Raw genomic sequence first — 72,089 nt, 5'->3', positions numbered from 1 at the left:
ACTTGGAAGACACCATTTTGTTCCCTCTCGATCCTACCCTCAGATTCAAGGGCTGCCCTTTTTGCTTTGAGCAGCTTGTCTTGAAATTGATATGTGAGCAGGAAAAAGGAAAAAGAAAGAGAGAATGTGCAGGACATTACTGTGACAGTGAATGACAGAGAATCTAATACATGAGCATTATCCATTCTCACACAAACACGGTGAATGTCCACCGAGTGAGTAGAGTAGCAGCAAGCCCTGCCCCAAGCGACATACATTAACTATAATATTGTATGATTCTGTACATAGAGCTTCTGTAGTTTTTATATAGGTGGGAGGGAGAGACTATTATATATAAATGAAACTGCAACCACATGTAAGGCTGAGGCAGGAACTGTTGCAGTCAGCCTGCCCATTGCGTTCAGTTATGTGAATATTGCTATGCATATTTAGGTCCTGCCTTGGTTCTTCCTCTAGAATGTGGGTCTGACATGGCTAGACAACACCCACACAGCGTATGAAAAATTCTGAGAGAAAAAAATTCTTCTTGATATACTGATTAGGGTTTAGAGCCAGGATTATTGAAGTAAAGAGCAGCCATATGGTAATAACAAAATAATATCCAAATGCAAAAACGGGTGATACATTTATACACCACTAAAAATCATCACTTTTTAATAATCATTATTCCTAATCCAAGATTAGAAATCTAAGTATTAAAATAGAAGTCTTTCTAAAAAAAATACCTGTATTACTTTTTTGTTTATCTACCGGCCAGTCCCAGAATATTTTGTTGCATCACTTAGGGTGCAACTGTACAGTACTGCAATTTGATTAGCAGCCTATATTACATTTGTGATCAAAATCAGTGCTCACACAGGAGCTGTGGACTGATTTGGGAGGTCACCCTTTATACTGGATGCAATGTGATAGTCATTCCAGCCCACTGCCCCCCTTCTTTCTTTCTTTCTTTCTTTCTTTCTTTCTTTCTTTCTTTCTTTCTTTCTTTCTTTCTTTCTTTCTTTCTTTCTTTCTTTCTTTCTTTCTTCCTTCCTTCCTTCCTTCCTTCCTTCCTTCCTTCCTTCCTTCCTTCCTTCCTTCCTTCCTTCCTTCCTTCCTTCCTTCCTTCCTTCCTTCCTTCCTTCCTTCCTTCCTTCCTTCCTTCCTTCCTTCCTTCCTTCCTTCCTTCCTTCCTTCCTTCCTTCCTTCCTTCCTTCCTTCCTTCCTTCCTTCCTTCAGCCTCTGCCAAACCTTTTATAGGGCAGAATAATAATAATAATAATAATAATAATAATAAGGCGATAAGGTGGCATGGTGATCTAGTGCTAATCTCATATATGCAAAATATATTTTTAATGTAAAAAATATGGAGGATGACTGAGGGAGAAAAAGAATGTGGGAGAGGTATGTTCCCCTGGTCTTTAACATCATGTCCCCAACTGCCTATGTCACCAAAACACCAAGAGACACACACATCTTTACAAGAATATATCACAACTAAATACAGTGGTGCCTCGCATAGCGATGTTAATTCGTTCCAAAAAAAACATCGCTATGTGAAACCATCGCTATGCGAAACACCATTTCCCATAGGAATGCATTGGAAACCGGTTAATCCGTTCCAATTGGAACGGATTGCCGTCGTTACGCGAAAAAACCCATAGGAAACATCGCTAAGCGAAACAATGTTTCCTCCATTGGAATGTATTGAAGCTGACTCAATACATTTCAAGGGCTTTGCGAAGTCAATTTTTGCAATTTTAAATGTGTCATACAAGGGGCAAAAATGGGTTTAAATGCTTGGAATAGTTTCTGCACCTTCTAAAACGGGTGCAAATGTAATTTGGCTTAGATGTGACTTTTCGTTAATTTAGGGTGATTTTTTTTCTCCCCAATAGGAAACAATGGAGCTGTCAAAATTTGGGCTCCATGGATTTCTATGGGGGAGGGAAAAATTCAACCAAAATTAACTAAGAGTCACAACCAAGCCAAGTTTAAGTCTGCACAGGTTTTACAACCTGCACTGACCACCCCAAGCATTTAGAACTTATAACAAATTAAAAAAAGACTCAGAACAAAGTCAAATCAGGATAACAAAGGGTTTATTAAGTGCACATTAAACATCATAAACTTTATAGCATAAGACAACTTTTTAGACTCAGAAATCAAGGTGATTGAACATCTGCATAACTCTTTCAGCAGAGAAACTCTTCTTGCAGTGAAGAAGCATAACATTTCACAACAAACTTTTTTGAAAGTGCATCAGTACTGTACACTACAGAAACCCTTCTTGCAGTGAAGAAGCAAAAAACTACAGTAAACATTTCAACTTTAACATCAACAATTGAGGTGGAATCATCTAAACCACCCTAACCACCCCAAATCAATGCAGCACTCTTTTAGGGGGTTGATGAGGGGGAGGAAGAAGAAATGCTCCACGTTGAAGCAAACTCAGCAGCACTGGTGGAAGGAGCAGGTTCCTCTTCCTGCATTGGTCTCTTTGTGAGGAACCTGTCCATTGTCAGCTGCCTTTGCCGCCTTTTCAGAATTCCTCGGAAAGGGGACACGATCCTTTCGTCATAGGAATTCGATAAGTTCTGTGCCAGATTCGTGTCCTCGTGATACCGCTGTGCTATAGTCTGCACATAATTCCAGCTGGTCAAAAACTTCTTAAGGTCCCTGGTCGACAGCTCTGCATGCTCTTGCTCTTCTTCCTCGTGCTCCTCCCTCGCCTCCACCTGAAGATCCACCAGCTCCTGTGTGGTCAGCTCCTGGTCATGACCCTCAACCAGCTCTGCAATGTCGTCCTCAGTGACATCGAGGCCCATGTCCCTCCCTAAGTCCACAATGTCCTGCATCACTGTGGACTCAGGTGCAGGTGCTGAAGGACCAGGAGCCACACAGCCTGGCCAGAGCGGGCGCCACGCAGAGTTCAGGTTCCGCTGGGTGATACCGTCCCAGGCCCTGGCGATCATCTTCAGGCAGATGACGATGTCAAACTCATCACGCCAGAAGTCACGGAGGGTGAGGCTGGTGGTATCAGTCACCTCAAAACAGCGCCGGAACAGCTCCATGGTGTAGCGCTTCTTGAAGTTTGCGATCACCTGCTGATCCATGGGCTGGAGTAGCGGGGTGGTGTTTGGAGGAAGAAACATGATCCGGATGAAGGAGAACTCCTCCAACAAGTCATCCTCAAGGCCTGGAGGATGGGCAGGAGCGTTGTCCATTAGGAGCAGGGCCTTCAGAGGCAGGTCACGGTCCAACAGGTACCGCTTCACAGCTGGGCCAAAAGCGTGATTGACCCAGTCCACAAAGAGTACCCGTGTCACCCAAGCCTTGGAGTTTGAACGCCACATCACCTTCAGCCGTGCTTTGTCTACCTTGTGCTTCTTAAAAGCACGTGGATTTTCAGAGTGGTAGACAAGCAACGGCTTGATCTTCAGGTCCCCGCTGGCGTTGGCACAGAAGAGGAGGGTCAGGCGGTCCTTCATCGGCTTGTGGCCAGGCAGCTTGCTCTTCTCTTGGGTGAGGAAGGTCCTTTTGGGCATCCGCTTCCAGAACAGGCCGGTCTCATCACAGTTGAAAACCTGCTCTGGAAGGTAGCCCTCTGTGGTTACGACCTCGAGGAACTCCACAGCAAAGTCCTCTGCAGCAGTGGTGTCTGAGCTCGCTGCCTCTCCATGTCTAACCACACTGTGGATGCCAGATCTTGCCTTGAATCGTTCAAACCAGCCTCTGCTGGCCTTGAACTCCTCAGGCTCAGCTGATGTTCCGGGCTGCTCTGCCATGAGGTCGGCGTACAAGGACCTGGCCTTTTCACAGATCACAGCCTCAGTGACCGTGTCCCCTCCACGCTGCTTCTCCTCCATCCAGATCACCAGGAGCTTCTCCACCTCCTCCAGGACAGCTGGACGGTTCCTGGCGATCCTTGTGACACCCTTGGCGGCATCCATTGAAAGGATCTTGTCACGCTTGGCCACGATGGTGCCGATGGTCGATGCATTGCGCCCGTACTCCCGGGCGAGGTCCGCAATGCGTCTCCCCCCATCGTATTTACGAATGATCTCCTTCTTCATTTCAAGCGTGACCTTCTCCCTGGTCGGCTTGCCAACCTGGGCAGAAGCAGTCTTCTTTGGACCCATGTCCAACGCTGTAGCTACGTTAAATGGAAAAAAAAACAACAGTCAGTGATGTACATCTGCCTCACCTTCCCACATCTGGCCAAAACTGCCCTGGACAGGCAAGTGGCAGTTTTGGCACACACACACGCACCACAACCTGGGGGGGGGGGAGAAATAAACCCTTACCTACCTCAGGATCAAACGGACCGTTTGGAAAAGCCTGGAAAGGCTACAGCACACCTGAAGGCAAGGCCTAAGCAAAGAAAAATTCAGAACAATTAAACTGACCCTTACAACACCCTCCACCACAAACAAAGGAGAAAAAACCCAAAGGAAAAGAAACGTTACCTACCTCAGGATCAAACAGCCACCAAAGGACTCACAACAACACAACACACCACAGCACACCACACCACACCACACCTACAGGAAAAACATTCAAAATTGGAATAAGAAGCAGCAGTCCCAGTGTGGCTCCAGCACCCTTGGACCCCAGCACCCCCACCCCATGGGCAGCCAAGCACAGAGAAAAAAATGTTGTAAAATGGCTTTTCAGTTGAGGACCCCAATTCCAGGCTCAGGCAAGCATAACTCCACCAGAAACAGCAGTCCCAGTGTGGCTCCAGCACCCTTGGACCCCAGCACCCCCACCCCATGGGCAGCCAAGCACAGAGAAAAAAAGTTGTAAAATGGCTTTTCAGTTGAGGACCCCAATCCCAGGCTCAGGCAAGCATAACTCCACCAGAAACAGCAGTCCCAGTGTGGCTCCAGCACCCTTGGACCCCAGCACCCCCACCCCATGGGCAGCCAAGCACAGAGAAAAAAATGTTGTAAAATGGCTTTTCAGTTGAGGACCCCAATCCCAGGCTCAGGCAAGCATAACTCCACCAGAAACAGCAGTCCCAGCACAGAAACCCCCAGCAAAAAAACCCCTGCAATTCCCCCAATTAACCCCCCCCCCATAACCAAAGCCAGAGCCAGCCAGACCCAACATCCCCACATGGCAGAAAGAAAACATTTAAAACAGAAAAATCCCACACAAATGCACAGAAACCCCCAGCAAAAAAACCCCTGCAATTCCCCCAATTAGCCCCCCCCCATAACCAAAGCCAGAGCCAGCCAGACCCAACATCCCCACATGGCAGAAAGAAAACATTTAAAACACAAAAATCCCACACAAATGCACAGACCCAAAATCCCCCTTGCAAAAAACATCTAGCATTTCAGAAATGCAAGCTTACCTTCTCTTGCTCAAGCACAGGATGCACCCCCAAAACACAGTCCAAAGTGACAAATGCCAACCTTGGAAGTGCACATGGGAGAGTAAACCCAGGATGCATGGGCAAGGGGTTTTATACCTTCCCTGCACAGGCACAATGCATCCTGGGTACTGGCAGTTAGGATTTGAGGAAAACAAGAAATTAGCATTGCAACACAGCCAGTTTTCCCGCTCTTTTTGCAAACATCGCTAAGAAATTAGCATTGCAACACAGCCAGTTTTCCCGCTCTTTTTGCAAACATCGCTAAGCGAAACAGGACCATTGACAGCATTCACTATGCGAAGCATGGCCCAAACATTGCTATGCGAGTTTCCTCCATAGGAAACATCGCTATGCGAGGCAGTATTTTCCACGGAAAACCCCATCGCTATGCAAATTCATCGCTAAACGAGGCATTCGCTATGCGAGGCACCACTGTATATAGGAAAAAGCTTGTTCAAATTGTTCTGGCTTGGAAAAAAAGAATCCCCACCCCAGCAGGAGAGGAAAAAAGCCGCCTTGGGAGTATTTATTTTATTTATTTATTTATTTATTTGATTTTTTACCCCACCCCTCTAGACCATGTCTACTCGGGGCGGCTAGTAAAAAGGAGTGCATCAATTTGAATCAACCTTCGGGTCTTGTGGTCAATAAAAACACTTCAATACTTCATAAGGGGAATGAATCTCATGACACTCGTATTTGACTGTGTAGCTGCAGCCTTAATGACTGAAGCTGAGCAGGAAGTGTTGAGGTGAGGCAAATAAACTAATGAAAATGAGTTCAGGGAGGGAGCACACATCAGTAATTTTTGTTAAATTTATTTCTTCTTGTGATTTGTATTTCCCCCCCAGCCATCTTAAAGTGGATTATGCCACAGAAAGGTAGGTTAACTATGTCTAAATAAAGTCACTCCTGCTGAAAGTATCTTATTAACAGTGCTCAGAATAACAACTGCCTATCAATGTGTTTACATTTTACCTTGGCTTCACGAATTCATAAAATCCCAAATATTTCTTAGTACCTTCAGTGCTTGAAAAACAGAACCATGCCCGAAGGTTTGCTGGTTTCCTGCATCATCTGTTTGGCAGTGGAATTTGACATCCAAATAAGCACAAACAAAGCTATTAATATCTTCCTACCAAGGCAAGAGATGATCATGTGAGGTCCTAGGTTTTGCGGGACACACTGAGATGAAGAGAATTCCCTGCTTCCGTAGGATACCAGGTTTTGATAATTGTCACCCAGCCCTACCCTTCTTTTCTTTCATTTAGGTTCTATACCTGAAAACATTTAGTAGGGTGCAAAAACCAATGAACACATTAGACTTATTTCTCAGTACATAATCATAGAATGGTACCTCAAGCCATTGCAGTAAAACAGTTGAGGGCAAGAAGTGGCATGAACAGCATCACACTAGAAAGCCATTGACTGCAAGCTCAGGAAAGGAATGCCATTAAGAAGTCAAGATGGAAGATTCAGGATCTATTTATAAATTGTAGAAGGCAGTTAATATCTATTTTCTTGCCTGATAAGATTCCTCATTGGGCTTTTCTACTTTTTTTCTCTATGTTTTTCTCCCTCTCCTTTGCGCTTCCTATTTTCTTGCTTTTTTCTTGCCCTGCCGTTCTTGTTCTTGTTGTTTAGTCATTTAGTCATGTCCAGCTCTTCGTGACCCCATGGACCAGAGCACACCAGGCTGTCCTGTCTTCCACTGCCTCCTGGAGTTGGGTCAAATTCATGTTGGTAGCTTCGATGACACTGTCCATCCATCTCGTCCTCTGTCGTCCCCTTCTCCTCTTGCCCTCACACTTTCCCAACATCAGGGGCTTTTCCAGGGAGTCTTCTCTTCTCATGAGATGGCCAAAGTATTGGAGCCTCAGCTTCAGGATGTGTCCTTCCAGTGAGCACTCAGGGTTGATTTCCTTCAAAATGGATAGGTTTGTTCTCCTTGCAGTCCAGGGGACTCTCAAGAGTCTCCTCCAGCACTACAATGCAAAAGCATCAATTCTTCAGCGGTCTGCTTTCTTTACGGTCCAGCTCTCACTTCCATACATCACTACAGGAAAAACCATAGCTTTGACTACGCGGATCTTTGTTGGCAAGCTGGTGTCTCTGCTTTTTAAGATGCTGTCTAGGTTTGTAATCACTTTGCTGTGATCCATACAGTCAAAGGCTTTCACATAGTCAATGAAGCAGAAGTAGATGTTTTCCTGCAACTCTCTGGCTTTTTCCATAATCCAGCACATGTTAGCAATTTGGTCTCTAGTTCCTCTGCCCCTTCAAAATCCAGCTTGTACTTCTGGGAGTTCTTAGTCCACATACTAAGTCCATACTTAGTCCATATACTTGGAGGATTTTGAGCATAATCCTGCTAGCGTGTGAAATGAGTGCAATTGTACGGTAGTTGGAGCATTCTTTGGCACTGCCCTTCTTTGGGATTGGGATATAGACAGATCTTTTCCAGTCCTCTGGTCACTGCTGAGTTTTCCAAACTTGCTGGCATATTGAGTGTAACACCTTAACAGCGTCATCTTTTAAGATTTTAAATAGTTCCACTGGAATGCCATCACTTCCACTGGCCTTGTTGTTAGGCAAGCTTTCTAAGGCCCACTTGACTTCTCTCTCCGGGATGTCTGACTCCAGGTCAGCAACCACACTCTCTGGGTTATCCGGGACATCCAGATCTTTCTGGTATAATTCCTCTGTGTATTCTTGCCACCTCTTCTTGATGTCTTCTGCTTCTGTTAGGTCCCTCCCCTTTTTGTCCTTTGTCATGTTCATCTTTGCACAAAATGTTCCTTTAATATCTCCAGTTTTCCTGAACAGATCTCTGGTTTTTCTCTTTCTATTATTTTCCTCTATTTCTTTCCACTGTTCATTTAAGAAGGCCCTCTTGTCTCTCCTTGCTATTCTTTGGAAGTCTGCATTCAATTTTCTGCAAATTTCTGCCATATTTAATATTTAAAAGGGGGCCTCAAACCTGCCTGGAAGTAATGCCTTCTGCTTAAACACTGCTTTCCATCAGCAAGGGTTAGTTATAGTTTCTAAAGAATAGAAAATAATGGCACACATATAACAGAGATACTCATTTTTAAATTATTTCTTCATGTTTCAAGACCTGAACAGCCCCCCGCCCCACAGCATTAAACAGACTGAGGTCAGACCTTATATATTAGATATGATGGAAGAATCGCAAACCACTACTTCATTTATTCGTATGTGTTTTTACTGCCTGGAAAGTCGAGGAGAGAGGCTTGTAGAACCAAAAATAATGGGGCTGGCTTTAAGCACCATACCACCACCACCCCAAACCTGGGTAGGTGGGTTGTATCACTTACTGCTCTACCTCAGGCAGCAACTTCTTCAGCTAGCTTGTCGTTCTGGGGCTCACACAGGCACACTCATACACAAAAGCAACATTTTAGGAGTTAGCACGGGTGGGCTGATGAAGTCGCAGGAATAAAATATCTTTCAAACGAATTGCAAGCGTAACGCAGAAAGACAGGTTTTAGCTGCTGTGGGGCCAAATCCATCTGTTCTCTCTCTAGGGTGCTCCTTTGAGCTCCTCGGTTACCTCTTTTGAAAAATGCATCACTTAGATTTGTGGCACAGCCAAGGCTCTCTCTTCTTTCAGACAGAAGGAAAAAAGCATTATGCTACATTAAATCAGAGGAACACAAGAGCCTGTATGCTCCTGCTGTGGAGATCAAGGTCTAAGTTGTACTGAGGGGGTCCAATTCAGACGCTGGAAATGAATGAAGCTACTTTGGACCAGGCAGGCCTTGATGTTCCTTCATGTGGTTTTGCCTTTTTTCATATCACTTCTGATTTTTTTTTAATAACCATAATATAATCCTCTTGGTGATTGGAGGTTCTTCAATTCAGGCTCTCCTGGTTAAAATGGGGAGGTTCTTCCCGAAGTACTTTGGATAGACCAAGAGTCAATGTGGGGAAAGGCTGCCTGTTTGTGACACCTGGATCATGAAATGCTTTTTCAGTGGAGATATGGATGTCACAAAGACTGTCATTATTTCAGCAATTACCCAAGACATTTTAATTGGATAATTTGTTCTCAGTGCTCATCCGTGGCTCCTTCTCATACTGGGAGAAGATAACAAGCAGGGTACAGTACCTACCCCAAGGGTCAGTCCTGGGCCTGGTGCTCTTCAACCTTTTTGTTAATGACTTGGACAAGGGGGTGCAGGGAAGGCTTCTCAATGTTCAACACTGGGGGGGGGGGAAATAAACACACAGTTACAAGATGGGGGTACTTGGCTCACTAATACTACATGTCTGGATCTTGGAATTACTGTAGATCATAAGCCGAATATGAACTAAAAATGTGATCTAGCTGCAAAAACTACAATTGCTGTTTTAAGGCGGCATTAACAGAAATATAGAGCCTGTCCAGACTGGCTGTTTTGCGTGTGGTTTGATCAGGATACGAAGTCCGTTGACGTTGGGGGTGGGGTGGGGAATGATGTGCCTTTTGACATGCTCCTCCCATTTTGACAACAATCAACACACACACCCCATCAGCTATCAATCCAGCACACTACGCTACTCCTGCTTTCCAGCCTACGGAGAAGGGCTGGAAGTTGGCTGCAGTGTCAGAGAGGCTCGGCGTGTGTGTATTTTTGTGGCTGGTGGTTTGGGTGAGCTACATAAGCAAGTGTGTGTGGGGGGGAGAGCTGCTCTTCTTCGCCTCCTGAGCTCGCTTTCCACTCCACAGTTCCTCACAAAAGGCAGCAGCAAGACAGAAGAGAGAGAAAGAGAGCGAGAACCTCTTTGCTTCCCTCGCCTTATTCTCCCCCCACTTTTAACCCTCCCTTGGAATCTGTACCTGCAGCTGCACTGCTACGTATATACATTCAGCATGCCAAACGAAAGGCTGTCTTACCTCTGGGCCAGATAGGTGTGCCACAACTCCTAAAAGGGGAAGGCTAGCTTGTTCTGTAGGGACGTGGTGGCGCGCCTGTATACTGTATAAACACAAGTGGGTGAAGGCTTTTCTCTGAAGCCACACTGTGCCCTCAGTGATCTAGATATCATATATCTATATGCTAGTGTGGACAGGCTTATCATTTCCAAATCCAGAGAAGCACTCATTTCCCTCTATTCAGCACTGGTTATTCATTTAATTTAATTTAGGATAGTTTTAACCTGGCTTTCTCCATAAAAGGTTAGTACTCATCTTGAGTACTGTATCCAGTTCTGGACACCACACTTTAAAAAGGATGCCAACAAACTGGACCAAGTCCTAAGGAGGACAACAAGAATGACCACAGGAATGGAAATCAAGCCCTGTGATGAAAGACTGCAAGAACTGGGCATGTTTAACCTCGAGAAAGGAAGTCTGAGGGGACATATGATCACATTCTTCAAATACTTGAAAGATTGTCATAGAGAGGAGGGGTAGGATCTGTTCTCAATTATTCCAGATGGCAGGACAAATAATAATAGAGCTCAACTTAAAGGAAGCCAGTCTTAGGCTGAATATTAGGAAAATGTCTTGTTAGAGCAGTATGACAATGGAACCAATTACCTTGGTAGGTGGTGACTGCTGTAACTCTGTAAGTATTCAAGAGAAAATTAGACAACCGTCTGTCAGATCTAATTTGATTTGGATTTCTGCATTGAGCAGGGGGTTGGATTTGATAGCTCTTCCAGCTCCATTGTTCTAGGATTCTATGCTTTACTTTTTTTAATAGCATTTTTCATTATCGTTTTATTTTATTGCTTGAACCATGTTAATATAACTCCTCTATTATTCATAAGATTGATAAGCGAATTCAACACGTCCAGCTAGACAGACAGACAAATTAGGTATGGACTCTTGTCTCATAACACCTAACTTTGTGAGCTGACTCAGTGAATGACATCAAGAGGAAGGATTCAAAGAAACTGACTTTAGTCTTTTTGCTTTGGGTTGATGATGAGAAACGTATGCCCTTGCAGAAAACAGACAAAGGGAGACATGATAATGGTAAATGAAACTATGTATGGTATGGAGAAAGCGGACAAGAGAAGCATTTCTCTTTCATAATTATAGGTCATAAGTGGAGCTGAATGATGGGAGAGAAAAGACAAAACAGATAAAAGAACTACTTCTTCATGCATCCAATAGTTCAGCTGTGGAATTTACTGCCAGAACATACAGTGGTGCCTCCCTAGACGATGATAATCCGTTCCACTGAAATAACTGTTTAGCGAAATCATTGTCTAATGAAAAGCATTTCCCCATTGGAATGCATTGAAACCTGCTTAATGCGTTCCAATGGGGAAGAATTGTCGTTGTGTAGAGAAGATTGGCCATAGGAAAGCCACTTTGCAAACTGCCGATCAGCTGTTTAAACAGTTGTCTTGCGAAGCTTAGGTCCCGAAAACACCTGTTTTGTGAGCGCAGAGGGAGCTGTCAAAATCATCGTCTAGCGAAAATCAGTTTGCGAAGTAGGGACCAAACATTGTCCAGCGAAATTTCCCCATAGGAATCACTGTTTTGTGAATCGCTATAGCGATAGCAAAAAGCCAATGTCTAGCAAAAAAACTGTCATGCGGGGTAACTGTCTAGCGAGGCACCACTGTATAGTGAAGGCAGCTGGCAATGTTGGATGGCTTTGTAGGAGACTGGATAATTTCATGGAGGACAAGGCCATCAATGGCTGCTAGTCAGGATGGCAAGATACCACCTCAGGTACAGCATGCTTCTGTATATGAATTGCTGGAGAACATGAGAGAGAAAGAAAATGAGAGAGAGAGCGCTCAGCTGCACTGATGTTTGGCTGGTGGGAAAACAATTGGTAATTGTTCGGTCATTATGTAAACAAAATGCACCTTTGGTCCCATCCAGTATGGCTTTTCTTTGTTCTTAAGACTGATGACAGGGCATTTTTGGTTAACTCTTCATGGTCTGTGTTTGTGCCTCCAGCTCTGTTGAGCAATATCCAACACTACGAGCATAATGAGATTGTTTTATTTGTTTATTTAATAAATTTAAATTTTAAAAAAATTCCCATCAAAAAAAAGGCATTCAAGGTCACTAACAAGAATAAAATATCTACTAAAAACAGTGTCTTGATTTAAAATGGTACAAAAAAAACCAAATAAATTAAAAACAAAATTTAAAAAACAATAAAAGACAAAGCCAGCATCTAACCAAACAGACCTCCTTCAACTGCAGATCACTTTACATGCCAAAGGTATAGTAATAACAGTGTACTGTCAAGTCAATTCTGACTTAATGTGACCCTTTTCAGGGTTTTCCAGGTAGAGACTTATTCAGAAGTGGTTTACCATTTCCTTCTTCTGGGGACATCCTGGAACCGTGCACCGTGCCTTAGAACAGACTGGTTCTTCTGGGAGACGCAGAGGAAACTTGAACTCCCAGCCTCTGGCTCTGCAGCCAGAAACCTAACTTACTGAACTATCCAGTCAGCTGCCCAAGGTATCCTTGGATAAAAATATATTGGCCAGACAGTATAAGGATAATAGAGCACAACTATCTTCCCTTGGCAACTCTCATTCAGTCAGATTTCCACAATATATTCCAGGATCCTGGATAGCTCCACTTTCCCCATTCACTAGCCTGATGTCCAGCAGTAGTATCTTCAACATTGGGGAACTATCATCAAGGATCCTCAGACTCTCTAGAATGGGGCACAGGTAAGAACTATTCAAGACTATGGTGCACCCTCCACTAGCATAATAACCAAACTGTCATCCCCATGTTATATCTCTCCCTGCTCCCTACAATGGCTACTTCCTGTCTCTGACCACCTCCCTATATTTTTCTGGCAAAGATCTCTCCTGCCAACAGGCAGTAACCACAGCAATGCTTAAAACAGAAAGGAAAGGAAAGAAACCCTCCCAGCAGTCCAGCCAGGGTAGGATACGTGCTGAAAGTCATAACGTCTTCCCTTCTCCACCCCCAAGTGGTACGGCCCTCAACATTCTACAGACCCAAACTGCATTCTCAAGGGTTGACCCCCTTCTGCAGCATACTCACAAGTGGCAGGGCCACCAAAGGGCAAACAGAACAAAATAGTCCTTAATATGAACAGTACCTATTATGTACCTAATATGAAGACAGGAGGGCTTGGCGTGCTCTGGTCCATGGGGTCATGAAGAGTTGGACACGACTTAACGACTAAACAACAATAACCTAATATGTTTATTCTTTTATATATAGATTCAGCCGCAGGCTGAAATGTTAATCATTTTACAGCGGTTAAAAGAACACAGGTCAGCCATAACTCCCAAGTATTCAAAATATGTCTCTTTTGTAGAGCTTATGGGGAACCTGCCCCACTTCTTACAGGATAGATGAGCTTATGTTTGCCTTTCTTCTGAGCCCTCTAATTTCTACTCCTTGTGACTTCATAAACATGGGGGGATCCATGCCACTGATTTTTTAAATCCACAACATGGGTGAGATGCAAAGGGTGGCTCCACCATCTGAGCAGAACAGGAGTCAAGTGCAGCCTCTTCAGTCTGAGCAGTGAATCCACAGGAAGACATGGAACACATGATTGCAGTACATTATGTTCAACTCAAAGAAGGCACCTCCTGAGAAGAATCTCACATCACTTAGGCTACTGCATCACACTCCTCCTCACTAAGCCTACTAGAGTCCAATTCATCTTCACAGCTGATTGAAGGTGGGAAGGGTTGTCCTCGATCAAGGTTGACATAGGTGACATTGAGATTGATATAATGGTCCCCCTTCAGGCAGGCCACAATATGCTCTACTTCCTGGATCAAGGCAGAAAAAGTTGGTCGCTCCTCAGGATTTGGGGTCCAGCAATTCAGCATGATGACGTACCTGTCCAAAAGAAGCATGCCCATATTAGAATGTCCATCTGAAAACTCTAGCTTCACTTCCTAAGAATGCTGCAGTATTGTGACAGTGCCCGACCATGCATCTTCGTCTGTACTGTCCCAGAGTAATTAATACAAGTGCCTCTCTAGAGCTGACTTCTTGACTTACACACAGAGGTAACACTTGACAGTTCCTTCCTGCTGTTCCTCTCTCTCTCTCTCTCTCTCTCTCTCTCTCTCTCTCTCTCACACACACACACACACACACACACACACACACACACACACACATGGAGACACCGCTAAAATTAGTGTTTGGAAAGCATGCAAAAAGTCCTGGGAAAGGGTGGTGGTGGAGAGGCTATTTTAGCACAGCATGCAGCTCTATAAGAAAGTGATAACCCTGCAACATTTGGCAAGTAGCTGAATAGCTGTGACATCAAAGAACATAACAGTGAATGCAAGGAGGTAAGAAGGCATCCATAGTTGGGTGGTCATGACATCTCCAGACAAAAATACATCTGACTTTATACAGGACAAGTTTTCAAAAGAATCCCAAAGGCCAAGGGACTCAGCTAATTTTTCTCACAGTGCTGTGGATGGTTGTTTCGGCTCCTGAATTTTTGCAGTTATCTCATGAAAAGATTTAAGGATTATTTGCATAAAGTTCACAGCATGTTTGTCTCTAGCCAGCATGTTGTCAGCAATTTCATCAAATCCTCCAGCCTAATTAGTGCCAGCTAAAAGACAAAGCATGCAGTTGGACCCCCTCAAAAGAGGAACACTATGTAGATCTTGTCAACTGACTGCTGCCACCCCCAAACATCATGACACACTAGGAATTTTGGTCAACTCAACTTTGCCAGCTCTTAGGACCTTGTCATTTCTCTATACAATTTCCTGCAATTGTAAACAGTAAGGAAAAAAGAAGCTAATATTAATTCAAAGTTCAGAAAACAGATTATTTGTGGGAGTTTTCCAGGGACACCAGTTCTTGCCCTATGCACACCTAATACATCTCTCATCTTATCCGTGGCCTTCCATCTGTCATATCATTCTTTTCCAAGTATACACCAACTTTGCATTCCCTAGGTTTAAAATTGCTCTGATAAGCAAACATCGTTTTCTTTTTGGATAATTTAGCACAGAATTCAGAACCCTTTCAGCCAACAGTTTATATATTTACATATACTCACAGAGAATCTGGACAGTATTCAGGCTGGGGCAACCGTCGGCCTTGCAACAAGTAGTGAGTGATGTCATATGGATCTACTTCAGGGTATGGAGAAGCCCCTCGTGTCATCAGCTCCCACATGAGGACCCCAAATGACCACTAGGAAGAAAGGCAGAACACAGAGATGGAGAACACATACAACAGAATGCCCAGGGAGATCATCTAGATCTGATGTATCCTGTTGAGTGCCTGGAGGGGGCATGGATGTAATTACCAGACCTCTGGTCTAAACTGCAGTTTACTGTTGTAGGATCCATCAAACCCAAATGGTTACAATAGCGGCTGGACTTGTTTTTGTTGTCTCTGTTTTGAACCAGATGTCCTACATTACAATGTTTTCTAAGGCTAGTGCAGGTAGAAGACAGAATTCATCTAGATTCTCATGCCCTTGGTTGGGAAACAAGTCATGCTAAAAAGTTTAAGAAAACTTACCAGGTGTTCTCTTAACACTTCTTTCCCCCTCCCTCATACCTCATGCAACAGAGCAGAGGTTGAAAACCTGTGGCTCTCCAGATGTTCTTAGAATAAAACACTCACCAGCCCCAGCCAAAACGGGCAACAGAGATATAACATGGGAGCTGACGCTCAACAACAACAAGGAGAGGAAACAGTGAGAAGAAGAGACACCCCATTGCTTTTGCCTGCACTTACTACGTCAGACTTTGTAGTAAATTTCTGGGTCTGAAGGCTCTCAAGAGCCATCCATTTGACAGGCAGCTTTGCTCTGCGGTGTTGTCTGATGCTGTAATACTCCTTGTCGAAGACGTCTCTGGCTAGCCCAAAGTCTGCCACTTTCACAGTGTAGGTCTCATCTAGCCTGAGGAACACAAAGATGTAATACAAGAAATTACAAGTGTTACAAGAAATACAGCAGCCACACAAAGTATGCACCTATAATGGAAAAGTGGGGGGGGGGCACGTATTGGGGAGCTGAGTTGGTATGCATAAATTGTTCCTTTCAAGCCTAAATATGTCTCGGGGCCTGAATCTCTTAAGCAGTCACCTGTGTTTCTTTCTTTTCTTTTTGGTTCTTTTTAAATCTTCTCAGAGTAAGCCGCTTGTTCAAGACAGTTGTTTTCATCTTCAGATGGTCTTGGGTAGAATTCCAAGGCTGTGGCCACTTGGAGCATCCAATCCCCGAGCAACCTAAATTGGCTCCTTGCCAAATATCAAGGCTAGTCATCTGACCATCAGCAACATCTCATGTGACCATGAGAGACAAGCGAACCTCACTGCAGCCCCAGATACCAGGGACTAAGTGCTTTAGGGGCCACTAGTCCCATAGCTGTGTTTGCTACTCTTCTGTAGCAAACTCCTCTAAATACCTGTAGCAATGTCTACAGGTATTTAGAAGCTTCCCATATAAGCTTTTGGTGTGAGCAAGAGATGGATGCTTAGCTCCATATGAAATAGGTATTCAGATATTTAGGTAGGCTTTTAAAAATTGTTTTTATTTTGAACCAGATGCCCTATATTACAACATTTTCTACAGCTAGGGCAAATTCAGGTATGCTACAGAAAATTCTGTCTGCTTTTTCAGCCAAGTTCATTTCCTTTTCCTGCTGTCCTGCCACCAGATCAAACGACACACTGCTTTGAACTATGTACTATATTTCTGAACATTTTTCCATTTTAAAGCCATTCTTCAGCAGACAAAAGCTCACAAAATGTAAACCATACAGGAGGTTTAAAAATATCTTTGTTGTTCTTTTCTTTAAAATCCACACCACCAGCTCCATGTGTGCAGGGACTTTAAAAAAGAGGGGGAAAAGAAAACTCCCCTCCTGTTTTTCATTCTGTTTTTTGTGCAATTTTTGGGGGTGGGGGGTTAGTTAAAAAGCAATGACTGCATATACCTACTTAAAAATGTGATCTTCAAATACATACTACATGTTTAATGTCGTCTTTAGTTGGACCTGGCAGTAGGACATCAGGAAGAGAAAGACTGAATATGAGAGGGACTGATTTCATAAAGGAAAGTACAGCCTTGAGTTCGCAAGAGGTGAGCAAAGGCTATTGAGGACATGATCTCTCATTCATAGGGTCACCATAGGTCGGAGATAACTTGGCAGCACATAACAAGAACAACAGGGCCTTGTGTGTGATATTTAACTTGCTAATATAGATGTTGTTAAAACTAAGTGGAAGAGGGAGAAGCTGTAGGTAGGAAATTCCAGATGTTGGTGACAAAGGAATGTTCCAGCTAAAACAGTGAAGAAGAAAATCTCTAAAAGAAGCAGTCTGACAGATGAGTCTCAAGGGAGCCAAAAATCCAGCCACGCATATAGAGCTCTACGTATGTTTGCCTCATTCTGAACCAACTCCTCTTCACATTGTATGGATTTGTGTGCACAGACCACACACACACAAACACAAACAAACTTTGTTACTTACATACAATTCCTAGCAGCAAGATCTCTGTGTACAAATTTCTTCTGGGCCAAATATTCCATCCCTTGAGCCACTTGAAGCCCAAAGCCTATTAAATCTTTCACAGTAGGGTTCTGGGGACAGAAGAAGAAGAAGGAAAAAAAGAGCCTGTCTGACATTCAGGGAATGTAAATTGAACTTTCCCAGCTGGCGCAGGAATTTATGCCCTTCGGGAAGGATGGGCTATTTGCTTGCAGCTGCCTGAAGGCAATGTATAAAATAATTAGGTGCCATCAAGTCGATTCTGCTTTATAAAGACTCTTTCCAGAGTTTTCTATATATAGATTAACTCAGAAGTGGTTTTCCACTCCCTTCTTCTTGGGCCGTTTTGTGACTGAGCAGCTTGTCCACGACCACGAAGCCTGGCTCTTCTCCTGGAAGGCACAGTGGGGAAACGGTTTGTTTCAGGGCTGCTTCAGACAATTTTATACTCAGATATTACTTTTGGATTGGAAACTGAGCATTTTCTGCACATATCAAAATAAATATATTGTTTTTAATATGATGATCTGTTTGTGTTTTTAATATTACAGTGACAGCTGCTTTTTAATCATATTGCAAACAGTTTACTATCCCAACCCTGGGGGAGAGGGAAGCAGAATATGAACAAAATAAGATATAAACACACTTATACCCAACAACCCATACACAGTAAGTATACGTATCTATCTCTCTCTCTCTCTATATATATATATGAACATGCAATAGGAATATTCTGCCCATTGAGTCTTTCCTGCTGCAGGCTGTGGAAAAAATTGGCAATCACAACCGAATAAGGAACATGAAAGTGAATGTGATGTTGACCATGGCACTAATATATGTGCAAGAATCTTATTTTAGCCTAATCTTCCATTATAGAGTTCATAATATGTATATGTGGATCTATGTGGACCCCTAGTGGGTAAAGGCTCTCATTGCATCTCTGTTCAGCCACTCAAAGTGTGTCTCAATCATGTTTCCTTACATTTGCCACAGAAGCAGCCTTAGAGCAAAAATAGTACAATATGGTGCTTGTGCACAACCAATTCAGAGCATGTGCAAGGGCTTTACTGCTATTTGTAACTTCTTTAACAAAAGCTGTGCATTCCTCTGCAAGGGGATTGGGGGGGGGGGAAGGTTACATTTCCCCAAGCCACAAAAAAGGTAGTAAATATTTCAAAACTTGGCATGATAAGTAACACACTTAATTACAACTGAAGGTTGTGTGTGGAGGGGTTTTGTTATTGTTCGCTAATATGTCACAAATGCATTCAATGAGTTCCCAAGATATGGGCAATGTCTTCACAATAACAGTGAACTGGATGAACTATCTGAGGGTGTGGGCCACAGGGTGGGGTTGCTGGAGCCCCATTCTTTCTTCCAGAGAGGCAAGATTGTTTTTTAAAAAGTCCTATCCCTGAAACAGCAGCCGCTAATATGAAGGAGAGTCTATGGATGATGGACCAAGTGCTGTTCATAAAGGCCTGTGCCTCTCTGGCAGCAAACGCACCAGCCACCAGCTCACGTTCCTACCGCTCAGGAAGACTCACGAGTCAGCAAAACGAAACAAACAGAAAGCAACGTCTGCTCCCAGCTCTGTGGAGCTCCCACACCCTGCTGCAGCAGGAAAGGCCGCTGCAAGCAAGAGAGTTTCCACATACGAAATGCTTTGGCAGAAACCAGGCAAAAAAAAAAAAATGCTTTTCTTAGCAAGTTCAGTGCTGCAGAATAGATTTCATCATTTTCTGGTGCTCTGCTCCCAGAAACCAACCACGGTGCTCTCTGCCTACTGTCAGGTCATAAACACCTTGCAGAGGGAGCATGCAGGCAAAGCCTGTGTGCAAAGAAAAGGCTGCCGTGCCAAGCAGAAGATTGCCAAAGGGGCAGGTGGCTGTAAGATCAGAGTAAAAAGCAGACGGTCATTGGAAGGAAGGGGAAGAAAGGGGTTCCAACATTTTCCATGTATCCCAAGGCAGGTAACCTCCAGATGCTTTTGAACTCCAGTTCTTGCCCAGCATAACTTCTTTAAAATTATCCTGCTCTGCAAAGATGCAAGCAACTCCCAACCCAAGATTTAAACCCAGGCCCAGGGAACCAAAGAGAGGATTATCTCCCAGAGCAAAGGCCACAAGGGACAGGTTGCTGAACGAAGCTCAATCTGAGAAATAGTACATACCCGCTCCTCAGAACGGATAAAATGCCGCAGATCTCCATGCTTCATGTACGGTAGCACCACAAGGGGGAGCCCTTCTCTAGGCAGGGTAATCCCGAGGAGAGAGAGAACATGGGGATGATGAAAGCTCTTCATCAGAATTCCCTCTTTCAAAAATTCTTCTGCCTCCTCCAAGTCGGTGATACCTGAAAAATAAAGGAGAGTCTGCTTAAAGGTTAAAAAAAAAAAAGAATTCCACACACTCTGTTTGACACCCTACATGATTCAGGGAACCATAAATGTATTAAGAAGTGGCTTCCCGTTATGTAGAAGGCTGCTGTTACACATTCACACAACCACTGATAACCTTTCCTTCTGGCAGAAACAGTTTGTTGCTACTCATCAAAGAACAAACCAGCAAGCTGACCCTAATGCATGGGGTGGGGGGGATTTGGGGGTATCACACTCCAGTACTTCCCAAGCTGAAATGTGATGTCAACACAAAGAATAAGGGAGGAAAAGGTTGCCAGGGTAAGAAAACTCAGTAGATATGGATCAAGACCACACACGGGCACCCGTTTTCCAAGCCCCATGGGATAATCAGTTTACAAGAAGGAACTTAAGAGTGCCACAGAAATATATATCCTCTAAGACTGATAAAAGTCTGGAAGATGACTGGCTTCAGTGGGAGCCTGGCATTAAGCCATGTCTTACAAAAGTTAATTAAGAACCAACAGCATATCTACCTCTCCATTTCCCCCACCCCACCACCTAGGGCTTCTTACTTCAACATGCCAACAAGTCTCCCCAGGGAAGCTTTGGCAGTACTTAATAGCAGGCAAAGAATGCAATCAGATGAATGTTTATCCTGCTATTTGGACCGCTGCAGAGGATGGGCTGGTGCGCTCCTAAATATGTCAACCAGAAAATGTCTTTGCTGGAGTGAGCCAGCCTGACCACAAGTGTTCCAACTCGCACCTTTCTGGCTTTTCAATGGGCTACTAAATGTTGGTGAGGTTAAGACTGCTCTACTTTAGTTCATCACCAGCATGAGTGATCACTGGCAAACAGAGCAGTGGATTCATTTGAAAAAACATAAACACTTAAAAACATTAATCAAAGCTGTACATTTAAACACTGGACATGTGCTTCATATTTTAAACATTAATAGGGCTACATTAGTTTTCATTGCACTTGGAGTGGCCGGATAAGGTCAATGAGCCCTTGGGCTTCCTTTTCCAGGCCATTAAATAAAGTCAACACTACTAAGAAAGAAATAAGAGTTACTCACGGTTCAGGGATTTAACGGCACAACCCATTTCTCTCTGAGATGAATCTATGTATGTTCCATGATAAACACTCCCAAAATGCCCTGGATAGGAAAAGAATGAGCAAGCCCTGTTACATGAACAAGCCAGTACAGAAATCAGTAGGCACAGTGTAATCTATTCCCTTGTGCTTTTGCAAGGGAATAGATTGGCAAGAAGAAATGCAGCAAAAAGGTGGTTAAAATTTTGAATACAGTCCAACCTGAGAGATGCTCATCTGGAAGCACCAGGCCTTGTACAGATACCTCTGCAAAGTTAATAAATCCTGTCAACTTTACCTACTAGCCTGCTAAATTTACAAACCATGCAGTGGCCAGTCCAATATTTTTTTTTAATTTTTTAACACTTCTGGAACAATATGATAAACCAGAGTCACAGTCAAATTACATGATCTGCAGTACCATGTGATGTAACCTTTGCAATATAAACAATCTTATTCTCATCCCTGAAAAACTAACCAATGTGATATGTCTATGGACCATACTGCAACTGACTCCAGGTAAGGGTTAAAATTTTTTTTACTTAGCAAAAAATTCCTTTATGTAACCCCTCCCCCAAAATCTACTTCTCCAAGTTTTTTTTAAAAACCTCAAGAACTACAGATCTCCTATTGCAGTTATAGTCGCTAGCAGTAATCACGTGTTTTTGCCTCTAAGGCTTTGCATAAGGTGTAAGGAAGACACATGGTGTATGTCCTGGATCTTTACAGAAAGCAAGCAAGTTTGCATGGCACAGTTCACTCCTACTTTTGGATGTGAGTGCTAGTGTGTGTTAGTCCTCCCTCCCAAGCCTTAGACTATATTCAGTTGTCAGTGCCAATATAAAAGATTCTGGTGAATTCACACCTTATAAATCATTTTGCAGAAGAAGAACATCAGCATTAAAAATCAAAGTAACAGACTTTTAGATAGGCAAAATGATATTGCAAATACAGTAATAATAAAAAAAATTATTTCAGTATTGTAAGAGTGGCAGGAAATTATTGTTAGGTTTATATGGCAGCATAAGAAGCCAAGCAAAGGTTGGAAAATATTACAAAAATTAATAGTCGGTAGAAAAAATGTTATCAAATTTTTAGACTTATTGCAATGAGAAATTAGTTTTGAGAAAAGATTAAACTGCAGTATAGGTTTGAAATAATGTGATATAAGTGCACACTTCATATAAAAGTGGCAAAAAATGATATCTGAAAATCTAGTTTGAGTTTAAATTTAAAACAGCTAAGGATTCTTTGCTGCAACTCAGCTATTCTATTATGTTTCAAAGGCACAACACAAAAACACATTCTTTCATATGTTGTAGCTTTGAAACACAATAGAATAGGAAGAACTGGATGCATCTCAATATCATGATGCAATAAGAAATAATAAAGCAATATCATACAATGGTACTGCTAGGAGAGAAATCGTGAGCAGTTCTTATGGGGACCATAACCCTAAGACAGAAATTTAGAGTGGATGAATATGTTTGTTATTACAACATAAAATGAAAACAAAAACTAATAACACAAAACCACAAAAACATCTATACAAAATATGTCCTCCAGGACCACTGGAGATTTAATCAATTTTCCTTCCTTTAAGGAGCCTCCTTCCTTTTTCAAGATTGCACTGACTCAAGAGAAGGTGCGCCTGTCTTCCCCTTTATTAAAACAAAGTCAATAATTTCTTCCCAAATACCTATAAAAATATTCTCATTTACTTTAACATGTCAACTTTTCATTGCAAACTTTATTCCAAACCCTCTGTATACCATCCATTTACTTGAAAATCATACAGTATTTTGTTTTCCATTCCTAGCTATCATTAATCTTGCCGCTGTTAATAAATCTAAAATTAATTCCATAGTTGTCCAATTAAATTGTTCCTTATCAAATATTGGTAAAAGTGTTATTTTTAGGACATACTTCTAAATTCAACTCAGTTATTTCATTTATTTCCTTGAAGACCAACTGCCAGTGTTTCAATATATTCTCACATTCTCACCACATATGAAAATAAATACCTATTTTCTGACATCCTCTCCAAAACAATTTAAAATACAGTGGTGCCTCAAATTACAAACACCCCTACCTACGAACATTTTGACCAATGAACAGCTCCGGCCGCAAAATTTTGCTTCAACTTGCGAATGGAGCTTCGACGTACAAATAGAAAAAGGCAGGGAAAGGGGGTGGGAAATTCAAATATACAAACTGTTCCTGGCGAAGAGGTTGCTTCTCTGTAGCTCTTTTGCCCCAACGGCTAGGGAAAGGGATGTGACGGCGGTGGTGGGAGTGGCCCAGAGCCGGGAGGTTGAGCCTGGCCAGGCGCTTCTCACCACCCTCCGCCATTTGAATTTCCTGCCATCGGCCCACAGAGGGCAGCAAGGAGCGCCGAGGACGAACGCGGCTGCCTCAGCAAGCAGCTGCTGGTGCCAGTTCCGGAGCTGGAGGCACCACCAGCAGCATCGGCCTGCAGAGAACGGCGAGGACTTTTGCAGTCCCAGCATGGGACTTGCTCCAATGTTTATTTGTGGATTTTTTTAAAAAAAAAATCAGTCCCAGCATGGGACTTGCTCTGTTTAATTTTATTATTATTATTATTATTATTATTATTATTATTATTATTATTATTATTATTATTATCATCATCATCATCATCATCATCATCATCATCATCATCATCATCATCATCATCATCATCATCATCATTATTATTTAAAAATAGTATTTTTTTAAAATGCTGGAATGGATTAATCCCATTCCCATGGATTTCAATGGGAAATGGTACTTCGATTTACGAGCATTTCCACTTACGAACATCTGGGACGGATTAACTTCGGAAGTCGAGGCACCACTGTATTTAGTATATATTTGATTTAATTTCATTGGAATTAAATGCCATCCCCAGACTGACTTATAAAACGTTTCTTTTATCCTTATGGACATTCCAAATAATTATTCCAAACCTTGGTACTCAATTCTTCTCCCAAATAGCATTCACATAATGTTTTAAGAAAATATTGTTGGTCCTCTGCTTCCAATAAAATTTTATATAGGTTTATAAGTTTTATTTATTATCCTTTCACTACCTTATTTTCATCTATATTTTCCTTTTGTAATACCATTTCTTAAAATCTCATGAATTCCCTACATTTAACATTTCTTTACCCAATCTGTCATCCACTGCTAGATAAGATTAAACCACAGTATTCTTTCCATTCCTAATACTACTCTTATTTGCTCTCTATTCGCTACTTTTTCTAACCAGTCTTTTATCCTAAGAACTTATTTATTTCTTAATAAATTCTCCATACAGTATTTCATTTCAAAATTCTTGGGAATTTCTCCAACTCTACCACTGGATACAATGGGGAAAGTGGGGGAACAGAAGCTTTTCTATGCTTGTTCCAAATTGAAAACATATTTTTAAGAAAAGAATTTTCAATATTTTTTACAATATTCTTATTACGTTGTATAAAAAGAATGTTCTCTAGGTTCTAATGAAATTCTTGAAATTCCATATCTAACCACACTAATTTATTAGACTGAGATATGGTACAATAGCAATCCTGACTTATTTGATTAGCTATATATAATATAACCTTAAATTGGGAAGGCCCAACTCTCCTACCTTTTGAAATTTTGAACCTTACTATGTATTTAATCCCCATTACAAAATCTATTCATCATACTTTGCCAATCTTTCAACTCTTCTTCAGTTATCTACCAGTAACATCATATATAGAAAATTTATCTCGGGTAAAATCTTCATTTTACATACTGCTATTCTACCACTGGATTCCCAGTGTGTTGTTGTGGCTAGAGTGACAGCCTAGGACTCTGGAGAACAGGGTTCAAATCTCTGCTGAGCCATGGAAATTCAATGGGGAAGTGGAACTAGTAAAACCACTCCTTTAATATCTCATTTAACTTGAAAACCCTATTAGGGTTGCTATAAGCTGGTTCCAACTTGACAGCACATACTACACATTCTACCAAACCATGGAAGTCCAATCTTTTTAAAATCATCTGATTTTTAATTTCTTGCCTCAGTTTTTTTTTGAATTCTCCCTCTTTCAGTCATTCTAGATTCACTGCAATAATTATATGTACATATCTAATATACTTTTTGATATTAATATAAATTTGTATAATCCTCTCTTTTTCATCTTCATTATAATTAAACATCATTTCTGAAGTATGCCAGTTTATCTGTAACCTCGTTATAGCTCCAAATTCTCTTAGACATAATTTTACCCTATCCATAACCATTAATGATTAACAGTACCCTCACTGTGTCACAGATCGTTGCAACCATTAACACCAGTCATCTTGCCTAGCTCTAGAAGGCAAAAAAAGTTTCCAGCACTCTTAATCTTTTCCAGACAGTTTCATTGAATATATTACTACCATGGAATTCAAAATATTTGATTGAAAAACACAGAATGGATGGAATGTGTGCGCACATGGAAAAGTTGAAAGATCCTGGGCTAGGTTAGCTTTTGACTTGAGCTTGGTAACAGCCTCCTTTTACATAATAAGCTTCTACAAATTAGGATGACAAGCAGTTCCTAACAGATTCAGTGAAGTTTACACAATACTGAACCAATGACCTCTTTTGTTATGGTTGTCTCCTAAATCTGGAATGCAAACGAAGTGGTTGTCCATAGTCCAATGATCATTCTAGTAGCAGCCACGCTTCTAATGTCTCATCTTGTCAGTACCTCAATGGAACATTGAAAACAGCCAAAGACACACTTTGTAGGGGAGAAAAAAAACCTAACCCCCCCTTGTGAAAACACCTAATAAAGACATACTCTTTGGATATAGGCTGTAAAATATATTTGATAATAAAGCCTTGCATACTGCAGCTGCAAAGTTCAATCTCAAATTGGCTCACCTTTACCAATGATCTGATCCTTGTGCACAACCAAGTGCTCCTCTGGGATTAGAACATCTTTCATCTCTTCCAACAGCTCAGGCCGAAAACTCTTAATGGAAGCAGAAGTGACTTGCATGAAGGGCATAAGAGAGCCATCGCTGCTCCCTGTGTAAGAGACACTTCCAAAACGCACCTCCGATAAGCCATGGTTTGGAGATCCTGTTCAGACAATGAATACCAGTGGAATGGCAAAGAGGACATTATAGTCGGAGGGATGCCAGTATCTCCTATGACCAGGTCTTTTCAATATGCACATTTAAATGGTCTTTTCTGCATACCTATGTTTCTCCCAGTCAAAATCACCAAGAGAATGAGAACAAAATGACAGAGATGGGCAACAGTCAAGCTGCATGGGACCCCCCCCCCCCCCGGGGATCTTTGTGCTTCTTCCATCCCTACAGCAACTGAATTTGCTCCATGGTAACAACAGAAAAAGGGGGGGAATTTCACCTTTAGATCAAGTCATATATATACACACACACCAGTTTCCAGTTTAAATCACATTTCTTGTTTTAAACTAAATTATTTATAACCTGAATCATTGTTCTTGGAGGTTTCTTTTCCACGGTGGCAGCCAATTCAGGGATGGTAGGGAGTACCTACTACTGGCTGGATCCTTCAGTGGTTTAGGTATCCGGCTGTAGAGCCAAAGGCTAGGAGTTCAATTCCCCACTGGGATTCCAGGGAGTAGAACCAGCCTGTGTGGCCTTGGGGAAGCTGTGCAGTGCCAGAATTCCCCCCAAAAGAAGGGGAAAATTAACCACTTCTGAGTACAGTATTCCCTACCTGGAACCCCCCCCCCAAAAGGGTCACCATAGGCCAGAACTGACTTGACGGCACACTATTATTATTAGGGAGTGTGCAGCTTCTATGTGCAGGGGTCCCTCAATCCTCAGAAATTGTCAACCCTTGTAGAGAACTATGAAAACATAGTTTTAAAAGGTGCGGGTTTTTTAAAGAAAAAAAAAATAAGCGTTTTTCATTTAAAAATATATTTATACAAGACTACTGAAGTGTGGAGGTGGTGATGGGAATCTTGGCACTAACCTGATTTGCCAGTGCTAATGGCAGAGAGAGAGAGAGAAAAAATCACCTGACTAAGCATGCTACCCATATTGAGGAAGTCACCAAATTAAGCCAATATGTAGCACATTTGTGATCTTGGGTTCATAGGTTTCTATCTCAGCTGTTAGTGGTTGTTAAGGTGCCCTTCATGCATCCTTACCAGGATCAGCCATGTAGCTAGTGTTGGAAGGCAGGAGAGGGATATTTGTCATGCCCCTGTTGAAGCTTGAAAGCCTTTCCAAGTTCTCAGTTCCTACAGAAACAAAAAGAAGAAAATTCAATAGTACTCAGCCATCTCTTCCACATCTGAATTAGTTTTGCCTACAGCCTCTTTATCCTTACCACATTCACTTTATGAGCCCAGTTGCTAATCCAGATCGCCTACATGACAATTATCTGATCAGGCCTCAGAAGCAAATCAGATCTATCAAAATAGTGAAGCAATGTAACTGAATGAACACTAGGGCTTTTATCCTTTTGAACTACTACCAAATGGAGTCTCATCGCTGCAGTAATGCGCAATCATGTGTGTTACATGCTGTCAAGTCATTTCTGACTGATGGCAACCCTGGTAGGATTTCTAAGGTATTTTAGGGGTGGGTTTACCAGTGCCACCCCTATAGTGAGTTTCAAGGGTCAAGCAAGGATTGGAACCCAAATATCCCAAGCCCCAGTCCCATGCTATATCTACTTGGCTACACTGGCATTACACTACATATGGAATTATACCAGTTGTGAAAGGACTGCCACTGCACAAGGAGAGGGTTGGCTTTCTTCATGGAGATTACTGCTCACACAACAGCAATGCTTGCGAAAGCAGCACAATCCCTCATTGAGCTCAAAGGACTTGCTCTTCATTGGCAGCTCAGAAGGATATCACCCCACTGCTGAAAGACCTTCTCCACTGGGAAAGTGTTACAGGGAGCTTGCAATTACCTGTCTTCTTCTTTCGCTGCACATATTTCACCAGGAGAAATATCAAGAGGCCAATGAATAAAATGGCTACAAGGATCCCCAAGATAACAGCAACAGGAGAGAAAGAAGAGGCTGGAACCACTAAGCCCAGCTCCGTGCAGTTTCCATTCACACAGATCTAAAAGAAGGATAAGACACATTGGAAAGGGTCAGGTTTCCAACTAGACAGAGAAGGAATATTCTCAAGGTTATCAGAAGACACATTGGCCACAAACTGTCCTGACCCTTGGGAGATGGCAGGGGGAAATCCCAAGTTGATAGCAGAAGAGATGTCTCTTTCATCCTTGGGGAGAAAAGCACAGCTGGTGGATGAAGGGACACCTCACCCAAAAATTTCAGGAGGATACCTCCCCCATCTTGGTCATACGTCATCATTGGTATGAGTATATCCTTTTGTCATTAGACAGCACACTACACAACACTTTAAACATCAGACTAGAAAGCCAGATTAAAAACAAAGAATGCACATGCATTCCAGAGCTGGCCTATAGGGTGTTTCCCAGAGCAGGAAAGACCATGCTTGTGGAGACTGAGCCAAAGAGGACATTGTGAGTCAAACTGGGCCTATTCTTACAAAAGGTACCATCTGGAATGTGGATAGTGAAATGACTTGAGCATGGGCACTGGATTTGTTTTTTCGGCATGTGACATAAGTGAGGAACACCAGAGTGCTAGAACCGATGAGCCACCTCTAAATGCATGTTGTAAGACTCTCCCTTCCTGAGAGATTTTCTCTGCCTATTTCTCCCCATCTTCACACAAACGCACACACCACATGTCTAGGAGTCTTTCTGATACACAGAAGTCAGGAAAGGGCTATGAAGAACTTGTGGTGAATGCCAGACTAAGATGTCACTTTGCTAATGATAAATGAGTCTGACTGGTGCTGGTAGAAGGCAGAAATATTGCCCAGTGCTCTGCTATGAAAATGTATATTTCAATTATTTGCTTTGGGAAGAGTAAGCAGGTCTTTTAAAACATTTATTATAGGTCAGAAATAAGTCACAAGGGGCTGACTAGGTCAGACTTTACATGGGTGCTCACTAAATTCACTCCAAAATGACGTGGGATGAAACCTCCACATGACCTGACTTAATTTTTTTTTCTTGTTGCCACCTCCCCCATCCCTAGCTGTTTGTTTCCCTCATCATCAAACATGCACGACTGAATATCTTCTCTGTGTAAAAAGGACAGGCAAGTTTCTCTCATGCCAGGTAGCCCAGGAATTCTACTGCAAGCAGCAGAAAACCAAACTAACGATGAAAGAGAACAGGACAAAACGGAGGCAGAACAGGTAGGACAGGTGGGTCCGGACTGTAGTAGGCAGCAAACTGCCAAGAGACAAACAGTCCAGAGGAGTCAGTAGAAAGGAAAACACATCACAAGGTCAGTGCTAGTTGCAGAGTCCTGTTGCTGTACCTTTGCCACCACACCAGACGGAGGGATGCTTAGGTGCTTGGGGATTCGGCAAGTCACCTCTTTCTCCAGCACACTGGGATGGCAATCTGTGTCACCCACTGTCATAGAGATCACCATGCAACCCGCCAGAGCGTACAACCCTCTGTGCTGTATAAACACATTTTAAAAAAAGGCAGACTGTTTCACTAATGGAAAATAATGTTTACATCACCCAACATAATCCTGCTCTCAGTTCATATGGGCAAAATATCTTGCCATGAACCATCCATCCCCTTAGCGCCCACCAGCACCACACAACACTCTAAGCTTTTGGAAGACATTTCCCTGCTGAACATTTCATTTAATGGGACCCCCTTCCAGTAGATACTACTTGCTTTCTCACTGTTAATTCTTAGGCTATTAAATGCTTCTGATGCAAATGACATGAATATCAATATATGAAAGCACTGGACATATGTCTGCTCTACAGCCTTGGAGATGCTTCCAGTATTACAGTGGACCCTCTACTTACAGAATTAATCCGTATTGGAACGGTGGCTGCAGGTCGAAAAGTCTGTAGGTCGAGTCTCCATTGACCTACAATGCATTGAAAACCGATTAATCCCGTAACCGGCTGTTTGTGTTCCATTTTTGTTCCATTTTGGTTTATGGTTTTTGTTTTTCTGGTCTGTAGGTCGATTCTCCGGCTGCAAGTCGAACCTAAATTTTGCAGCCAGAGAAGTCTGTAACTCGAAAAGTCTGTAAGTCGAGCCGTCTGTAAGTCGAGGGTCCACTGTACAGGCCTTCTGGCAGGAGTAGCTTCTGAGAGCAGTGATTTCTCTTTCTTCAGAAAACCCCATGATCCTGTAACCCCCATGGCAAACCCTGCCGTTCCGATGCATGTTTACACAGAACTGCAGCCTACGTTTCTCTTATGTTACGCCTGCATCGTATCTGATTCACAATGTATGAATTAACTTTCATCTTCTCGGGCTGCAATGCAGCCTGAAAGTGGGAGAAGGGCACCCCATTACTTACATGGATCTCAATTTCATCCTTTTCTTGCTTGAGTTTGTACAATTTGTCTTCCTGCTCAAAGGGGAAAATTATTGGCTTTGGGTAATAGTGGATACGAAATGCCTTGTGCCCAAGAGCTCCATCCATTAAGATGTTCAGGTTTCCATGCACAACCTCTGCTTTGTTTTTGAATGGGTAGTAAGGACTCTGACACACAAGCCTTTCTGCAGATACCGGCCTCTCACAAACCTAGAAGCATAATAATAATTTTTTTTAAAACTCAAGGCATTTCAATCAAGCCAATATCTTCATTTGGCTTGATTTCTTTGATCTAGTAACTGTTGGAATGTCAGTTCAGTTCAGATGCCCAAGTGCTGAAAGAACTAAACTGAAAGAACTACAAGAATATGATTCAAGGGTTAGAAATATGCCTCACTGTAAGGCAGTGGGTCCCCAACCTTGGGCCTCCATATGTTCTTGTACTTCAGCTCCCAGAAATCCTGGCCGGCAGAAGTGGTGGTGAAGGCTTCTGGGAATTGTAGTCTAAAAACATCTGAAGGCCTAAAGTTGGAGACCACTGTTGTAAGGAGTAAGTCATATGGAGTGTTCAAGTATGCACACCTGCATGCATGTGAACAGATGGGTACACACAAACTCAGCACTCTCCCACTCCAAAGCACGATTCGAAGTAAGAAAACAGTTTTTCCAACCTGCTATGAAAACAGGATGACGTCCCCCTCGGCTTTGTGAGCCACAGAGCGAGTAGCCCTATGATTATTATTTTTTAACTGTCAACCTGGGAAAACCAGAGTTCTACGTTATACAGGGAGACCACACAAGCAGAGTGCAGTAAGGATGAAATGGAGAATGGAAGATGAAATGGGTGGTGGGGAGAACGATAGGGGTTGGACATAAAGCACTCATCCCTGACCTCCTTTGTGCAATTCTAATTGTGTGTAGGATTAGAATTCCTGAAGAGAAAACCCATTATGATTTCTTAGATCCACAGAGAACATCTATGTCATTAGTCCTTCTCTAGGCAAAATTCATACAAGATGGAGGTGGGTAGAAGTCTTCTAATTGGCTACCCTACATTTCTGAGATTCTGTTCCCCGATATATGTGCCAAAATTTAAGGTGGAGAAATCCCTTAAAGCACTGCAAATCTTTCTTATTTGAGATCTTATTTGAGGTGTTTCAATGGTATGGAAAAGTATCAGATGGCTATACTATTTTATCTGTGCAGTGCCATCCCAAGCAGCAGGTTTAGTGAGAAAATAGATTCCATTAAGTCCAGTAAGACCCACTCTTTAATACGTTTGCTTAGAGGTGCTGCCTTGGTGAGAAAACATAAATGAGTAACTTTATCTTTCCACTAAGAATACTCACTGTAGCTTTGGTTTGCACACCATCAGATTCAAATTGCACCTTCGTATTATATACTGAATCCAGATTGGTGCCATAAATGGAGACATTTGAACCCCTGGAACAGAAAGCAAGCAAGCAAGTAAAAATAAATGAAGGATGCAAAATATCCTGCAGGTATAAACTAGTGACGCATTTGGATATGAACAGTAAAATAAATGTTCATAAAGTTCTCAGTTCTAAAGCTACAAACATCTAGGCCTGCCAGAAAGTGACTAACCAGATTTAAGTTGCTATCCTGTACATACTTATCTGGAAGTAAGAACTACTGGAATGAATGAGATTTTTTAAACCCAAATTAACAAGAAGTGGGTCGCATTGTTTGAAAATCTAGCCTTTATTAGGTTAAATGGGACACAGTGTGCTCCTATACATATTTATTAAGTAATAAGCCCTAGCACATTCCATCTGGTAAATGTGAATCTGACTGCTGCCTTAATGACACAGAACTTTAAAAGCCATTTAATGAATAACATGGCCCATGGTGGACATTATAGCACAACTAGAACATGGGGTTGCAATGAGATATGACAGATATGGAAAATTTCTACTACATTAGGATGTGGCTAAAAGGCCAGACTCACGGATAGCTGCAATTAGGGGAGACTTTATGTATCTGCGGATCTTCTCGATACCAGAAGTGCTGCGGAGAAATAAACTGCTCTCCATCTATTATTACAGTCACAGTAGCATTGGAGAGATTTCTTCCAGGAGGGGTAGTACAAATGATGGCCTCTTCCCCCTGGCTGGAAAAAAGGACACAAACAGCATGATAGGGTTCTTCTCAGCTGTCTGCCATGTATCCCACTTTATCACCCTTAAAGGAGATCCAGTCCTTTGAAATATGGGTTCTTATGTGTCACTGAAATCACGTACAGTGGACATCAATATGACTATCTTTACAGATAGTCACCATGCCAGAGGAGGTTCCATACAACGTAATTTCTCATTCTGAGAAGTTTAAAGAGTCACCGTTAGGAATTTGATCCTCATAAGATTGCTGCCATACGACATGATGAGAGCAATGCTAATAGGGTTTGGGAGATACACTCTTTCTATTGAAATGATGACATCTCCCTTATGTCAACTGAATATGTTGATGATACGATCCATGTATCTATATGTGTTTGACAGAATTTTGCCTGTTATAGTTCCATCCAATAGAAGAACCCTGCCTGGACCTACAGTTCGAGAAGGACTTAGAATTATCTGCTATAGTTCAGGATAGTGCATGAGCTCTCTAGCAGAGAATGCTAAACATCCCCCAAGCTCTAAATCCCAGGATTCAATAGGATGGAAACATGGCAGTTATAAGAGGGATCAAACTGCTATAACTGTCTAGTGTAGATACAATCTTTGTCTATCTGACTATATGTCAGATAGAAAGCATTTCTACATATAAAAAGTCATGAAATAATGTTTCATTCTAACCTGGTAGGCTTGGTAACTTGTCCTTGATATTTATAACTTTTATACTTATAATGCGTTATCGGTTATTGTTCTTTGTTATTTTATTTTTAGACATTATGTCTCTTGTTTGTTGTTTATGTGGATTTTTCATTGTGTCTGGTGTATACTTTGTGTTATTGTGATTTGTTTCCCACCCAGAGTAGTAGCTCTACCACTAGCTGGGAGGAAAACAAACAAACAAACAAAAACCAACCAACTTTAAAATGACCTGCAAAACGAGTGTGTTAAAGCTGAACCATGCCTTCCATATAGTACAGACACAAGCTCATACAGAGGTTTCTGTTGTGAGCTCCCCAGGTGGCTCTGCTTAGAATAAGACCGCCTCCTGGGTGCAGAAGCCTTCAGAGTAAAGTGTGATAAATGACAGAAAGTATGAATGATCATTTCCCACCTCTACCAACCATCTCTCTTGTTTTCATTTGTGACTCATTTGGAAAGTATGAGAAATACACAGTTTCTCAGAAGAACATAGGAAAAAGTTGTACATTGCATCATCAGAGGCTGGAAGAATATTTTGGACCCTTAAAAATGACTTTGTGCACTTTTGAACAGAGCGAATGTAGCTCTGCAACACCTCTTTTTCCTAAAGAGAATATGAGAATCAGAAAACATGAATTGACCTATATGTATCTTGAATCAAAGGGCACTGGCCTAACCCTGATTAGGCAGTGGAAATATTTAATTTACATTAATCAATAGATCCATGCCCCTTAATTTTAGGTTCCAAGGCTCCCTATGTCTTCCTGTCACCCTGGGTAAGCCTTTTTGGAGCCTCAGGATGTGGGGGTAAGGGGAGCCTTTAACAGTCAAAGCAAAAAGCAAAGCCCCATAGAGCTTCAAGCACTCTCTGGGCGGCTTACAAGTTAATTATGCAGGCTACACATTGCCCCCCTCCCCCAGCGAGCTGGGCACTCATTTTACTGACCTCGGAAGGATAGAAGGCTGGGTCAACCTTGAGCCGGCTACCTGGGATTGAACCCCGGGTTGTGAGCACAGTTTTGGCTGTACTACAGCGGTTTAACCACTGCAACATGAGGCTCTTCATTGCCAGATTGCTGGTGGCAGTCCAGTTCCTGCCAGTAATGATTCAGCAGCAATTTCTGACGTTTAAAGCCTTTCTCAGGGCAAAAGGGAGACTTAGAGAACCTCAGAATTTAAAATAGAGGGTTAGGAATCTTTCAATTAGTGTAAATCAAATGTTTCCAGTGCTCAATCCAGGTTATGCTGGCACTAAATCAGGCAACAGGATTTTGCCCAGAATTATAGCAATAGCTTTTACAAAAAAGCTTGAATCCATCCTCTAGTCAGGGAAAACAAAGTTACACTTACAGTTCTATGTTTGGCCTACCTTTCTCTTGTCACCAAAGGACAGTCAATACCATTAACTGTCACTTTCCTTGTACCTCCCACAAGAAGGTTTTGTCCTCGGATAAAGATTTCTGTTCCTCCAGCCTTCGGACCATATGGAGGATGGATAGAAGTTATGTTTGGCAGCTGTGGATGGTGAAAAAAACATTCAACTCAGTGAAACTGAGACATGTTCAAATGGCAATGAATTTATGTTATGTAAGGCAGTTTGATGTAAAATATGGAAGAAATCCACAGAATAAAAATAGTTGTGTGTGTCTGTGTGCGCGTGTGCGTGCGTGTTGCAACATACTGAACAAAGAAATTGAGTCTCTGAGATATCTTTCTGAATAGGTATCTTTCTGGAATGGCTAATGACTGGTAAATACTAACATGTTTCAAGGACTTTATATTTACAATTCTCAAAATTATTTCTAGTCTTTAGAGGCCAGAATCCTATTACTTACTTATGCCAGCATAAGTTGAATTCTGTAAATCACAGCATCCAATTGCTGTTAGTTGCATGGCATATATTCCTTATGGCATGCCAAGTTGCTTGGCAACTGATTGATGAGGAATATAAGTGTTAACTTCTTAACTCGTAGCAGCAATTTTCCTCTCTGGTTTATGATGCTGGACTTATATTGGCATATGTAAGCAGTGGTTTAGGCATCTGGCTGCAGAGACAGAGACTGGGAATTCAATTTCCCATTGTGCCTCCTTGACAGGGGCTGCACTTGATGATCCACAGGGTCCCTTCCAGTTCTGCAGTTCTCAAATGATGATGATTATTTTAGATTCTGGCCAGAGTATGTCATAACCCAACAACATCAGGAGGGCCACAGGTTTCCCACCCCTGCTCTACACATCTGCCAAAGAGCAGATCCCCCTCCCCATCAGCAGATCTCTCAGGTAGGCTCTCATTACATCAGTGAGGAAGGTGATAAGGATGAAAGTAGTAGCTCCAGTTTTAAAAAAATTAAACCCACCATATATTCAAAGCCTTTGAGGATTGAGGAGCCATTGATATAAAATGGGGTCCCTTCCTTCTCTATAATGGTGAGCTTAACTTCTTGTGGCTCCAACAACTTTGCTTCTTCATTTGGTGTCAAAATGCATACAAGAACTTCAACAAAATCCTTCCAGTGTGGCACCTGGCTGTACCTGAAATGACAAGAAAGACCTGGTTATGGTCTGCCAAACAATCTAATGGCTCTTCAGCTTCAAGAGATTTTATTTTCTAAATAGTTCACTTTTACATCACTTAACCCCAGATCAATGCACTGGCCAGATTCCTGCTGGCATATGTTACACCACATGGGTCTTGTTGTGATTGTTTCAGGACATTAAAACTTCTCTATTCACCCCACCCCCACCCTGTTCCACCAAGCTCTGGAGTTCCTTAGGGATCCCCTTCAGTCTAGGAAACATTTGGAAGCAATAGAACATGGTAGAGAATGATCTAAACCTGGAAAATCACTGCCGCTTTCTGGCTTTAAATCATTTACTCCCCCATTCTGTGGCTTCTGAAAGCTTCTGTCATTACAGCATCACTTCCACCTCCTTCACTGAAGAGCACAAGGCTTATCCATCTGAGTGGGGCTGTAGTGGTAACCCTTGTTTGACCCAGACCTTGCAAGGGTCTCCAGTATGGAAACTGTCTGGATCTCTCTCTCTCTCTCTCTCTCTCTCTCTCTCTCTCTCTCTCTCTCTCTCTCTGTGTGTGTGTGTGTGTGTGTGTGTGTGTGTGTTTACATTCTCAGTGTCTTTCTCCCATCTGCTTCTTCCTTCTCTTCCTATTTCTCTTCCCATTCGTCCAATTTTGCAATGCATCCCCGGTAGAGATAATGAGTACTATACACGCTATCTGCTGTCAGACCAATGTCCATCAGTAACGATTAAAGTGGCCAGCTTCTGTGCAGCGGCACTAGTCTGCAGGCGAGAAATGGTGTCTTAATCCTGTAGATATATACATGTATGTACCCATATATGAATATGTATGAACTGGGGGTAGGGGTATACTCCTAAGATTTATTTACGGATTTTGTTCCCTTAAGAGTCTTCTGCACATAATGTATATTATAATTGTATTGATACTGTTTATACTTGTGCGGTTATTCTGTGTTGCTCACATCTGATCTGTTGATCGTAATAAAGTATTCTATTCTACTTCCCATTGTGTACTCTCAACCTATTTTTTGACTAGCTGTACCCCCTTCAGTAGATCTTTTGTGGTCATATCTACAATAATTCAACAGATTTATGTCTGCAGCAAAACAAAACAGTACATTCTTCCCTAGTCAGTTAGACAAATTGGTGGTTCAGTGTCAGATGTGGAAAACACATCATACTATAGCAATGCACATCAGGTTTAAAACTTGTTATTCTTTTCTCTATATACTTTTACAGTTTTATCTATATAATTTTTACAGTGTTTCACTGTTTCTGACGGGTTTTCTCTCCCATGCATGCTGTTTATTCAAAAGAAAAGGCTTTTTTTGTTTGTTTGTTTTGGTCTCTCTCTCTCTCCAAAATATAGATCAAAGCTCACAGGATGACTATCTGTCTGGCATGGGGTCAAAGAGGTGGAACTTTAACAATGTTGTCCTTTTAGGGGACTGCAGAAGTTGCTGCTTCATTTCCACTCTGGGAAAGCTGCCAATGTGTACTCTGTGACACACAGAATGTCTCCTGATTTCAACATAATGAACTGAAATCGTATCCTGCTACGACATGTCAGTGTAATGCTGAGGATTACATCTCAGTACCTCAAGCATTCAGTTCTTCCATATTCTGACCCATATACTCTAAATTCTAGACTAGGTGAATCAAAATGATCACATTTGTGCAAATTGTATCACATGTAGATGCTTCATAAAATGAATAATTACATAGATCCCATGTAGATGACCCCCCCCCCATGTGGATGTTTACCTTTTTGGCAAGAGTCTAGAAAAGTGGAGTAAAAAATCCACCAGAATGAAAAGAAACTTGATAGAGGCAGAATTCTGCTAAATGAAGGGAACTAACCCTGACTGCTGAACCACTCCACCTCCCCCCCCCCCCCCGAACTGTTAAAACAACTGCAATTATGAAGGCTGGAAAAGGCTGTTGTTGTGTTTTTTTACTTAGAAACACAGGATTATGCTGAAAATGATGGATTTCACATTAGCCACAATATTGTACACTCTTTTGTATCCTTATGTTGATCCTGAGAGATCTAGATAAGTACATTTTGAAAACAACAATGATTTATTCATATTGCAATTCCTGTCTAATGGTACTTGGAAAGCTGCGAGCAATATGTAAAAAGCCATTTAAGCTAAGTGGCACAAATGCTCTAAAAGTAAAAGGGAAAAATCTGTTTGCCAAATGTTCCACACACCAACACAGCTGTCCCCTACATCTTTCTACAGCTATCACTTTGTTGACAGGAAGACACTAGAGGCAGAAAAAAGCATCAGGCCAGTGCTGCCTTTACATTTGTTACTGACAGGACATTGTGAAGAAAACAAAAAGGGAGGACCACGCTTCTCCCACTAGGCTGTTATCAGTGAGGACTTTATAAGTTCTTTAGCCTCTTCCTAGTGTGTATTATTCATAACTCAGTGAGTACTGGATGACAATACCAAAAGGTAGTCACCTCTTGGAGATAATGAACCAGAAGGACTGTGGGAGCCCCTAAAGCTGACGAAGGCTATACCACTTCTCCACTGTCCCGATGTATAAATTATTCTTGTCAGTCTTGAGTTTAACACTGTAATGTGAATCTCCTAGAGGAGACAGAACATGCTCAAGCATGTTTCTGGTGAATCTTTGAAAGAAATTGTTCCCAAATGGTGGAACAGCCACCCAACATTTCAGTCAGTATGCCTTTGTGTGTGTGTGTGTGTGTGTGTGTGTGTGTGTGCGCGTGTGTGTGTGTGTGTGTGTGTGTGTGTGTGTGTGAGAGAGAGAGAGAGAGAGAGAGAGAGAGAGAGAGAGAGAGAGAGAGAGTGAGAGTGAGAGTGAGAGTGAGAGTGAGAGTGAGTATGCCTAGGGAGAAGTAAGGGCAACAGAATATTATTTGGGTACAAATTTAATTTTTGAACATTACCTGTTTTCCAGGCTCTCTTCAAATACCACCACACAGTTCTTCCGTCCCACCGTAACCCAGTAATCACCCAGTTTTGCGTCTGGAACATCAGTGCCAGAAAAATATGGACGTGACTGAAATCCCATGCCACAGAGAGTCATCTTAGTGCTGCCATTTAATGGTGCGTTTCTGGGGTGAAACTGTGAAAGCAGAAAATATACAAAACATTAGTAACTAAGACTTACCAGCCTTTAGGTTCAGCTGACAATTGCTGATGTAATAAATATCCAGTAAAGAGAATTGCTGAAACCAGACAGCAGGTACGTTTACTGAGAATGGAGAGGGAAATGGGAAGTTTTATTTATTTATTTTATTTTATTTTATTTATTTGATTTATATCCCGCCCATCTGGTCTATTCGACCAGATTTCTTTCTATTCTATTTCTCTTCGACCAGTTTTCTTTTGGACCTCCTTCTGACTGTTGTATGAAAAAAATTGGTGATGTTGTGGTTCATCGTAGGGACAGACAAAAGAAAACACAACCCATTGAATAGAAGTTCTTATTAGAATGAAGTGAAACAAAGTTTAGCTGGATACAGATAAAGGTGCATACAGCTCATATTAACAAAAGATGACAACATCTGCTGGCCACATCCCAGCTAATGATGATGATTTCCCATGTTTTTCAAGATGGGTGAAATCAAGACTGCTGTGATTGAAACAGCAACAAACAATGGCACATAAGCAGGCTGGCAGAAAGTGATTTGCCTGAAGCCATCCAATTTGCTTCACAGATTATCAGAAATTAAAAATCAATATAGCTCTAGTGCTGTGCCAGTACTGTTGGGCAATTCCCTTCTAAGGCCCATAAACGTGCATGGCTCTTTTCTAGCATTTTTGTTGATCTTAATAAATGTATACCTCAAAACATTTGGGATTCCCCCCCCCTCATGTACTTTCACAACTGTCTCTCATACAAATGGAACACAAGTGTTACAAAGCAGAGAACATCTAAACAATTCTATTCATGTTCCTTAAATAGTCTTTAATCATTTTTTCTAAGACATTTTTGTAATGTACAAGGCAAAAGTGGGGTAGAAATTTGAATAGTTGGCATACTTTTTTATCAAGTGAGACAAAAACAAAACAGAAATTTAAAAAATCAAGAAGACAAAAATGTGGCCCCTCAAAGACCAACAGCTATATTTTAATTTGAGCTTTCATAGACAAAAACTTAACACTGAAATATAGCAGTTACTCTTTAAGGCATGCTAGCACAGACTAACATGGTTGCTTTTTAAAATCAAGATGTTCTCCTGCCTCTTGTTAAAGGAAAAAGGACGTGGCCTATTATCTCTTGGTGATTATAGAGTGAGTTATATGAGGGTTAGTACAATTTGCTTCTCTAAATCTTAGTTCGTCTTTATATAAAGTATGGCTGCTGATACAAACAAGTCAGTGGCCACAGAAGGGATGCATTACTGCCTCCATAATGTTTTATATTCTTATTGGTCAATTAAAGGTATCACCTGCTCGTGCATTTGCCCTCATAATGTTGCTTTATGCAACAAATGGGTTTCGAGCAATGACTTCCCACGGTTTTCAGGAAAACTTCTTATCAGATCCTAGTGGTGAAAGGGAACGTGGCCACCTTGTGACTTGAATCTGATTTTTTTAAAAGTCTGAACAGAAATCGATTCAAATGGCCAGTGTAACCACAGCCACTGAACACTAGAAGTTAACTGTTCCTACAGTTAGTAACTAAGCATCAGAGAAAACACTTCATTTCAGAAGAGGAAAAAACATTCACACAAACATACAACCTGGGAAATCACAAATATTGGTGTCATGAGGAAGAGAGTGTGGTCATTTGAAGAACCCTCAACTGAGATCCCAGGACAGCTGGGTTCAACTCAGGACATGAGGTTCCCCAGGTCTGTAGTAAGTAAAACTGTTCAGACCTCTTCAGTGATCGCCACTTACACAAGAGAGATAAACTCACCCATTCAAAAAGACAAGAAATATATGAACATAAAGATAGATTTAAGTTGCACTAAATGTGTAGATGTTAAGAACAAAGATCCCCCCCCCCCCAGATTCAACAACTTTCCTCCACAAGAGGAATACCTTAAAGGCTCAGGTTAGAAATACCTATTATGTAAAAAGATAAGAGAAAGAAGAAGGCACACCTTATGGAAAAGAAGACACAATGTAACACTGAGGTTTTACAAGTATAATTGGTCCCAAAATGCCAAATGTTCTTTAGTCTTTATGGAAAGCCTTTCAGAAAAAAAAAATACTAAGAGAGTTATTTAACAAGAAAAATAAAAGTACAATAGCTTCAAAGCACCAAGAGGTGCTCTTAGTACAGTTGCACTGAAAATTACTATGCTGGCTTCCTAACAGCCAATCTTATATACAGGAGAGAGTTGCATACATCCGTGAGAACAGGGGGGCAGCTGTCCCGATTCCATCTTCCATCACATTCTTCTTGACGGGTACATGAATCTCCACACCAGCCACATTTCATAAAACGCTCTGCCTTCAAGCAGCGGAGGCAAGTCACGAAGTGGCGACAGCCTGGACCAGTTTGATTTACCTGGAACATCTGCAAGATGGACAGACGGAGAATATCAGGCCAGTTGCCAAAGCAACTGAAACCCTTTTTGCTTGCCAACGTATCTGTTTGTTTACCTGTATGTATACCACCTGCAACCACATTCACAGAGTAGTCTACAGTGGGAAAAAGTAAAACTGTAAATAAAATCTATCCAAATAGTTATATGCTGATAAATAAGATGGCCTTAGTTGTTCAGCTCTCACTCTTCTTGACTGTACTTTTAGTCAAAACAGTAGAAAGACAAAGCAGCAAGTGGACTCATAATATTCTAGTCATAGTTCAGAGCTGTCATGGCCACCTGACCTCAACTCAACAGGTATCTGCCTCAAAATTACCTTTTCTAATAAAAGTAGATTGACTGGAGAAATGAACTGGCAACAAAAAAGTGCTTAAAATCTACCTGAAATCCAAGGGTGCATTTGATGGAAACACTAAGCTCCAGGCCAAAAATTTTAGGAACATCTAACAGAAATGGGAAGTGATGCACAGTCAATGTCAGAAGTACCTAAAGTCCTGGTAAAATTCAATACTGTAGGAGAGAGGATCACATACTACATACAGATCAACAGATTCAAAGGACTGAAAGAAAGAAAGAAATACACATTCCTAACACTGGAAGCATTGAGCACGTGATAATGAGAGGATATAGTGAAAGGTAGCTCAGATAAACAACTATGGTCTTCTAGCACATGAAATATGGTACTCCTTTCCAAAACAGGATCATGTTAAGGAACAATAAAAAATGGTTCTAACAGAGTTCTACTGATACCAAGACAGCTATCTCAAGCTACAAAAACAGAATCTATCAAAACCCTAACAAAAACATGCCAAGAAATAAAGGACACAAAATAACTGTCCATAGTCTGGAATCATTCTAGTTCCAGAGAAAAGAGATGCCACAGATTGAAGCACCTATGGGACCAGCAAAATGATACTAAAGATTTTGCAGCAAAGATTTCTACTGCACATGGAACAAGAAATTCCTGATGTTCAAACTGGATTCAGAGAAAAAGAAAGAAAAAAAGAAGCACCAGAGATCATACTATAAATATATATTGGCTACTGGAGCATGTCAAAGAATTTCTGGAGGAAATCAGTTTATACCTTTGAGATTATAGCAAAGCCTTTGATTATATGGATCATGAAATCAAGGTTGTTCTAAACGAAATGGGAGTGTCTCAACATGTGATTATCCTGGGTCATAACCAAACTCTGGATACGTGGTTACTGCTAGGACACACTATAGAGGAATGAAATGGTTTTCCATAGGCAAAAGTGTCCCAACAAGGGTGTATTTTATTTCCCTGTCTGTTTAGTCTCTATGCAGGACTTTTCACATGGAAAGCTAAATTAGATTGTATGGAGGAGGCCTGAAAATTGGTGGGGAAAAAATAATTTAAGACATGCAGATGCCATCATATTACTGGTAGAAAACAGCAATGACATATAACTACTGATAAAGCAAAAAAGTGCACAAGGAGAGTTGAAGTTGAACAGTAAAAAGACAAAAATAATGACTATGGACAAATTATATAACTGAAATACTGACAATAAAGACTTGGAATATTTCAATTTCAATTATCAGTCCAGATGGAAACTGCGGCCGAAGAATCAGAAGATGGCTGAGACTTGGAAGGGTAGCTATGAAGGAACTGCAAAAGAATATTAAGCGTAAGAACATGTTGCCTGAGACCACAGCCAAGACCATCCATGTCCATACACCCAATTACTATGTACAGTGGTGCCTCGCATGACAACGTTAATTCGTTTCGCGAAAATCGCTGTAAAACAAAAACGTTATCATGCGATTTTAAAAAGCCCAAAGAAACACATTAAAACCCGATTAATGCGTTCCTAGGGGCTTCAAACTCACCGTCCAGCGAAGATCCTCCACAGCGCGGCCATTTTTGCTGCCCGTGCAGCAAGGAATCTGTGCCAGAAAAGAGCAGGCGGCCATTTTTTTACCCGGCGGCCATTTTGAAACCGCCGATCAGCTGTGCGAAAATCATCGCTTTGCGATGATCAGTTACCGAAACAGAGGACCGATCATCGCAATGTGAAATTCCCCCATAGGGAACATCATTTTGTGATTGCTTTTGCGATCGCAAAAACATCGACATAAAGCGATTTCGTCGTCAAATGGAGCCCTCGTAATGCGAGGCACCACTGTTTGGATATGAACGCTGGAAAATGAAGAAAGCTGCCAGGTAAAAAGTGATTTATTCAAAATGTGCCACCTGAGGAGTATTTTACAGATACTATGGATCACCAGAAATACATATAAATTGATTTTTGAACAAATCCCCATAGAAATTAAATGGGTAAACCCAAGCTGTAGTGTGTTGGGCATACACAGTGAAGAAAAGACTAAGCGAAAAGGACAACAATGCTAAGGAAACATGGAAAGCACAAGCAAAAAAAAGGACCTGAACAGGCCTGTTAATAACCTTTTCTGGAGGGCACTAATTCACAGGGTCTCCATTAGCTGGAAACACCTGACAACACATAATAATAAAGAGTACTGAGAGGACTGTACCTCCCCAGATCTCAAGCGACAGACTTCATGTTTGATGCTTTTCCACTTCAACAACTCTCTGCTTGGGGAAGCACAGTTGTAGCCTTTTACTCTGAAGTTTTCTGCACTTAGAAATGATGGAAGCATTGAATAAATATGATTTCTCCCTTGCCATGCCTATGCCTTCTGAACACGTAGAAGCCGCCTCTGTCACTATATTTTCCTGAACATTTACACTGGGTGTAAGATATTAGATTACTGACTGTAAAGACTGCACCTTCAACATTTTGTTCTGATGCAAAGAAAGTATGTCTGGAATAAACCTCCCTTCAAGAAATAAAGATATCACCAGTTCTTCCTTAAAGATCTCAGTCCAAGTGCTGTCAGGTTTAAGGAGTCCATATCCCTTACCTTATTTCCTGTGACAAACAACAAGGAGTCATGGAGCTTGCTGACCTCTCGTAGCACTGGCAATCTTTCTCCCAAAGAGAAGTTGGCCACTTTGATTGTATATACACTGGATCCCTGAAGCACTACCTGGAAAGGAAAACAAACACTGCTAATCAGCTGTTTTAACTGATGCAGGCAGAGCTGAAAGGAACCTGTGCACTAATTGATCAAACACTCTGATAGGGGTTTTTGATTACAAGCAAGAGTTTAACTCTGTATGTCTACAATTGGTTCTGTGCACTGTTGAGAACCATGAAATCATGAAGTAAATGCATCTTTGATTTGAGCAACAGGGATCCACAGCCTTTATTCTTGCTATCATTCACAGGTCAAACTTTGCAACAAGCTCAGTATGTATTTCTGCCATACATCAAAGGGGTTATGGTCCACATGAAGAAACTTTTGAAAAAAACACAACCTACAAACAGTATTGAGGCCCACCACAAAAATACAACAAATTTTATGGTCAGCAAAGAACAAAAGGGACCCCCTCACCACTGCAGAAGTATACCGGATACCGTGCAGTTGTGGCCAGGTATATATTGGAACCACAAAATGTAGCATCCACACCAGAATCAAAGAACATGAGAGACACTGCAGACTAAAAAAACCGGAAAAATCAGCAGTCGCTGAACATGCCCTGAAACAAGCTGGACATGAAGTTTCAAAACACAGAAGTACTGGACAACACCAGCAATCATTATGTTAGACTGCACAGGGAAGCCACTGAAATCCACAAACACCAACAGAGCTTCAACAAAAAAAAAGAAAGTCTAAAACTCAAGAAAACCTGGCTCCCAGACCTGAAAAACACAATCTGCAAAAGGTCAACGAACTGTACCCAACCATAAGGACCAGTGATCATTGCACACAAAAGACCAGCTAACAACACCCATGAATCACAGTGACAGATCATCTTTCCCCCTCCCCTTATCCCAACAATATATCCACAACAAAAAACTGATCACCATAATCACCCATTCTCCTGAAAAGGACAAAATGCTGATCCCACAGCTATAAATACTCAATTATCCCACAAACTGCACCAGAGTACAGACAGAGTTCTGACTCTTGTCCTCTGAAGATGCTGGCCACAGAGACTGGCAAAATGTTAGGAAGAAAACCTCAAGAACACGGCCAGACAGCCAGAAAAACCTACAAAAACAATAACTCAATATGATTCATCATAATTTAAACAGTGACAACTCATTCTAGTGTATTTAGTCTCATGAGTGAAACTTTGACTACCGATCTTTGCATTGCAATGTCGGGGGAACAGCTGATCGGCGGTTCCAAAATGGCCGCCGGAACAACCAAAATGGCCACACGCAGCGTTTTCGCACCCTGCCCTCGCTTACTGAGGGCGCCAAAATGGCGGCCGGATGGGGAAACTTCGCTCAATGGTGAGTTTGGGCCCGGCTGCAATGGGCTTTTCCGTTCCATTTAGTGATGTTTTCCCATAGTGAAGATTGATCCGGAACGGATTAACCTCGCTATGCGGGGCACCACTGTATTTGCTTAATGCAACTTGACTATCAGCCATTATAAGCTCTTCGAAAACTAGATTTGGAGAGACCAACTGATTTGGGTTGCCACTAAAGATGGGGAGGACTCCCCATTTTGGCAAGTCGTCCTGCTTCATGATTCGTCAAAGTTGTCACGTTCCCAGGGGTTACAACAGCAGAGTCCGATAAGCCAGTCCTATGTCAGGAATTCAGGGAATGCAGAGTCGATATCCAAATACCAAAGCCAACTCACACAACGTAGTCCCGGGTCAGAGTCCAAAGCCAAAACGCACAACGTAGTCCAGGGTCAGAGTCCAAAGCCAAGGGTCCAGGGAACAAGGTTCAAGGATGTCAGGAGCGTGGATGCAAGCCAGAGGTTTAACTTGTTGCTTCCACGGATTTTCAGCCATCTGAGAGCTGTTTATATAATAAAAACAGCCCTTGAACTGCTGGAAGCCTTTTCATCCTGTCAGAACTCAGGGCTATTTGATCGGATGTTTCTGCGGGCAGCTTTCAAGCGATCCTCTGACCCTTTTGTCATAAGTCTTCCCCGAAGCCTGGCCCGAAGCCTGTCTACTGAGGGAGGAGAATCTGGAGGTGATTCAGGTGTTTGTATTTCTGATTGCTCAGCATTCTCCTCAGCTACAGTTAACCCTTCAGGTTCCATCTTCAGCTGCACTCATGACAAAAGTTAATGAAGCACAAAGCTCCCCCCCCATGAACTGATGAACCACAAATTTATTTGTCAATTCGTGGGGGGGGGGGGGGAAGGGAGGTTACTAAAAAAAAAAAAAAAAAAAAAAACAGGCAGGCTAAGGGAATCCAGGCTGCTCTTTGCAAAGATGGCAGCTGCAGTGTCCTTTCCCTAAATGAAGCTGCAGCTGCCATCTTTGCAAAGGGCAGCCAGTGTCCCTTTCTATAGGCCGTGGCTGCAGGGGCCAGCTGGAGACGATGGCGGTGATTATGGTGGAGGGGAGTGGCAGCGAGGGGGCAGTGGCTAAGTTAGGGAGAAGAAGGGAGCAGATGATAAGTTGTGGAAGTGGTTGGCTGCCTATTGGCTCACCAATCAGATGATCGGTGGGCCAGTAGGCAAAATGGGAAAGCCATAGGAAGTGAGGGAAGGCTAGCCTATGGGGGATGATTACAAATAGGGAAATATTCATCCCTTCGTATTCATGGGAGTCTCTGGAACCCACAAATATGAAGGCATGAATATTTAATGAATCAGCAATCTTGACGAATATCGTGATCGGTTATTTTATTCATCCCCATGTCTAGTTACCACCCGTTTGCCTCCTAACCTGCAGGTTAAATAAACCGGACTCTTAATTCTATTCTATGTTTCCATGTGTTTGTGATATATTTCTCTCCCTGTTTTAGGTATTGCAAAAAGTTGGAATGCCAAAGGAACTGAACCAGAATTATTACAACACTGGGAATTATAATTTTGAATAGTGTTCAGAATTCCGTATTTAAAATCTGGTCCTCTTAAATAAAAAGTACATTGATTTTTTTTTTCTTGGAAAAGAAAAAATATGTGCAAATGGATTTATTTGCACTTGCAATGTATACATTTCCTAAAAGTAATTGGTTTTCCTTTCAGCCATATGGCTTTAAAAGCATATAACACAAAAGCATATAAACATAAAAATACATTGAAACATGTGGTGATGTAGTTGAACGTATTTTAAAGCACACATTAACAGATACAGTGCTGTGTTACAATTCTGAATCTAACACACCTGCAAAACACGTCCTTCTGAGGTGCCTAGGTGAGCCACAGTCACCTCACCTATTACTGTGACAAAGATGGAGGTCAGCAGCACTTGAGACATACGTCCATGGAAGAGGTCCACCCTGAAGCTATCAGTAGTGATATATGTGGGCTTCTTTTGACAGCTGTTGTCCACCACGGGGGCTGAGTAATTTATCTGGAATGACAGAAAACATATGTTATTTCACACACTGACAGTGTCAGGCACTGGGGTGACTATATCTTGCAAAACCCCTCCCCGCACCATTAATAATGAAGGAGCTCTGTCATCTTTTTTGGTCTGGCCACACCACCAAAACCAGTGGCAGTGTCTATGTCCTTTTCTCTTAGGCCTTCCTAGCCTGACCTCTGATGTGCTGCAGTGCCACCTCCTCTCCCTGCAAATATGTAGTACTAAGGCTTTGCCTAAAGGACAAGATCCTAAAGCTGAGGCTCCAATACTTTGGCAATCTCATGAGAAGATAAAAGTTCCTGGAAAAGACCTTAATGTTGGGAAAGTATGAAGGCAAGAGGAGAAGGGGAAGACAGAGGATGAGATGATTGGACAGTGTCACCAAAGCTACCAACATGAAGTTGACCCAAACAACAACAAGGCTTTGTCAGGCTTTTCATAACAAGTAACCTGGGCAACCAATAAACACCCAGATGTTCTGATCCACATGTTGCTCCAGACTTGTTTCCTTCGTTTAAGCATCTTGTCCATGATAAAGGGGTGCCAAATTGAGTCCTGACTTGCCTAATCTCATCTGCGTACTCTAGATCCTAAGATTCTGATTTAAAAGTGAGGCATAAATCCACAAACAAACTTTCCAGTCTTCCTTAGTCCAGTAGTTCTTGACTTTTGGCTCTCCAAACATTCTCAAGTCAGCTCTCAAAATCCCTGGCTGAGTCTCCTCAGAAATGTAGTTCAAAACTTCTAGCAAGCCAAAGGTTGAAAAAAAACCACTCTCTTAGACTACATCTAGTGCCCCTGGATCTTTGGAATCTGACCACCAGACTGTCAGGATCCTGCTTGCTTCTGACTCTGTGAGTCCTGTCACTGAACTATCACACCAGCAAAGGATAAATGGAAAGGAAAGCACTACATACACACAGCTTTTCAGCCTGTCAAGGCCATAGTTCAAGACAAATATTCCAACAATTTTAACCTTGCCTCCTGACAGAGTCTCGTGGGACAAGAACTTGTTACTTCAAATGCAGGAATACTAAGGCTTTATTTTATTACAGGCCAACAAATACATTCTTCAAAATATTCTTTCCCTATTGATTCTCCCCCAAATTATCATATTCTAAAACTCCATAACAAAGCCTAGCATCTAAATGAGAGATGAATATAACTGAAATCAGAACAGCATAACATACATCTGGCCAGTTTCTTAAAGAAAAGAGGTCAGATGAAGCATTGTGTAATATCACTTAAGAAGAGCCTTACAAAACACCAGATTCAAATGTACAAGAACTCCGTGGTTTCTTGCCATGTGAAAGAGCCATGGCAAGCCTCAGACTTGGGCTCATCCCTTCTCATGTCCACAGAAAAGAGAACAAAAGTGTCTACCTCTGTTTTAAAACTAAGAACAATTCCCAGAAATTGAAAACTATGGTTTGGTTAAACCATGATTTGATAATTAACCAGAATCTGAAACCACTGTTTCATCTTGACTTGTTCACAGCAGTTTAAACAAACTATAATTCCTCAATTTCAGCTATCATGGGGAAACCAAGCCTCATTTCAGATTAGATGCAAGATTATTCAAGCTCCTTTTGGTGAGTGGAAGAAAGGAAAAAGGAGTGGTGATTAGTGTTTTCTAGCTCATTAACTATTTGGTTTCCTGTTGTGCTTGAGTCAGGCCGAAAACTAATGCGCAGATAGTCATAATTCTCTGCCTGATTCAGCAGGGGAGTCAATCTCAATGAGTTAGTAATCACCATGATAGAGATGTGTGTATCTGGGCCAAATGGCTCTGTCTCTCACTCATTCTGAGCTGAGGGTGGGATACAAGCCTCTATGAAGAAAGGAGGAGCAGCATGTGGTGTCCCCTAAAAGAGAAAGGTCCCTTAAACAAAAGGAAATAGGACAAGAAGACATATTTTCCTAACACTCACTAGCAGTGATGTAGTGCGGGTTGCCAAGACCCGAGACAAGGCAAGTATTGCACCCCCTAACCTGTGGGCCATTAGCACTCCCTCAGTCCCTTCCACCAGCACCAGGTGCTGCTGTCCAGTTCTTGGGAAGGAGTAGAGTAATTGAGGGAGCCTGCACTGTGTCTCCCTCCTCAGGAAAAGCTGGAGCCTGTGTGGAGTGCCTGGCTTGGGTTGTTCACATGCCACAGCAGCCTTCTTGCCCGTTCTCTCCTCCTTATCCCATGCAACATCTCCCCCCCTTTTCAGGGAGGGTGGCTGAGGGCACCCGTGGAAGGAAAAGAGCGAAGCCAAAGCCGGGCGCCTCCTCCCATCCTTTCCTCTCAGAGCCGGGGTACTGCGGGGAGTGAGCGAGCTCTCTTCACCAGTGCCTGGACTGCGTGAGAAAACAGCAGAATGGAAAGGGAGCCTGACTGAAGCAGAGGTATGTGTGCAGGCAGGAGGGAGGGGAGGAGGGAGGGAGGGAGGAAGAGAGGGAGGGATCTGAATCTGCAGCATGGAGTGATGTCTGGAGAAGATGAGCATGAGAGCGGGTTGCCCTGGGATTGGAAAGCGCTGTGTCTGGCCTTCGATGGTGCCTGTCTTGCTGGGGTGGCAAAAAGTGATGTAATGTGGGTTTATTTTACTTTATTTTTTAAAATTTAATTTATTATTCATTTATTTGATTTTTATCCCGCCTATCTGGACCAATGGTCCACTCTTTTTTCATTTTGCACCCCTAAGAATTTTGTGCCCAGGACAACTGCCCCTCCCCCCATGCTATGCCACTGGTCACTAGTAGATTTTGGCACCTTCTAAACTTTGACCAAAGATTCGGACATGACTTAACGACTAAACCAAAAACTTTGACATCCTTAGACAAAGCCCTGGTTGTCCCACACTTAGTTAAAGGCCCTGTTCGCTAGCTGGGATCACTGTTAGCACCACTATGGTATCTAACAACAGAAGGCTTTCTCCTGCACATCTGGCTTTGTTTATTTTAACACTTATTTTAACATTTTATTTTTACTTTAAGATTTGAAATACAGCTGTGTTTCTGGCAAAAGGAACAGCAGAATAAACTTATCTTAGAGGGGGCTGTTCACATTAAAATACAACACAAAATGCCAAAGCATTCATATGGTGGAACAGGAGGTGATTCTTACAGTAGTCCTTACTTCCAAACACATTGCATAGAATCTAGCTGAACAGGGTTACGTGCCCCTTAGACAACCATGCTGAAACCACTTAAAACTGTGAATAATGTGACATTCTAACAAGGGAGTCATGGGGTATAATTATGGAATGAAGTGGTTTGTGAAAACCTCTATTTAACTGAATGAGTTTCCCAGAGGTGAATAGGTATTCTCGGCTAGAGATCATGCCACATAAGCAATCTCCACTACAATTCCCAGGGTGCCTTGTGAGGAAGCTATAATACTTACAAGTCTGTCATGCAGCCTTTAATCAGTTCCAGTCCTTTTCTGACTCAGTGCCTCACCTTTCTGTCTAGCTCCTGCAATGTACTCACTGTGGAAATTCCCTTGATGTGCCTTACACACCCACTTAGAAAGGCTTCCACATCTACCTGTCCTCATTCACTGGGTTAGAACTGACTGGCTGAGATCAATAAATCAAAGAACCTCACTGCTCCGAGTTCAAAATTTACAAGGGAAGACAGTTTTACAGTCTCTTGTCCTAACTAAAATACACAAAAGCAGAAAATATGATGAAGAAGAAAATGTTCTGAACATGAGGAATACTAGTGTCAACAGGAAGGAAGGAAGGAAGGAAGGAAGGAAGGAAGGAAGGAAGGAAGGAAGGAAGGAAGGAAGGAAGGAAGGAAGGAAGGAAGGAAGGAAGGAAGGAAGGAAGGAAGGAAGGAAGGAAGGAAGGAAGGAAGGAAGGAAGGAAGGAAGGAAGGAAGAAAGAAAGAAAGAAAGAAAGAAAGAAAGAAAGAAAGAAAGAAAGAAAGAAAGAAAGAAAGAAAGAAAGAAAGAAAGAAAGAAAGAAAGAAAGAAAGAAAGAAAGAAAGAAAGAAAGAAAGGGTAAGGAACTGAAGCAAACCTACATGTCAATTCTAGAGGAATCAGCAATGGGTGAGGAGAAATCTAGGAAAGACTTGCAAAATATTCCCACTACTCCAAGGCCTGAACATACTTTAGCAATACACAGTTTTAGCAGTACACAGCTTACATGCTAAATGTTGTGACATGAGGACTTTTATCTCTCAGAAATAAATTAAAACAACATATGTCAGGAGAAAGGCATGAGGAGCAAGAGGGGCCAGATATATAGGATACTGCCCCCATGAATAACCCTCCAATTGCTCTGTCTCTCTTACCCCAGACACTTGCATCATTTCCTCATCTACTTTCTGCTTAAGTCATATTGAATCCCTCTCTCTACATCTTGTGAGAGACCCATTTTCATCTCCTTCCTGCTGTCCTTTTTTGTCTGTTTCTTGCATATTTTCTGCAGCACACAATTCATATAGACCTTAGACATTCAGCTCTTTAAGCTTTTTTCTTCCTCATAAGGAAAATGCTTTTACAACTATCAGGTTGTGTTTCTTAAAAAAAAAACACCAGACATCGCCTGTGGTCCTTTACACAATGCAAAAGTAGAAGAGGCGGTACTTTGATTTAGACCACTAAGATTCAAACATTCAATGCAAACTTTTGTGGATAAAATTCACTGCCTCAAACACATGGTAGAAAAATTATGAATGGAATTCTCAAAATGGTCATGGCGGTGTTTGTTTTTCAAGGCAGTGTTTGTTTTTCTTTTTTCTTTTAAATCATTAACCCCTCTGACATCTTCTTCACCTACGAAGCTTTCTTTTCTCACCAGATCAGTGGTTCATCTAGCTCAGAAATGTCTACACTCCCTAGTAGCCGTCCCCTGAACCGCAGGACTCCTTCCAAGGCTTATACCAGGAATGCAGAAGCTGTGCATCCTATCTGACACATGTGCCCTACCCATCTTTTCATGAGCCGACCAGAAGACTACAAAATATTTTAAGTGTCTACATTCTAAGTCTACACAACAGCACCATAATACTCTCTTCTCTTATTTTCAGTCAATAATCTAATAACCCCTGAATTTGGTTTTATTTCCCCGCTGTGAAAGAATACTTTCAGCAGGTGTACAAGACTCTCATTCTAGTCTGTGGGTTCCTAATTTGACCTCTTTAATGGCTTTGTCACTGTTTTCTTTATTGCCTCATTGATTTTTGGTTGTATGTTGTTGTTTTCATTTCAGCTTCCATACATTTCAGCTTCCATACATTTCATTTCAGCTTCCATACATTTCATTTCAGCTTCCATACATTTTTGTCTTGCCTGAAAGGCAGGCAAGACAAAAATCACCAGACAGGCAAGCAAGCCTTCTCTATGACTCTCTTCAGGGCCATTACTGCCAGTGCAGGCCTCAGATGTTTAAATGTGAAGTTAAAATCATGTTATGTTCCAAAGCTAATTTATCTTGAATCTCATTTGCCATTTTGTTGCTCATTTCCCCAGTTTAGAGAGACACTTTTGGAACCCTTTATAGTCTGTTCCAGATTTCACTGTCCTCATAATATGATTCTACAAATTTGAATACTTCTTTCCTCCCGACACAAGGTCATTTATGATCTCATCCATGCATCTGTCTATCTGTCTTTGACGGATCGTACTCTTTCACTCCCTCTGTTCGGAAATACTGTATGCCCACTTGCACCTATGCCTTTCTTAAAACATTTGCACATTCCTTTCTTTCATGAACACTCAAGATTTGCACAACAAAATTTTAAAACAATTAATTTTAGCATTAACCACAAAAAAACAGATAAAAGAGAAAGCCTATTCCTCAATTCACCACTGTGCCTCCTGCAAGTAAAGCCAGCTTGGGGTCCCTTGGGCAAGCTGCAAAGTCCCCGGGCAGCCCCAGAATAAAGGAATGTTAAACCAATTCTGAGTACTGTCTACCAAGGGAACCCTGGAAAGGGTCACTATAAGTTAGAACTGAGTTGACAGCACACCACTATGATTACTAACGTGTTTCCCCAAAAATAAGGCAGGGTCTTATATTAATTTTTGCTCCAAAAACCGCATTAGGGCTTATTTTCAGGGGATCCCCCCCCCATTTACAACAGTCCACATTTATTCAAATACAGTCATGTCATCTTCTGGTTGCTGCACAATGGTGGAGAGCAGAGTTTCACTTAACTGGAGCTTATTTTGGGGTAGGGCTTATATTTCGAGCATCCTGAAAAATGATACCAGGGCTTATTTTCAAATTAGGTCTTATTTTCGGGGAAACAGGGTATGTGTATATCATCTGTGGAGGTATTACCGTAGTTGCTGACCAGTTACTGCCAGTTACGGTTAGGGCCTAATGGCTACTGACACAGATTAAGGCTTCATTTGCAATATAATTTTACAGACTCAGTTTGAAGACTGCAATAGCTCCTGGTATGAAATGATTTCTCAATCAACTGGCTACTATGACGTTACCTCTGGGAAAAACTTTCCATTGCTTCTGTTCTTTAACAAGTTAACACATCAAGAGGAAGATGTCAGATGCAATGAAACAGCCGGAACCCCCTCTCACTGTTTCTTTCCTTTCAAAAACCAAATAGTGAAAAGTAATCTTAAATTTCCATTTCACAATACTCAGATTGAGTCACTTTTATCCAACGCTGATGTTTTATGACATATAGTTTTGGCAAGGCAGCAGCTGGGGAGGGGTAGAGAAACTGAAGAAATAGTAGGCATGTCCCAAGCATAAGTCTCTGGATCTCTTTGCAGGATCCAGGGAAGGCTACTGTTCTCATTGGCATGGTAGAGTCCAGTCACTGAGTTGTGAATATAAACTTGCAGCCATACATAGTGATATTAAAGTTTGCTATTACTCACAAGAAACTGAAGCACAAAATAGTGATTCAACTGTATTCAGACATTATTCATGCATCTTAATTAGTTCTGCCAAAAATATCCCCTGTGTCCAAGTATGAATATTGCTGCACACATTTACCAAGGCACCGGAGTAGATTTACACCACAGTCATAGTTGACCTTTTGTTACTGAATAACCACAGAATACTAGCTAATAGGGCATGATCCAGGAAAGGTGTGACATCAGAACAAAGACTTTGGACAAATTATGCTGCAGGTGAAAGAAAATTAACATTAGTTTATAATTGTCAAGTCACTGCAGGGCACTAATTTGTTGAAGGTTCTATCTGAAGCAGCCTTCCTGAAGAATAAAAACTTAACAGATGCCTAAATATAAGTAAGTGTGTATTGGGAAATAAAATGTGTATGCAAATACTGTACATACATGAGTGTGAAGGGAGAAACAGATATTCATAGTATCTGTGCTAATATTAAAAATAACACTTCAGGTTTTTTTCTGCAAAGTCAATACTCTCCACATCAAGGTGAAAGTAAAGCAAAGCTGTAATTTGGAAGACATTCCTCTTTATTTTACTCTATATGGTACTTGAAGAGTAAGAAACTACAGGGACACCATGCCATATACCAAAGGGGAAAACAAGAAGCTCTTCCTTCTCATTGGTAATCATTAAAGGTGAAGAACAGCAATTTCAGTTAGCTGAATAATAACTAATTTTCACTCTCCTTACAAGGAATTTGGTCATTTCAGTTTGACAAGGATTCAAATTGTGAGAGATGGTCAAGGAGATCAGGTGTCATAAGCCAATACAAAGCATAGATTCAGTCCAAGGGGACGTAACACTATGCACTTTCAAAGCTGTGGAAGATAATACTGTATATATATACTCTCATGTTCAGGACCAGGCCAGGCCATTTTACCAGCTAAGGTGAAACAGGGAGTGCAGGCAAAATATAGAGTCCCACAATGTGTAAAATACAAGGGAGCTCCCCAGGAGATATTTGAGGGGGGGGGAGGAGGAAGAGAAAGTACATGGTACTGTCAGGGATATACTTGCCGCCATTAAAAAAAGAGACACACACAGAAAAAGACAGATGCAAATTGGAGGGTGCCACTCCAAAAAAGCTATGCTGCACCACAGGTGATTTGTGTGTGTGTGTGTTACCCCTCTCATGCTATCTTCCTGACATTAACTGAAGAAAGAACAGCTGAGGAGCTGCCTGTAGTTCATGTGATGGGCAGGCTGGGTGGCATCAGGGATGGGGCACAGCAATAACTTTCTACTCCTGACAGCCCATCATCACTTCACCCAAGTGCCTCTGCCAGTCTGAGGCAGGACCCACATTCTTCTGCTTTTCCAGCAGTGGTAATAACAACAACTCACTTGCTCTTTCTCAATGAGTGTAACGGTCACACAAGTGGCTGTTGGGAATTCACTGACACAGACATTTCAAAACATGCAGACATGAATCATATACAACCTATGGAGAAGTCAGCCATAATCAGGCAGGACACCCAGATGTTCTCCTGTACAGATGTCAAGGATGCTACTGCAATGCTGGGAAGGGCTCTTTGTGCCCTGTTAACAATGATGATAATCATCAATATAATTTCTTCCCCATCCTTTGTCAAATTAGCTAAAAGTGGCAAACAACCTACATAAGAATACAAAGTTAAGATCACAAGGAAGATCAAGCACTTGCTTATTCCATGAACACTTGTACAAATATAAGAATAAATGCATGGAAGCCCTTCCCCCAATGGTACAGGCCATGCTATTCTGAGACACCACAAGCTACAGTACACCTCTTTAGCTGATCTTAAATCCTGGATAGATATTGAGGAAGGTGGTCTTTTCAGTATCAGTATTTTCTGAGCTTTTAGGGTTTTTACAAATGGAGAATGTTTCTCTCTCCTTTGTAAGGGCCATATAATGATAACCTAATAATGTCCTATAGGAAGCAGCATACCTATGTCAGAACTCACATTTGCTACCAGCATTTTATCTTGGGAGCCACTGCAGAGCTGAAATAATATCCAAGGTCAATGGAAAAGTAATTTGTTTTACTTATTAAAACTTATCCTTTTTTTGAGCAGCTCTAAGCAGCATATGGGTCGATTAAAGGAAGACTAGAAAAACTGCACTGCGTTAAATAATAGGATTTTTAAAAGCATTCTTACTGCTAAGAGTACAATACTGCATGACACTATAACACAGTTGTAAAGAATACAAAAACTAACGAATGTCTCTTCTTAAAAACAGAAGCATAATGTGCCACATATACAGGATATCCAGGTAAATTTATTTGTCTGAGTTCATTTGAAATCCCTCTCAAGCAGTGAGTCCAAAGAAACAGCAGCTAATCTGGAAAGGACTTCAATGTGTACCTTCTGTATTCTGCATGGGTTGAAGTTACAACCTCTGACCACTAAGTCTTAGGTAAACTCTTACTTTCCAACTTAAATCACACAGCTCAACTTACCTGCAGAAGGTCTGGATTGATTCAACTTCCAGGCATCTAAAGGCTCAGACTAAGGATTATATCTTGAAGCCACTTGTGTCAACAGAGAAGGGTAACCATCTCCAAAAGCAGATTACAGCACCATTTGCAAACACCTGAGACAGAGACTCTTTTATAGCAATAATTGCATGCTGTCAAGTCGATTATGACTTATGGTGACACTTTGCAGGGTTTTCTAGGCGGAGAATACACAGAAGTGGTTTACCATTCTATTGTTCTGGGGGTGCTCTTGGACTCCGCAGCTTGCCCAAGGTCACACAGGCTGGCTCTTCTGCCAGGAGGCAAAGTGGAGATTCAAACTCCCAGCCTCTGAACCACTCAGCCAGCCAGCCAGCAATCCTTACAGTATGTACAACCAAATAACCACAGAGCTAGTGATATCCCTACCAATCTACTTGTTTTGTTTTGCATATGCTTAAGGATTTAGGAGGAGCAATCAGATTTCAACTAATCCAGAACCCAGTGGAAAATGTTACATATTCCTAGCCTTTTCTAGGCAGCACTCAAACACTCTTTGGAGTTCCACAAACTGTTCTTCTTTTGAACTGAAACAATAAACAGCTTCAAGTCAACTTTATTATCTACTATGGTCTAAATCCAATTGCTAATCCCATTTATTGGGATTAGCAATTGGATTTAGACCATAGTAGATAATAAAGTTGATTACACCTATTGAATCAACTGGATTTACACAACAGTTGATCTTCCACAATTGTTTCCATGGATCTACTCCAACTGGGACTAGCAGCTGTATTTGGGCCTGTGCCTCGCTATGACTGCAAAATTTAAATTTTAAATAGATTCAATCAACAAAAGCTTAACCCTGATGAATGGCTGAATCTATTTTCAACAGGTAACACTGAGAGGTGTTTCTATGGTTGTTCTATGGATGCCATCATATACAAAAAGGAAAAGGAGGTACGGACAGGAAAATATTACATATACTGTATTGTCTTTCCTTAAGGTAGTGGTTCTTAACCTTGGGTAACCAAGGTGTTCTCGGACTGCAAATCCCAGAAGGCCCAACCAGCATAGCTGGCGGTGACGGCTTCTGGGAATTGCAGTCCAAGAACACCTGGGTTACCCAAGGTTAAGAACCACTGCCTTAAGGGATAGCTTTTGTTGTTGTTAAGTGACCTGCTGTGGGGGCAGCTACATTTCATTGATTGTGGCCATGCATACCATAGGAACAAATGGCAGAACTAATCACAAAGTAAATCATATATACAACCAGATGTAGGGAAGACAGTAAAAATGTGACTACTTGTGATAAAGGCTGATTTGATATAGTATCAACAACTGATGGTGCAAATGGAGAGTATCTCACCCACTCATTTTTGGTGGGTCACCTCCAGCCACAGCTTCAACTATAACAATCAATTCCTATATTTACTACTTCAGAAAAATAATTTAGTTACTAAGAGCAAACACATTCATTTTATTGTTTTCCTTGCCCTTCACTTTTCATGCAAAGGTTGTAATCCAATAGCAAGTCATAACTAGAGCAGGTCCACTGAATCAGGAGAGATTTGGTGAGTCAACTCATCTGTAAATTTTGCTGATTTAATGGGCCTATTTGGTTGTGAATTGCTATTGGAGTTCAGTCATTATATTCCTTTCCCTTCAAGCTCTCTCTGTTCTGTTCTCTTTTTCTTCTCTGCTGTCCTTATGCAGAGATGGTGCCTTCTGTTTTCTCTGCTCACAGGCTTTACTCCAATATCTACTTTCCTACAATATCTACAGCACTTTCCTCCAATATCTACTGTTTTGTGCAAATATCTAGGCATTGGTATAAACCAGAGCTAACCATGTTTGTATCCGGTGTGGTGCTGCGAATAGAGTGATGGATGAGGACTCCGTAGGACAGGGTTTGAATTCCCACTTGGCCATGGAAACTGACTGGTGGAGTGAAACTGGTAAAACCACTCTGTAAGTATCTCACCCTGAAAGACCTATTAGGGTTGCTATACATTGGCTCTGACTTGACAGCACATGACAGCACAGAATTAAAAGCACAGAAAACAGGACTCTATTAGAGAAGATTTTTTTTCCAACAGGAAAGAAAAACTGGGAATGGGGAATTAATATATTTTCAGTCCTGTAATACACAAGGAAATATTAATACTTTTGGAATAACTGCTATCCCAGGCATTCTTAGTATGTGAAGCTGCTCTGTATTTCCATGCTGCTCAGAAGAACATAACGTAATGAAAATATGAGACTATTAGTGACTAAATCCTAACAAAGATGACTGAAACATGATAGCAATATGATGAACGCAGCTCGGGGGGGGGGGAATCCTGCATATTTTTGTGTCTGTGCAAATGTCAAAGGCTAGAAAGCCAGGCAATAGCAAAGAGTGAGCTTTACATACTTTTCCAAATAGATTCTACTTTTTTTCCTTACAAGGTACATGTTTCTGCACTGAGGTCATGAGAAAGCAATTTATTTACATTTTTCAAATTGTATATTCCAGTTCTTCCCCTGCTGGGTAGGAGTAATGACTCTCAGAAATGTACCGTATATTTTTTCCTAATGCAGTGATGCATTGTGAACTATATCCCCCACAACATCAATTTTGCAACTGCTAGATTTCTACCCCAGCTGTCTGGATAGCTTTGTGAGTTAAGTAATCTGGCTGTGGAACCAGAGTTTGAGAGTTTGATCCCCTACTGTGCTTCCAGGGAGAAGACCCAGATGGTGTGGCCTTGGGCAAGCTGCACAGTCCCAGGATCCTGCCCCCCCCCTCAAAAAAAAGATTGAAATAGTAAGTCACATCTGAGTACTCTTTACCCAGAAAACCTTGAAAGGGGTTGCCATAAGTAAAAACTGATTTGACGGTACATGACGATGATGATGATATCTATTCCCTCCCCCACTGAGGAATATGACATGCAAAACATACTTTTTTAATCATGCAAACTGCCAGGAGTAGTGGCATTGCAATAAAATGGAGTAAAGCTCCTGCAACCGCCCAAAATCTCCTCTAAGTGAAGCCGGAAGTCTACTTAGGAACTTTAAGTTTTGTACTTTTTGTTCCTTTTCAAAGCAAGTAAAGCCCACAGAGTATCCTGGGGCAGAAAACTGGCTCACAGACATTCTGAAGCTACCCACCCATTTTAAAATAAATTTTACTTAAAATCACTCATTGTATAATGCCAAATAAAACCCTTAAGTATAAATGTTTTAGCTTAGTTTTCTAGTTCAGGTCAAATGTTATTTTTGACTGCTTTAGTCTCCCACTAGAAGGATGAAATCACGATGATCAAAGTACAATGCAAGAACTCATAGATCTCAGAACCAGCATTTTTCACAATCTGGGGAATTGATTTTAGGTTTACAGGGGAAAAGGAGATATATCTGACCAAGACCCTAGAGGTCCTGGTCCAAACGCTGTACTATTTTCACAGGCAGACCATTCCCACAAAGCATCTTATGTGTATATTGGGGCTACCCTTTCTAGGTGTTTCCTCAGAGTGGAAAGCATGCCTAAGTCTGGCACCAAGGCAAATGGAAGCATACGTTGCAGTCATGCCAGGAAACTTCAGCCTAAGGGCAAAATCCACCCTGGCGCAATACCTTTGTTAGACTAACTAAAGGTTATTATGCTGATGCAGATTTGGATTTTGAAATTTTTCTTATGGCCAACGAGGCCAGTAGCTTTCAGAATGGAGGTACTTTTTAAAATTCTACTCCCCGTACCTCTGTTCAATCCAAAATGCCAAACAAGAAGCACATTCCCAATCACCACAGCAGAAAGATTTCACAAGGCTGATAAGCTTGATCTCCCAACTGCCTACGCCTTCGAATGGGTGTGATCCTGGATGCCAGCCACCATGGCTAACAACCAGCTTTCCCCAGACTTATATATTGAATTACTCATGTTCTCTCTGGATATCCCACCTTTTAAAAAATGATGTGATAACATTCTTATCAAACATTCAGCAAAGTGCCAACAGTTACACAAGTCCTTTTCTTCTCCTTGTGCCTTACACTTTTAAGGCAGGCCTTTAAGAAGACGGCTGACAACATTAAACTAGCTAATAAATTTATTTATTTACAGTTGCAGTTTTATCTCACCTCTCCTCTAAGGAGATCAAGCCAACACAAAATGGTGGTTGTCAACATTTTTCTGCTCACAAAAACCCTGAGCATTAGGCTAAAGTCACATAGTGATCTCCATGGTCCAGTTTATTTCCCCAGTCCTAGTCCAGCTCTCCACAATCTAAAATCTGGTATGACTGCCTCAATTCTATGCTGGTTTTTTTGTGTGTGCTTTATTGACTGTAGCCACTAGTCTACCACAAGGCCACCAGTCCCCTTTAAAGAAAGTGAAGCAAATAGTACAGTAAAAATTAAACAGCTGTATGTGTTAAAGCAGGAACAAAAAAAACTCTGCTTTTCCAGATGTCTCACACAACAGTGCCCGGAACCCTTAGCCAGCATGGCCACCAGTGTAGAATTATGGGATTTATAGTACTAAATATCTGGAACCTCACACATTCCCGACTCTGCACAGTACTAAGGGATGAGAGTAAGTTGATGGATCAAAATTTTGCACTGAAGAACTGTCCAGAACTAATGAGAATGGTGCAGATATTCAGGGTGTTTAAGGAATTTAGCTGCTGCTGCTATGGGGAGGATCAATTACAGTATTTTTAAAAATTGATTAATTATTTCTATAGCCCTCAAGGAAAAAGAATATAAAAAACAAAGAAGACAAAAACATGACAAAGACCATCTGCTGTATTTTAATGTGAGCCTTCATTGACAAGTCCATTTCCTTTTGAAACTTCTGTAATCCTGTTATAGAAAGGATTATACCTGAAGCCATAAAACAACCATCCCAGCTATAACCACAGTACCTCAAAACTGTATCTATGTAAAATTCCTGATGCCTGTTAATATTCTAGCAACACTTCAAATTTCTCTTTGAGTCATGGAGCTTAGCCAGCACTCTCAGAATCTGAACAATGGGATATTTAGATTAGCAAGGACAAAGGCATCATCTCCCTCCCACACCAAGTGTCCCTGCTCCCTGTGGGTTCCACTGCAGTTCTCACAGCAGCTGGCAGGATAGATGGGTGTTGTGTGGTAGATTTGATTTAAATCACAATTTAAATTTTAGAAATCAGTTTTTTACGATTTAAATTAAAATTTTTTTATTTAAACCATGATTTAAATAACTTGATTTAAAAAAAAAACATTGGTTTTGATCCACTCTGTTGTGTATTATCTGTACTTTTATGCAAACTGTATAGACATGGTCTGGTCTTGCATGAGCCATTAAGATCAACTAATTTTGCAGAAAGCCTGCTCCTGAATATGAAAATGACCAGATGGGTTTTGATAAAAAGAATCTACACTGCAATCTGTTTTCTTAAAATTCTGCCTAGTGCCTTAAGTACAATGACTATCACGATGAGTAGCTGCACTTCAAGATTTACTATTACACCACTGCTCTACCCATTAACGCAAACATCTTATTTCTCTGGCATTTGAATGTCCCACTGCCATTCCAGTGAATTAATTATGAACACTAAACATTAAGTTCAACTTTCGGTTTTAAGTAATAGTGTTAATCATTCACATACAAGCTGACCACATACCTAACAACTTCCAGATGTGGGTCTGTCAACAGCAGAAACAAAGCATCTCATTGTACCTTGAAGACTAATGTATCTGTTGTCACGTGGAATTATTATAGTCTATTTAATCAAATAATTACTGCATGCTTTTTTTAAAAAAAATATGGACAGTCAGTGTTAACAGATAAAAAAATTAACCTTCAAACAATAAAACCCAGGACACTTGGTTCTTTCAAAGACACATGGAATGAAAGAGGAAATGTTCTTTCCCTGGAACATGAGAATGAGACTGCCAATAGTAAACCACAGTCAAATTCTCCCCCTCTGTCCTAAGCTGTAGGAGCATTTCCCCCTTATCAAGATAATCATACTGGGTTTCATTTTGCCATATACAACTCACTGCTATTAACTTGGGTACAGAAATGTAAAAACACAAAGATATAATGATAGAGCCAAGCACAAGATAAGTACTTTTTTCTACATGTCACAAGGGAAGAGAATGAGATCTGGAGAAATGTGGGAAACTTCTGCTTAAAGGCTGTAGCTGCATTCTGTTCCAGTGGCATGCATACACTCCTGGCAGGAAGTGGCAGCTGCCAGCAGGTGGGATAGATCCTTATTCTGCCCTTTCCCTTAGAGCAGGGTTGGGCAATTAATTTCTAGAGGGGGGGGGGCACATGAAAAATCTGAACTGTGTTCGGGGGCCGAACCAACTTTACTTAAAAATAAAATGAAATAGTGAGGTTATGATTGTTTTTATTTTAAACTTGTTAATCTTCGCAAATACTAAAGAGGTTTTTTGCAGTATGTTAAAGATAAGCAACTGATCAACTTTAGACAAAAAGTTATAAATGGTTTTGATGTTCAAAACTGTCCGTGGGCCGGACAGGAGCGGCTCGCGGGCCGTATGTGGCCCTCAGGCCGCACTTTGCTCAGGTCTACCTTAAAGGTAGAGAATCAGATTGATGGGTTATTTTAGCCAATCCTAGTTATGATTAGGTAACTAGTATCCCATCTGAATTTTAACAACATACTATGTAAATCATGCTAAGTACATAAAAGAGCTCTCAGGGCGTTGCCTGTAGGCTCCGCTGGCTCGGACATCCGCTGTCGACTCCTTGTTCTCTCTCTAAGGCAATTAGCCTTCCTTTGTTCCATGATCATCCACAGAGAAAGAGATATCATTTTTGACAGCATCCTCATCTTGGATGCAATATAGAATTCCAACCTTAAAGCCTAAAGAAATACTAGGGAAGAGAGAACTTTGATGAGCAACAAACCGTCTCTTTGGGCTGAATGTACTGTTAGTTGATCTCAATTAACTAGTTCAATTGGGTGGCTGAAATGTGAGACTTACAGTCAAGTTCAAAAGATGCCTCTCCTTGTAGTCAACACTGCCATCCAGTTTCACTACGGACTGACTTGGTAGCCCATTGACAGTCAAGGCGTTTCCACTGAAGACAGTAGACACAGTGGCTGTCTCACTTATTTTACTAGCAGGAGCAACAGATCTATCCTACTGCATTTGTCCCCTTTCAGAGAACATAACATGTTCTCCTTTATGGAAGAGATGGCAATCAACCTAAACAGAGACAGGTAACAGTGTGGTGTGTTGAAAATAAAAATCCTTTCTTTATTTCATCCAGATGTAAAGCAGAGATGGAAAACCAGTCTCTCCCCCCCCCCTACACCAATAATTTGGACTCTGTCTCCAATCAACCATGTGAACATGGTTTACAGTATCTTAACATACCATTTTAAAGTAGGAATTAGAATAAAATACCTTGAAGCATTGTTATGCAGATGAATAAAAGCCTGTAAAAAATTAACGTGAAAACATAAGTGATTAATAATAACTATCTCAATCAACATCTCTGAAGTCACACACAATCACACCCACCCATGCAAGAAGATAGGAAATGTTTGCTGGAGACTCACATTATGTGGACAGTACTCAATATCCTGGTAAAATGTTAGCCCTCGAAGCATCTTGTCATGGACACTCAAACTGCAGCATTTCATCATCCCATTATCAATAGCCTCATTGATCTTGGTCACAGGAAAAGCACAAACTGCTGAATACTTTTGTGGCACCTTGCTTTCTGCATGGCTTTCAGCAAACACACCAAACAGAACCAGTTCTTTGACACTGAGCGTGAGTTCGTCAGCCAGCTTTGAACCCGGGTAGGTAGCATGAGCTGCTTGCAAGATATTAAAGGTCACATCCCTCGGATCCATCCCAAGACTCCTCTTCCGCTTGTGTCCAAAGTGGCATTCCAGGTTCAGCTCACGGTAGTTGCGCAGTTCGCTCTCTTTAGCGCTTAGCCGTGCTATCCTAGTGTGGTACAATTTGGAGCTGAGGCTTTCTTTTTGGACCATCAGGAAGTATACATAGTCCTCATTGTTAAAGGAATACACATAATCAATGGGATATGTGTCTTGGTACTCTGGAAGCACAGTTAAGGAGTGGAAAGAGTAGTAAAACCCATCCAAAGAGCTCTTCAATCTCCTTATGGACACTGACTTAGGGCTATATGTCTCTGCTACACTTTTGTTGATAGTAGATGCAATGTAAAAGTAGGACGCCAACTGATCAATGACGGCAACTTTAGTACCTAAGGGACTGGCCACACAATCTGGGCACTCTGAAGGTTTGTTAAGCTGAGCTGAATACAAGCACGAGGTTTCCGTGATTGAAGCAGCACTGCCCTCCATTTTAATCTCGTGCAGGAAACAGATTCCATTTTGAGAACTTCCACAACTGTAAAGCCAAGGCTCATGTGGATCCATCACTAAAACTTTATTATCGGTGTTTTCAAAATTAATTGGCGCTTCCACTTGGCAAAGGGCACAGATTGTGCAACTGGTACTACCCCAGGGACCAGTCACTATAGAAGATAATATTTTCAGTTCTGAGTTCAATATGTAGATCTTGTTCTGAACTGCAACAAAGATAGCATTGGCATCCTCATAACTGACTACGTTCTGTATGTCCCTCTCAGCCACAAACGTAGGGAAGCTATATTCCACTGTAAAATTCTGAGTTTGATTATAAGAAATACGTGGGCACTGCCAAGTCTTTCCAGACATTCTTATGGGCAATAGTGCCAATGTGAAGCACAGTAGAAATGCAACATCCATAACTAGAGGAGGAAACAGTAATGTCAAGTTCCAGGTGTCAGATGCTACCTCAGTTCTTCAGTTCTGTGTGGCTCTGCAGTCCTTCTGGAATAATCTACCATGGCAGTACGCAGCTGTAAAGAGAAAAAGAGAGAATGTTTTTTAAAAAAACCAATTAAAAACATGGATGTTCAGACAGGCCTTCCCTCCAGTTAATATCTGATTCTTTTCTCTCTCTCTTTTTGGTTTATTTTTTATTTTATTTTCTCCATCTTGAAGAACTGGCTATTTAATGTAATAATTCTTTTTAAAAATTTATTTGTTGTATTATGGGTTTGTAAGCCGTCTAGAGAGGTCGCAAGACCAGATAGGTGGGATATAAATAAATAAATAAATAAATAAATAAATAAATAAATAAATAAATAAATAAATAAATAAATAAATAAATAAATAAAATGTGAAAGAGAAACATTGTGGCAATAAAAAGGTGACAAACTTGCATTCTGACATTGCAGAACAACATTTTACCATAGCTATTTGATTCTTCATCAGGTGGTATCTTCCTACAGGCATTGGTTTTGGATGTCCAGAGCAGTACCAACACTAATCTACTGAAACAGGAAATACCACAGACCAGACTCCAGAACACATGCAGTCATCCACAGATACAAGCCACATGTTTATTTTTTAGCAAAGAAATACACACTCCAAGAAGTACAGGTTCCTAGCATTTGCTGGACAAAGGATTAAGGCTTCCGACCCCTTACAACTGTATTAATTTACTGCAGGGAGTGACATCACTGTACAGAAAAGGAATAATGGGGATTACAGGCAGGAAAAGTGAATGGGTACCAAACTGAGCAGAGCTACAACTCACTTTGTGTTCCAACGGGTACGGGGAATGCAGTGAAATGTTCCTGGAGTCTTGGGGCCATTTAGTCTCCAAAGCCCCTCTAATCTGGCTGTTTAAACAGAAAGAAACTGGATACATCACCTAAAGACTGTCTCACAGACAATAACTTTGGAGAGCAGACTCACGATCCTGATCTGTGTACACTTTCCCAGCCTAACATAAGTTGTTCTCATACAGACAGTTCTTTTTGGCCTCAGTAATATTTCTATGGCTTGTTTTGACATATAAAGCCCTAAACGGCTTGGGCCCTGGATACTTGAAGGACCGCCTCCTTCCATATGAGCCTACCCGGCTGTTAAGATCTAGCCAGGGGGCCCTTTTGAAAGAGCCATCCCTCAAGGAGGTAAGAGGGATGGCTTGCAGACAAAGGGCCTTTTCGGCAGCTGCCCCCAGACTATGGAATGCCCTCCCGACTGAGATTCGTCTGGCGCCGACACTGATGACATTTCGGCGCCAGGTCAAAACCTTCCTGTTCCAGAAGGCTTTTAATTGAAATAACATTAACTGTGGGTCTTAATGATGGCAATTTTAATTGTATTTTAATTGTATTTTAATTGTATTTTACTCATTTTATTTTATTGCATTGAATTTTAATTGTTGTAAGCCGCCCAGAGACCTTTGGGTAGAGTGGGCGGCATATAAATTAAATAAATAAAATAAATAAATAAATAAAACAATTAAGCAAAGGTTTATATGGATGTCTTCTGTCATGGGATGTGGTGGCGCTGCGGGCTAAACCGCAGAAGCCTGTGCTGCAGGGTCAGAAGACCAAGCAGTCGTAAGATCGAATCCACGCGACGGAGTGAGCTCCCGTCGCTTGTCCCAGCTCCCGCCAACCTAGCCGCTCGAAAGCATGCAAATGCAAGTAGATAAATAGGGACCACCTCGGTGGGAAGGTAACAGCGTTCTGTGTCCAAGTCGCACTGGCCATGTGACCACGGAAGATTGTCTTCGGACAAACGCTGGCTCTATGGCTTGGAAACGGGGATGAGTACCGCCCCCTAGAGTCGAACATGACTGGACAAAAACTGTCAAGGGGAACCTTTACCTTTACCTTCTGCTATGGCTTTCTTTATGAGCTTTTATTCCTGCACTTGCAAATCTCCTTATGCCCATAGTTTGCTTACAGAAGATAAAGATAGATATGTAAGCATTTGCATCTGGAAGCCCAGGTGTTCAGGAGAGTAAGGTATCAGCAGACAGCATGGGATTTATTTCCTTTAGATAGCTGTGCAAAGTTGCATTCTTACCAGAGAACCCTAATAGATGAGACCAAAGACGTGTCTTAGCCAGCATCCCTTTTCCCACAGTACCCAACCACCTGTCTTACAGACTCCCACAAATAGGCAATATGCTGTTGCTGTTTTTTTCCACTGTACCTGGTGTTCCAAAGCATGCTATCTCTAATTCTGGAAGTATCATAGCCAGTGATGGCATTATCCACTGTGAATTCATCTAATCTTTTTTGAAAACTAGCTTAGCTGATGTCCATCCCCACACCTTCTGTGTCTGTGCAAAGCTCAGCTGATTTTTAATGTAACTTATTTTTTTTCTCAAGACACTAGAAAGCTTAGGCCTTTGATGCTAAGATCATCAGGAGAGGCCTTTCTCTCATTCCCATAATCTTCAAAGGTATGCTTGGAGGAGACACAGGAGAGGGCCTTCTCTGTCGGTGCACTCAGACCCTGGAATTCTCTCCCACAGGAGGCCAGGCTGGCCCCATCATTTCTTTCTTTCCGCAAGTGGGTGAAGACCTTTCTCTTCAGACAAGCTTTCCCTCAGTGAGTGGCTAAGAGGGTTTTTTCAATGGAGTGTTTTGCTTTGTTGTTTTGAATTTGTTTTTGATGTTAATTCTGTTTACCATTTTTAGTGTGGCATTTGATTCTTTTAAATATTTGTATACTTACTGGTTTTAGCTTTTAAATATTGTATTTTAATGATGTAAGCTGCCTTGGGTTGTTTTAAAGGAGAAAGGCAGGGTAAAAATATTTTAAATGGACAAATAAATTGAGTAAAAAACTTACAGTTTCTTTTTTAAAGAACAAGAAATCCCTCTTTACAGTCAGATTAGGCATCCTTCATTCTCAAGAAACTATGGTAACGTGCTCTGAATAGAGGATTTGGAACAGCGTCTAGTGTGGCTGAGGAGGCCAATACGAGGGTGACATTCCCGTCCACACTGAAGATAAATCCAATCTGTCCCCTGTCCAGCTCCCTGATTTTGCTGTTTCCGGGATTGCCTCTTTGCCTCAGCCTGCTGGAAAACTGTCTCTTCAAATTGAGAGAGGCCATGCTGCACTGCCTTCCTCCAGGCTGAATGCTCAGAAGTCAGGGTTTCCCATCTGTTGAGGTTCATTCCTAAGGCCTTCAGATCCCGCTTTCAGATATCCTTATATCACAGCTGTGGTCTCCCTCTGGAGCGATTTCCCTGCACTAATTCTCCATACAGGAGATCTTTTGAAAAAGTAAGGTAAAATGAAAACAGTTGCAGTACACCCATAACCTTGACTTTTTCAAAGATACCACTTCCCATGTCTGTAAACATGTCAGTTTGAATCAAGACCAAATCTATATTGTTTCTCTTCCATTTCCTGTGTCACATTAACAAAAGTCAGATAAGTTACTGGCATAACTTCAGTTCTTATAGCCACTGATGAAAATGTATCCAGTGGAGACAAGTATGTGTACCTAAGAGGAAACAATACCAGTGCTAAGGTGTATTCTTGGGTGTGTCTAACATGCAAAGACGGAACATTCAGTTAACTTTTTCAAGCTGCCTCTTTCGCTTTGACCGTATTTCTATTAACTGTGGGTATCCTTAGCTAAGTCCCAATGCAGGTTTACTCAGAAGTCCCCTCAGAATCGGTGGAATATATTAACATGCCTAAACCTCCCACAGAATTCTCCCCTGGGTAAGTCAACAGAAGCCGCTGAAGGGATAACGAGTTCAAGAGCACTCAGCAGCAACAGATGCATATTTATCAGACAATTGTAAAGGTAGCCATGTAGGGATTCAGCAACCGATCCAAATTCCCATGGAAAGCGTACCTGCATTATAGCAGGGCACACGTGCTTTATATATCCAAGAAACTTTTGTGCTTCTCATTGGCGCAACGTTCAAATCCGCTCTCATGAAACACACAGACACACACCCCAAGCGCCCTCTTTCTTAATAGACTCAACAAAAGCGGTGGCGGCAGCCTTTGGCACAGACATCGGGAGAATGAGGCGACTGGACGGTGGTCGTGCTCGCCGCTCAAATATCGCGCAGCGACGGAGCCAAACGAGCCCCTCCAAGACGTTTGCAAACCTTACGCTTTCGCGCTCATGTGAAGGAGAAACGGGGCAGGCTGCAGTTCCCCTTTCGGAAAGGACAACATCCAGCCCCACACCTGAGACGAACGCGGGACCGGACGAGACGGCGGCTGCCCTCTCTTCCTCCCTTCCCCCCCCTCGCCGCCGCCGCCCCAGCAACCTGCGCCCCAGGTGACAGGTTAAAAAGCCCCCTCCGACCCTCACCTCCTGGTGGGCGAGGGCTTTCACTTCTGGTTGGCATTTGAGTTGTTCCTACTACCTGCCGGAGACAGGCAGCCCACTCGCGGACGCGGAACAGGGGGGAACGGGTCCGCTGTCGGCCACTAGGCTCGTGGGCGGGATCCCCCACAGTTCCTCCCCCCCACCCGCGCTCCGCTGCCCAAGGACTCACCTCGCCCCCCCCTCGGCCCGCGCGGACTCCCCACCGCCACCACACCTGGCCAGGAGGCTTCGAGGAAAGGAGGCGGCAAAAGCCCGGACGGAATAAGGCGGAGAGGGGGGGGCGCCCCGAGAGGGCGGGCCCAGCGCAGCTTCCCCGCCTCCCGCCTCCGAAGCGGTAGCAGCAGCAGCAACGCCCCGTCCCGGCATCGGACCAAGGAAGCGCCGGCCTCAGGGGGTTGTAGGTGGAAGGCGGCGCTCGGCGGGAGTCCCATGCGGTAACGCCTCGGCGGCGGCTGCGCGGGCGGCCTCAAGTTGGCGTTGCCTCTTTCACCCAAAGAGCCGCTGCCGCTCCACTCCTGTCCGGACATTAGGCGGCGCTGGCGGCCGCGTCTCCCCGAGGGCTGAGGAAAATTTCGCAACGGGACAGGAAAGGAAAGTCATAACTTGCTCTCGGGATCCATCCGGCCCGGACGAGCGATTCCAGGTTCGGCTCGTGCTCGGCGCGAGAGAACGCGCGTGCGCTCTGCAAGCCCGGGGATTCGCCCCCCCCCCGGGCGAAAGCTTGCCTCCGCGCCCCCAGCCGCGGATTCCACCTCACGAGAGACTTTTCCCCTTTCGGACTGCAAGACAAGCCGCCTCGAGACTTGTGGCGCGCCCTCGCCTTCCCTCTGTCGGGCGCGTTAAAGCACACGAAGCGCGGGGCTTTTATGACATTCCCTGCCATTTCCCGCCCCTTGCCTTTTTGAAAAGGACCGAAGCAGGCCGCGTTTCACTAGGGAGGAAACAGGCGGGGAGAGGCTGCTTAACCTTCTCCTTCCCCGGGCCCTTTCCAGCGGGAGGGTTCCCCCGCGCTCCTACCGCGGCGCCCCGGTGCTTGCAAACGGCGCCCCAGCCCCGCCTCATCGTAGGCAAGACTGGCCAGGTAATTTTGACAAACATCCCGCAATGATCTCTTCTTTTGAGCGGGAAGAAAACGGGGGTGAGTTGTAGGTAGATCTGAATATACCGGCTGATGACACGCAGAGTATATCGACGAGGATCTTTAGTCCCGGTCGTGTTCAACAATAGCAACTCAGTTTAAAAACTGACGAAGACGGAGGGGGTTAGATATTCGGGTGAGAGGATTACGAACTCAGTTTTGCTACGGAGACAAACTCCTGGGCGTCCACGTGCGTGCTCCGAGCCACTCTTGATCCTCATTTCCAAAACTGCACCCTGAAATTGCCTCCCTGGGGAGTTATTCCCGTCGGATTGTGCTACACGTGGCCGAGCTTCCCTGGTCGCTATTAAAGCGAAGAGAGACCTCACTCCGCTCGATGGGCGGACATCGGGGTGCGACTGAGAAAAGCCAAGCGCGTCCCGCGACCCTGA

At 42.1% G+C, this 72,089-nt stretch overlaps 1 protein-coding gene and 1 long non-coding RNA gene across 2 annotated transcripts; one reads left to right on the top strand and one right to left on the bottom strand.

The window, feature by feature from the left end:
• The first annotated feature begins 4,500 nt into the window (after positions 1-4,500).
• Positions 4,501-5,132, top strand: LOC144586768 (uncharacterized). The gene is made up of 2 exons (XR_013541786.1): positions 4,501-4,636; positions 4,783-5,132. It is a non-coding gene; the product is annotated as an uncharacterized LOC144586768 (long non-coding RNA).
• A 7,187-nt stretch (positions 5,133-12,319) lies between these two features.
• Positions 12,320-66,504, bottom strand: MST1R (macrophage stimulating 1 receptor). Its single transcript, XM_078385517.1, has 20 exons — positions 64,928-66,504; positions 47,832-48,020; positions 44,546-44,671; positions 41,437-41,607; positions 39,020-39,198; positions 35,913-36,087; positions 34,925-35,070; positions 32,691-32,852; positions 32,071-32,164; positions 30,704-30,931; positions 29,687-29,833; positions 28,229-28,385; positions 27,453-27,545; positions 26,186-26,386; positions 21,266-21,346; positions 19,999-20,180; positions 17,808-17,917; positions 16,065-16,230; positions 15,376-15,512; positions 12,320-14,183 (listed from the first exon to the last, which is right to left on the bottom strand). Exons 1-20 carry the CDS (start codon positions 66,128-66,130, stop codon positions 13,949-13,951), a joined length of 4,182 nt encoding a protein of 1,393 aa, XP_078241643.1. The 5' UTR covers positions 66,131-66,504; the 3' UTR covers positions 12,320-13,948.
• Positions 66,505-72,089: the final 5,585 nt, after the last annotated feature.

Source organism: Pogona vitticeps, chromosome 2 (assembly GCF_051106095.1).
Source record: "Pogona vitticeps strain Pit_001003342236 chromosome 2, PviZW2.1, whole genome shotgun sequence".
NCBI lineage: Eukaryota > Metazoa > Chordata > Lepidosauria > Squamata > Agamidae > Pogona > Pogona vitticeps.
Note: the sequence above shows the minus strand (reverse complement) of the source record. Positions and strands in the feature narration are given on the sequence as shown.

Excerpts from the sequence above, each read along its gene's own strand:
- MST1R (XM_078385517.1), bottom strand. The coding sequence starts at position 66,130 with ATGGATGTTGCATTTCTACTGTGCTTCACATTGGCACTATTGCCCATA. Across the intron at positions 30,932-32,070 it reads GTGTGCAAACCAAAGCTACA|GTTTGTGAGAGGCCGGTATC; the intron begins GTGAGTATTCTT and ends TTATGCTTCTAG. Across the intron at positions 26,387-27,452 it reads TAGCTACATGGCTGATCCTG|GATCTCCAAACCATGGCTTA; the intron begins GTAAGGATGCAT and ends TTGTCTGAACAG.